The following is a 70958-nucleotide window of genomic DNA, read 5'->3' on the forward strand; positions in this document are numbered from 1 at the left end:
CCAAATGCATGTTGGAGAAGAGGAGTTAGCTGGCTTACGTGTTCTGATAACAGGACAGAAACTTAGGGCAGGAGGCTGGAGACAGGAATGGAGGTAGAGGTCATGGAGGAACACTCCTCACTGGCTTGCTCAGCTGCTTTCTTATGTATTTCAGGACCACCTGCCCAGGGGTGGTATTGCCCACAGGGGGCTGGGCCCCTCCACATCAATCCTTATTCAAAAAAGAAAAAAAATGTCCCACAGAACTTGCCTACAGGCCAACCTGATGGAAGAATTTTCTTAATTGAGGTTCTTTTTCCCAGGTGTCCCTGGCCTGTGGAAAGTTGAAACAAACAAACAAACAAACAAACAAACAAACCTAACCAGGAACATCCCGGAGCATCACTTTCACCTGGGGACCATAAGCTAGAGGTAGCAGAAAGGGACCTCAGCAGGAACCTCCCCAGATGTGTCTCCACCTTGTGCTAGGTGGTCAGTGAGGGTGGGACAGGATCCATGTGAGACGGGATCTGGCTAGTGTAGGCCGCTTCCTGCATACTCTTGAGAGTGGCTGAAGTCCGGAGCCTTGGGCCAGGGTTGATACTAAGAAGTGAAGGGAATGGCCAGGCGTGGTGACACACACCTATAATCCCAGAACTCCGGGAGGCAGAGGCAGGCGGATCGCTGTGAGTTTGAGGCCAGCCTGGTCTACAAAGTGAGTCCAGGACAACCAGGGCTACACAGAGAAACTCTGTCTTAAGAAGAAGGAAGAGGAAAGGGAGGAGGAGGAGGAAGAGGAGGTAGAAGAGGAAGAAGAATGAGGAGGAGGAGAAGAGGAAGAAGAGGAGGAGGAAGAGGAGGAGGAGGAGAAGTGCTTTTGGCCCTGACTGTGGGTGGGGGTGGGGAGGTCCCCCCCCCCCCCATGGGCAGGACTTACTTCCTCTACACACCAGCCTGTCCTTCGGTCCCAGATCCCACCACTCTGTTGTGGCTGTATTCCCACGGTGAACCGACACAAAATCAGGCAAAGGTGGCAGCCTTGCCCTTTCTGGGTCTTCCCTCTAGAAAGGACCTCTTCTCACTGTGGAAGGAGCTGAGCTCAGGCTCAAGTCAGGTGGGAGGCTGCACTCTGCGCAGACAGATTACAAAATCACCATCCCTCAGCAATATGTACAGAGGTGATTTCCAAAACCAAGTTTTAATTAGAAAACCTGTCTCAAGAAAAAAAAAAAAAAGGCAGGTGGCTGGGCATGGTGGCACACACCTTTAATCCTAGCATTCAGGAGGCACAGGCAGGCGATTTCTGCGAGTTCTAGGCCAGCCTTGTCTACAAAGGGAGTCCAGGACAGCCAAGGCTACACAGAGAAACCCTGTCTGGAAAAACAAGAAGAAAAGAAAAGAAAAGAAAAAAAAAAGGAAGGTTATACATGCATACATTTAGCGCAATACTCATAAAATAAAAGTAAGCTTTAAAAAATTTAAGTTTAAATCTAGGCCCATAGGCATGGTTCAGAAGTTTAGAATGCTTATCGATCTTACAGGGCATTGAACTTTGGTTTCCAGCACTTGGGATGCTGGCTTACAAGTGTCTGTCAGCTCCAGCGGATCTGACACCCTCCTGGCATTCACTATGTAGACCAAGCCAACCTCAGACTCACAGGGATCCTCTGCCTCTGCCTCTGCCTCGAGTGCTGGGATTAAAGGTGTGAGCCACTCACCCAGTTAAAATAAATCTTTAAGAGAAAGAAAAAATTAAATGCAGATACTTGAGTTTTTAAAAGAAACTTAGCTCGTGAGAGATATTCACTGTTGAATTCTGCATGTTCCCTGTTCCGTTCTGTTTATCTCTACAGTGTCAGTTGCCCTGGGCTTCTCTAAGAGATGGGTTCAGGCCCCTGGGAGTGGCTTAAATGAGATGCCTCTATAAGTCTCCAGCCTTTGAATACTTGGTCACTAGCTGGTGGCTGTTTGGGGAAGTTTGGGAGGTGTCACTTTGCTGGAAAAAATATGTCACTGATGGGGCTTTGAGGTTTCAAAGAGAGACATTCCCAGTGTTCTCTCTGCTTCCTGTCATGGTTGGGAACGTGAGCTCTCAGCTGTGCTCCAGCCACTTCTGCTGCTCCACCATTACAGACTCTAACAGTCCGGAGCCATAAGCCCCAAACACGCCCTTTCTTCTGTAGGCTGCCTTTGTCATGGCGTTTTTTACCACAGCAACAGAAAAGTAGCTAATACAGTTGAAACAAATTCCAAGGCAGTGTTTGCATGGAACCTGGGCGCATCCTCCCATCTGCTGGAGACGGTACCCAAGGCCTCCCACCTGCCACCTGCTGGAAAGGTGCTCCACCTGGCAGTCCTCCCTCGGGCTTCAGATCACTCCTATGTGACACCTAGTGTCTACTGTAAAGAAGTAAGTAAACAGTCACCACACTGCATTGCTTAGGGAACACCACGCTTGCACATGCTGATGAAAAAAAATTTCTTTTTTTGGAATATTTCCTATTTGCAGTAGGTTGGATCTACACATTAGGAACTCTGTATTGCTTTTTATTATGCTTATTTTTAGCTTTATTTATTTTATGTGTATGAGTTGTTTTAAATGTATGTATGTGTGTATTTAGTTATGTGTGTTGTGTGTATGCCTAGTCCCCATAGAGTTCAGGAGAGGGTCAGATCACCGGGACAGGAGTTATTGATGGCTGTGAGTGGTCATGTGGATGCTGGGAACTAAACACAGGTCCTTTGAGAGAGCAGCAAGTGCTCTACCCACTAAGCCGTCTCTTCAGGCTCACCACATTCCTCCCTAGCCTATCCCCCTTCCCATGTTTTGGGCCTCTAGAGACGCACGTTGCTGGCAGCTGTGCGAGTTCTTAAGTATGCTTTGGTGGCATACAATGTCCTGCTGTGTGTATTGTTGCTTTCTGTGTTTATTATTTGGGTGCATGCTCAGGTTGATGTGGATGTGCGTGCACATGTGTGTGGAGGGTCTCAATGAATGTATACAATTGCTCTAACACTGCACTTCACTTATGTTCCAGGTGTGGTCTTGGCTGGGGGCATGGGAGTACATTTCTGTGGTGACACTGAAATGTACACAAATGTGTCTGTTCCCTCGGGAGCATATAAACTGAAGCCTCCAGTCCCCAACCCCCAGCAGTCTCTCATAACATCTGAGTCACCCGGTCACTGTGATGGTCGCCATTAATTAACTGGCATCTACTGTTTGCTCTCTGGACACCGAGAATTTCCTCTGTGGTTCCTATCCCTCAACATTCCTCATTGTTGGTGGCCTGTGTGAAGTTCTCCTGGCTGGCTTAGTCCCCTATGCCTCGCTCTGCCCATTCACAGGTCCTCAGAGCCAGTCTGTTTACAAAAAAAGTTTTGGTGCTCAGACTGCACAGCCTACCTTGAAGTCTAAGCTCCCATCAGCCCTGTTTCTCAGTAACAGAGACATGGTGCTCTGATCAAGGCCAGGCACAGATCTTTCCCGCAGATCTGCCTGTCTTGCTCCATCAGCAACTCCAGGATGCTGCAGTTATAAGAAATCCAATTTACAACACAGGAAGGAACTGGTCCAGGCCCATGAGGCATTGGACAAGGCTCTTGGGCAGTTGCCCGGAGATGCTGTTTATGGGTAAGGCTGGAGACATAGCAAGGGCACATCCTCATCCGGGGCACATAGTAAAGGCACTCACATTCTGGAGTAAGGGCAGAATGTGAGATGCCTGGGTAGGCATCTTCGAAGGCTTGTCGGCCTCTCCCATCTTCTCGGCCCTCAGAGCTGTCCCTTCCATAGAGTGTCCTTCACTCTCTTGGCCACATCAATCAAACCCACCAGCCCTACCTTGCCCTTTTCAAAGCCCTATCCACCTCCCCACACAGATAGCAGAAAAGACACCAGCATCTCTGATGTGCCTGGCCTAGAGCAAGGTACCACATCTCTGGCCTCCTGCAGTTCATCTTTTAAAGACCATGAATAGGTGAAGATTTCCACTCTGTACAGCTGGCTTTCTGGGATGGAGAGGATGAGGCAGAGCAAAGGGAAGAGGAGGACACAGGACAGAGACAGGACCTGAGCCACAAGCCTCTCTGCCTCTTATGTCCCAGCTCACTTTAGGATAGGTGAGGAAGAAAGATCACTTCTTCCTTGTCCCTTGCTCTGTCTCCCCAGGAACTCTAAGTGGTCTGAAGAAGAGATCAAGGACCCGGAACTAGAACGTCAAAGATACTCAAAGATACTCTTGAGAGATGCCCTGCCAGCTCTACCCCACCCCCAGCCTGGGCTCTCCACAGCCTCTTCAGTGGGAATTCCTCAGTGCAGCGTGGAGTTCCGGTGGATTTTTATGGGCCAGCCGCAAGCAGACAAATGGAGAAGAAAAACATCCCCCTGGAGCCCACTGGCCTCTCAGAACCTAGCTTCCGCTTGCTCAGCCGCTGGAAGGACAGGACGCTGGGCTGTTTTAACCCTGTGTGGGAGGTGACCTCGGAGATGGAGTCAAGACCCTCCCTGCCCGAGCCCTGAATTGACACCGGTCTCTCCCAATGCTCAGCTCTCCCCCAGGCTTTTGGTAAAACTGTTTCAAAGGCTCCAGATCTCTGGCTGGGGAGTGACATGGCTGAGAGGATGAGGAAGCCTGGCTTTAAGCTTGACAACCTGTGTATGATCCTTGGAACCTACACAGTGGAAGGAGAGTACCGGTTCCTACAAGGGGTCTTCTGACTTCCACCAGGCATGATGGCACGCGTGCCACAACCCCCGCTACAAACAAGCAAACAAAAAGCTAAAGGTCCCAGATGCCTGTCTGTAATCACAGCACATCTGCTTTCTGGGAAGTGCAGTATTGCCAAGTGTCCTATGAGAATGCGTCCAAGGCAAGCGTAGGAAATAGAGACAGGTGGACCAGCATGGATTTGCACCGCACAGAAGGACTTGGAGATCCAGCCGGGCCTGTCTGGTCGGAAAGATCTTAATCCTGGCTTTGCAAACAGAGCTGTCTCTCTGATACTGGCTTCCTGAGGAAAAAAAAATTGTGTGCTGTTGGTGGGTGAGGGTAGGGAAGGATGCCAGTCATGCACACTGCTGGCACTCGACACATAACAGCCGTTGTTACTGCTGCTGTCCCTCTCGCTTCCCTCCTCAAACCTGGCAGGGAGACCCCAGCACCCACATTCCACACACGGCACAAGCTCCCTTACCTCCCTGTGCCCCGCTTTCCCACTTACCAACTGGGATTTTGACTACCGGTTCTGTAGTCCTCCAGGTTCTGTGTGAGTGAACTTTGTCTGAACTCCACAGCAACACTGACAGGTTTGCAGGAGGAGGAGGGGCAAAGGGTGCTGATGTGAGCCACCTGAGCACAGATTTCACAGCTAAGGCCAGGCAGATCAGTGCGCTGTTTACTGCTTAGCTCCCAGCCTCTCACATGTCTCATGCCATGTTTCCCAACATGTATGCTTTTGGGTGGTGATTCCACTGTTCAAAATGACCCTGTGTGTAGCATGGAACCCTGTCTAATGTCCCTAACCAACAAGAAGATATGTGTGTTAAATAAGTTTTGTCGCTGGGTGGTGGTGGAGCATGCCTTTAATCCTAGCACTCAGGAGGCAGAGGCAGGTGGATTGCTGTGAGTTCAAGGCCAACCTGGTCTACAAAGTGAGTCCAGGACAGCCAAGGCTACACAGGGAAACCCTGTCTTGAAAAAAACCAAATAAATAAATAAATAAATTCTGTCCAAGGGTGAGACACAATGTAACAATGAACTCAAAGCCAGTGACTCAAGGAGACATCATGCATGTTAATGAAAGGGGTCCCTCAGCGGAGGGCCCATCACCAAGGAATTGACTGCTGATGAAAATGTGACTAGAGGGCTCATGGGAGCAAGCATTGAACTCAAAAGCACAGCATCATTGCTTCCAGGGAGATGCACTTACAGCAGCTCTGTGGCCTAGAGTCACAGAGCACAATGACAGGCTTGGGGGATGTGGAGGCACTGCCACGAAATTCAGTACAACCAGCATCACCAGTTGCTGTATCCACCATGAGCCGGACGCCACAGTGAGGACTTGTTCTGTGGCGTCTACAGTTTCACTTGGGAAACATCATACATCAGGCTAATGCTGCAGTTGATGGCTCTCCCTGGGCCTGGAAAACAGTGAGAACAGACCAGTCAGAAGTAACATGCTTTCAGCTGCAACTCCGAACCTCAAAAGCAAGGGAGGCCCAGAAGCAAGACGGAAGCTGCAGCACCCGCAACCCATTAGCTGCCAGGAGGGATGGGGCCTCACAATCTCATCCCTACTCCATGATAGCCTGTTGATTGACCCAATCTTGTGCACATTTGTGCAGGTGATCACAGCTGCTGTGGATTCAAGAGTGTATTGGCCACATCAGACTCAGAAGACATTGTACCAGGGTTTCTGTGTCTGTTTAAGGAATCACTAGAGACTCAACTGTCCCATCTTTCCACTATGCCGTCCTTGGCGTGGGACTTCTGTTCTCACAGCCTCAAGCTGGCTGCTCTGTCTCCAGGAATTCATCTCCATCCCAGGCAGGAAGAAAGGAAGGATAAAAGCTAAACGCCTTTCCAGGAGTCTCTGCAATTTCATTTGGAGATTCCCGCTAGGAATCTCTGGCCTCACCTCACTGGCCACACTGAACCACACTGCCACCCCTACTATGGGGTAGGCTGATAAGGGGAATATTAGGCTGACTGTCACGTCACCCAAGACACACTGGGATTCTGTTGAAGCGGTGTGGCTAAGGTGTGACAGAGCAGCATCAGTGTACCTAACCTGACCACAGCCTGCAGACACACCTTTTGTGCCAGGACCACCATGGACCACATAGAGTAGACTGCAATGCTTCTGTACCATTGAGCACTCTCGCTTAACACAAACTCCTAAACTGCATCCAAACACTTCTCTCAAGAAGCCTTCCCAGATTTCCCTGGGTCTCACACTCACCTGTGGAAGCTTTCGTTACTATGACAAAATGTGTAGCTGGAGTTTTACTGCTTTGTCCCTTCACCCTTATCCGTCTTTATCCCACCCTTTTAACCTCCACCCTCAAAAGTAGGACAGAAAGAAGGATAGAGGGGGAAATGGGGGTGTCCTTATCGTCAGAGTACTTCCTGCTGTTTAGGGGCATTGAGTTCCTCATGACAGGGTTGATCTTTGCCAACAGGATATTCAGTTTCTTCTTCATATCTCTTGGCGCACAACCACTTGACAAACAGCAACCAACAGCAACCAGCAACAGCAGCAGCCAGTAGCAGGAGGAGGAGCAGCAGTCTCGGGAGCCGCTCTCAAGGCTCTCACATTTATATACTTTCTCAAGAGCTCCCAGAATCCTGAATGTCATAAACTGCAGAGACTATCTGCAGCTGGCAAAATCACGCCCCTGCTAGAGCGCGAGGCAAGTCATAGCTGCTGTGGACAAGCTAAAGCAGCCCTACATCCCGCACCTGGGAGTCAAACAAAGACATACTCCCATAGCATTTCCGTGGTTTTAAAGGAACCAAAAAATCTCACTACACACCTGGAATAAACAGCATGGAAGGCTGAAGGATTTGTTTGGACTCTGGCTTTGGAGGCTTCTGTCTGTCTGTGCCAACTGGATCTTTCACATTGTTTGGACCTGGGATGAGGGCGGAACACTGTGGGGAACCAGAATCACTCACTTCGTGGCAGCCAAGAAGCAGAGAATGGTCAGAAAGGGACAGGGCCATGAGGCATCCTTCAGAGGCATGCTCAAAGTCACCCATGTCCTCCAACCTGGCCCTACCTGTTAGTTTCCACGTCCTCCCACCAATGCCATACAATGACAGATCTGTCACTGGGGTCAGAGTCTTCATGAGCCAACTGTTTCCCCAAAGGCCACTGGCTGGCAGAAAGGTCTCTATATAGGAACCTTTGGGGGACATGGAAACTGTAACCTTCTCTGAAGTCCTCTTGTCCAAGCTGGGCAAACCCTAGTGCTCTGTCACCAAGCCACATCCCCAGCCTTTACCATCCCCATGACCTCTTACATCATCTTGGTGGCTTCAGTCATTTGGAACTGGTATCAAGTCCAACTCCAGGCAGCGAGGCATCTAGATGGGCCGAAATGTTTGGTGCTTGCATCTCCTGGATAGCCTTTAGCAGCAGCCTGACATGTCCTTAGTGGTTCGGTGTTGCAGAGGGCATGCATGGTGGCACCAGCCTTCTCTCTTTCCTGTGACGTTCTACTCTGTCGTCCCCCCCCCCCCACATACTCCCAAACTTGCATCTTCTGCAGTATAAAATCAAACCAGCGTCTGAGCTTGAATTCCCTGTGTGAGCAACATACAAAGGATGATCCTAGTCATCGTTCTTAGATGTGCGGCCCCAGCAAGTCACACAGCTTTCTGGTTCTCTAAGTCTACATATTTGCCAGATGCCATGTTAGTATTCAGCTCACAGAGCCGCTCTGAGGATTGAAGGAGGGAACGCATCACTGCTAAGGAGAGTGCCTGGCATACAGCAAGCTCTTCATGGTATTATTTAAGGACTGAGGATATGGCTCAGTTGGCAGGGTGCTTACTTGGAATGCATGATTCCCAGCACCATATAAAACTGGGTGGAGGGGGCTGGAGAGATGGCTCAGAGGTTAAAAGCACTGGCTGTTCTCCCAAAGGTTGTGAGTTCAATTCCCAGCAACGACATGGTGGCTCATAACCACCTATAGTGAGATCTAGTGCCCTCTTCTGGTGCACAGGCGCACATGCAGGCAAAGGCTGCAAAAATAAGAAACAAACAAACAAATAAATAAATTAAAAAAAAAAACTGGACAGAGTGGTACACACCCATAGTCTTTGCTCTTAGATAATAGATGCAGGAGTATTAGAGGTTGAAGATTGCCTTGGTGACACAGAAAGTTTGAGGCCAGCTTTGGCTATCTGAAACCGTATCAAGCATATATACACTGTTCAATGAGAGACACTCCAGGGAGCATACTTTTCTCCAACATATACATTTTAGTGTCCCTTAAAGAGTGGCGCTCTGACCATGCCTGTACATCCCTGTTAACCTTTTGCCTCATGACAAGCACTCGCCTACCTACTCCTGCCTTGCTCTTACTGCACACATTCTCAGAAAAGAGAAACCAAGCCTGATGGCCCAGGCCTGCCATCCCAGCTATTCGGGAGGCTGAGGCAGGAGGATCACGAGTTTCAGACCAGCCTGAGCTACATAGCAAGTTCCAACTTACATTGGGTGGGCAAGGAGACCACCTTTCGAGAAAGAATGAATGAAAGGGGGCGAGGAGAAAGGGAATAAAATTAAAAAGGAAGAAAAGAAAAATGGCAAGACAAAGCAAAAGCTGCAGGCTAAATGGATAAACCCCGGAGCCCGTTCGCTGCACAACTTTAGCATGTTGTAGCAATCTAGAACCTTTACTTTTGTTTTCAGCTTGGAACCCTAAGCATCTGCCAGAGCCATTGTTTCCAGAAATTCACCTTCAAAAAAATGGTGTGGAGAGCAGAATTCTACTGGCGCAATCCCGGGCATTCATCCGTGGTGGGACAACCAAGTGCGGTGGAGGGAGAGGCCTTGTCCCTGTGAGCACAACACGGAGCAAGGTGAAGCCTCCACCCACAGGAGGACATGTTCTCAGCACACTCACCCAGCTCAGGGGCTTCCTGGGCGCAGAGTGCTAACATGGGCCTCTTGGATTTCAATGGCACAAAGCAAGGGAAGATTGTCCTCTGTCCAGATCCTGCACCTGCCGGCTTTCTGTCTGTGTGACTTTAAGGATGCCACTAGTGGGGACCAAATAATGCAAGGGGTTGGGGGAGGGGGTTATTGGGTGCCTGGGGGTTGCAAACAGCGTATTCCTAAACTCACATAGCCCTCACCACCATGAGGTGCCTTTACTGAGGTCCCTGCTCTACAGATGGAAAAAGTGAGATGCAGATTCCTAAACGCACGTGGCTGTAAGTGGCAGCCACAAAAGTGAACTTGAACGCACAAATCGGTGCCATCTCAGGAGTGGGTGTCTCTTTCAGCAGGCTGTACCCTTGCTTCCCACGGCCCATTCTTGCTTTCTTATTTGCTAATAGCATCCCGGCACTCTGTTGCATGTGTGGTCCCCAGCAGGAAAGACTATTTTCAGCTAAGTTTGGTCAAACCACAAGATTTGGCCAGTGGGGAATGTGAGCAGAAGTGGTTCTGCAACTCCCAGACAAGTGTTCTCCTCCTCCTCCTCCTCCTCCTCCTCCTCCTCCTCCTCCTCCTCCTCCTCTTTTCTCTAACTACCCCACCCCTGCCTCCTCCACACACCCTGGGTGGAATGCAGACAGCATGTATTCAGCAGCCATCCTGGCCCATGATGCAATCTGGGGAGTGGAAGCCACGCAAAACAGAGCAGAGAGTGATAACGCGGCCTGCTTTGTTGACTGAGTGCTGCACAGAAAGCCACCTTCAGCACCCAGGCCTGCAGCGCCGACACTGCTCTTCACCTGTCCACTGGGGCTGGGCAGTGGCCAGGTTGTGTAGTTAAAGCACTTCCAGGCTGCTCACATGGGCATCCTGTGCCCAGGTGCTGCTGTGTTCAGTGTGTTCAATGGAGAACAAGCAGGCCTGGCATCCATTTCTCTCTCACAAGGAACTTGGCTAACTCTAAGGGCCAGGGGTGACATTGAGAAGTAAACCCCACATCTTGCTAAGGGTTGTGTGGATTGAGGCAGGTGTCATATAGTAGAGGGCGTGTCCTGAGGCTCGGTATGTGCGCCCTTTGAGCTTCTAGCCATGCTGTCCTTGTGTGAGCATCACAGTCACACTCATGGACACAGTCACACACCCCCATGTACAAACACATGTGCACAAGCACATATGTACACATACACATAAGACACACACACACACACACACACACACACACACACACACACGTCACTGAGTCATGTACCAGGAGTTCACTTCTCTTTGCTTCGGGAGAAGCCAGAGGAAGCCTCTAGGGTCCACCACTAAGGATGGAAGCCATGTGATGCATGCCTCACCACACATGCCAAGCAGTGGTGAGTATGTATGAGACTCCTCACACAGATCAGTGGCAAGGAAACAAAATCAAACAAAAGGAAATCCTCCAAGAAGCAGCCTATGGAAAGTAGCATCTGCAGTTTGACCCACTCTCACAAGTCAGCACCATAGATGATTAATAAGGACACAAATGTATCCAAAGTACACTTCAAGACTCAGTGGGGTGGGGGGGGCAGGGGGGAGGGGTTGGGGGGCCAGTTTGTGTTGGGTTGGGGTGGATCTGAGAGGAATTGGAAGAACAATGGAAGCACTTAAACTCAAAACGCATTGGTCGCATTACGAAAGTCCTAATAAAAATTATACTGAATAAAAATAGTCAAGTGGCCATCTATGTGGGGACCAGGATGAAGAAAGAAAACTCATGCGAGACCAGAAGATGCTACGCCAGGGTCGAGGTGGAGACACAAAGCAGACTACAGTGGGAGCTAAACCCAGGCACAGGCTTCTTCTGGTCCTCTCCGAAAGGACAGCCTCTCCAACCAAGAAGGATGGCGGGACAGAGGCCTAGTGGCTTCACAGTTGATGTCTCTGAACAAAGAACTCTTCTGTGGCCCAGGCTATGCTTGGGCGGGGAGACAGGGGCCAGCTGCTGCTCCTCTGGCCTGGAACCTTCCTTCTCTTGCTGAATGGCCTCCAGCCAGCCCTCGCACCCCTTGGACTGCCCTCGGGTGCCAGCCAGCGGATGTAGAAGGAGGGCTCTGGACCAACCTGAGCTCCTGCTTTGGCTGGCTGGTTGATCCCAAGCAAGTCACCTTTTCTTCCTTGATGAACCTCAGTTTCCCGGTTTATAAAATGCGAAGAGTGGTTCTACTGAAGCAGCAATGGGCGGGAAGTATAATGAGCAAACTGTGACGTCCCTCTCCTGTGAAACTTTTATTCCACAGAGACAGACGGTGTGGAGAGAGGGGAGGAATTCCCGGTACCAAAAAACTGCCGAACACAAAGCAGTGCTGTGGTAGTGTCCTCCCTCTGCGGATAAAAAACACCCTATTGAAGGCCACTTAAGGGGAAGAGGTTGACTTCAGATCACACAGGCCACTTAAGGGGAAGAGGTTGACTTCAGATCACACAGGCCACTTAAGGGGAAGAGGTTGACTTCAGATCACACAGGAGCTTGAGGCAGCCAATCACATTGCATCCGTAGTAAAATGGGGGGAGGAGGGAGGAGTCAGATACATGCTTACTTCTTTTCATTGGTCCACGGCCTAGCGCGTGAAATGATGTCCCTCACAGGCCGGGGCTTCACATTTCACTTAACCCAACTAAGAGAAACCTTCACAGGCATCCTCAGAGGTCCGTTTCCTAGTGATTATAGATTCTATTGACAATCAACACCGACCTTCACAGTCACTGAGTTAATATGATATCTGTAGACTATTATCTCCACAGCCTCAGAAGACGAGATAGGTGGGAGAGATGGGGTACTGTTAGGTGAGAGGGGGACGTTCCTGCCCTAGCCCTGGCAGTCAGGGAACGCCCCTGACAGAGATGGGATTTGGAGGAAGTAAGGGGGTCAGCGACTGGTTTGTCTGGAGACAGTGGTATTCCCAGAAGTGGGCTCAGGATAGAGAACCCAGTGTGACTGGAGCAGAGTGAGGGATGCGGACTGAAGGAACTGAGCCTCTCACGTAGACGGGCCAAGGACGCCCCCAGAAACCCTTTCCCACGCCCGGTGACAAGTCTTGGAAGAGCAGACACCACTTGGTCCTTCCGCAAACCATGAGCAAAGTAATACAAACTCCACTTCTGGTATTGAGTTCTTGCTGTATGCCAGGCCCCGATTTCTTGGCGTAGAGTCTAGGGACTGTCAATTGGGCCTAAGAATGGGAGATATTCTTAGCCCCATTTTCCAGAGCAGCAAAAATGAGACACCCCCCCCCCAAGAAGCCGCTGGCCTTGAACCAGAGCCAGATCTCTCTGATGCCAGACCCTGGCTGCCTCTGACCACATTGTCAGACAATTCTTTGTTTACAGCTCGCTCTCCTCCGCTGTAGCCAGCCACTTGTGCTCATTCACGGTTTTATTTTACTTCCAAGGTCCCTTGTGTCCAAATCTGCCCAAAGAGCAGCTGAATGAATGAGCTTTCGGAGAGGGGCGGGCCCTCTTTCCTCTCAGGCAGCTCCAGTTTGGATCTGGAATTGGGAGGGGGCTGGACAGGAATTCCAAGCCTCCAGAGGGTCAGGATCCGAGAGGGGAGGGGGAAACCGGGAGAAAGCGAAAGTGAAGGGAGCTGGGAGGCCTTGTGAGGAGGCGCAGACAGGGAAGGAAATCTCCCGGTCAGTAATAATTCATGGGTTCAGGAAGCAGCCCCGGCTGGAGCGCGGGAGCGGGGCGTACGCGGCTGGCCCTGTGGGGAGGGGCCTGAGGAGGCTCCTAACTAAAACCTAACCCGGCTGGGTCACGGTCAAATGGGAAGGGGGTGTGGGGGGACCAGGTGTGGGGACCGACTATCCCTAGAGGCCCCAGGCTCTGAAAACTTAAGGGCTTCCTCTCCCATTGCCTCTGTCCTAGGCCCCTTTCAGGACTAGACTGCGGCCCTTGTTGCTAGAAGTCTTCCAGAAAAGCAAGAAGCTCCTACAAGCCTTCTGTGCTCCACAGCTCTGGCCACCATTTGAAAGGGGGAGGGGGACAAAACGTTATTTTCAAGGCCAAGTGGATGCTGGTTTGACCAGTTCTGGGATGGCACTGAGGAACAGGTATGAGTGACATGGGGACCCTAATGGCCAGCATCTGCTCAGTTATTCTTCCCAGGGCCTTTACAAGAAGAGAATGTCCAGACTTTATTCTGAAATTTTTGAAAGAAGTGGGGAGGGGCACTGACAGGAGATGAAGGAAGCCTGGGGGCATTCTAAGAGTGGTCATCTGCACTCTCCCACAACTTCAGGTGACACAAAACTGTCCTATTAACGCCACCAGGATCCAAGGTCTGGAAAGGAAAAGGAAAATCTAAAACCACGCCTAACATACTGTCGAGTCCCACCAAATAGTTGTCACGTGACTGAATGGGACTTGGGTGTTTGTTTTGCTGGGAAAGGGAAGAAAAAAGGAAGATGACCTCGCTGCCCTCGGACAGTGCCAGCGTCACAGTGCTTGTTGGTGAGCTCGTACCAAACGCAGTTTCCTGGGCCACACTCTGAACGGCTGAATGGTACTAGTCTGAGAAGCTCTACGTCCAAAATCCCTGGCCACGGTTCTGACAGTACACCGAAATAGCTGGAACATGGGATTAGATTTTTTGAGACATGCTCACATTGAGACGGAGTAAACAGGCCATGCTTGCCTGTCATGCTAACCTGCCAGCGGTCTCCCAGGTGTCTGGGTCTGCGCTCCTGGCCAACCCAAGCACAGAGCCTTTGAGAAAGGCCAGCAGCTCCGGGGCCACTTTCGACTTGGGGGACCCAAAGGCGGGCACAGCGTCATTGGCCAGGGCGGGGCGCGGCGGGGGTGTCCCATTGGCCCAGCCGGGGCCTCCTCGTGATTGGCTCCTCCCCCGGCTATAAGGAGGCCGCCGGCGGGTTGGTGAGAGCGCGCGGGAGCGCACGACCAGGTCAGCGCCTACGGTACCAGGCGAACGGAGGCCCGCGGCCGGGCGCCCATGGCGTTCGCGCTGCTGCGCCCGGTAGGCGCGCACGTGCTGTACCCGGACGTGCGGCTTCTGAGCGAGGACGAGGAGAACCGTAGCGAGAGCGACGCGTCGGACCAGTCGTTTGGCTGCTGCGAAGGGCTGGAGGCAGCACAGCGCGGCCCGGGTCCCGGGAGCGGGCGGCGGGCGAGCGGCGGTGTGGGACCCGTGGTGGTGGTGCGGCAGCGACAGGCGGCCAACGCGCGCGAGCGGGACCGCACGCAGAGTGTGAACACGGCCTTCACCGCCCTGCGCACGCTCATTCCCACCGAGCCGGTGGACCGAAAGCTGTCCAAGATCGAGACGCTGCGTCTGGCGTCCAGCTACATCGCGCACCTGGCTAACGTGCTGCTGCTGGGCGACGCGGCCGACGACGGGCAGCCGTGTTTCCGCGCGGCGGGCGGTGGCAAGAGCGCGGTCCCCGCCGCCGACGGCCGTCAGCCGCGCTCCATCTGCACCTTCTGTCTCAGCAACCAGCGCAAGGGGGTGAGTGCGCATCAGTCGGCCGCAGCCGGGCATGCAGGCTTGGGGGCGGGGGCGGGCCTCCTCCCGGGAGCTCTGGACCCCCATAGAAGTGAAGAGGAAGCGACGTCGGAGCAGTGGCGGAACCGCGGAGCAGAAATTTCTTGCTTAATCCCCAAACAGAAAGCGGGGAGCCCAGAACACTCCGGTCTGACTTAATTGTGCCCCGAGAGGTGCCTGCCTTCGGGGACCTTCCTCTTTGCCCGATGCTCGCCCTCAGTTATCCCGGAGGCACTCCAGATCAAGGCAATGCCCACATTTACAGAAAGCAGGCTCTGGGGTTGCTAGGTGGATAGCACTCTGAGCTAACACCTTTAATAAATTATTCCAGGCCCCAAGACATGACCCAGGAGCGGGAGACTGAGAAGAAAATGAGGACATTTACTTGTACTTTAGAGCCTAAGTCCTCAGCCTGTGTGCAGGAAGAGGTCCCTGAAAAGTGTCCAGCCCCGAGAAGGATGCGGAGTTAGGCGGGGACACTGTTGTCTGCTTGTGTCAAAGAAGCTGGCTGGGCACTGCGGAGCAGCATGTCCCTGAGGCCTTCCTAGCCAAAACGTTGCACTGGCTGGCGTGACCCTAGGCTCTCACTCACCCTTCGAGCCTGGACTTTTCTTAGTCAAGGGAGCCTGCAGTTTCCATCTGGGGAAACTAAGGTTCAGAGAGTCCTGTCTTGCTTCCATAGCCATGGGGGGCGGTCCTGGTGGTGGTGGGGGTTGTATTCAGTCCCTCAACTCGTGCACCGCTTCCCAGCTCCACCCTGGGAAGGCCTCAGTGGCCTGGCCTCAGACCAGCCCTCTGGCTCAAACTCCCAAGCCTGTCTTCCCCGGCCTCCAGTGCCTCAGTTTCTCTGAATAAGTCTTCTTAACCTTTGACTGGTATGCCTTGGAGGGTCTTGTCGGTGCCCCAAGTGGGGGAGGGAAGTCAGAGCTGGGCCTTCAGGTGTGCAACTGGCATGGAAAGGCTAGCTGGGCCCCACCACAGTACTCCTTTAAAGCCTGTCACCCATTCATCCAGGTCAGCTGTCCCTAACCACCCAGTCGCTTGGGTCTGATTGTGCCCAGAGAAGCAGATGTGGTCCCTACCTAGCAGGCAGTCAGGTGCTCCCTGTATAGTGTCAGGGCCAGGACAGGAGGAGGAAGACGAGGATACTGTGGTTTGGTGGGACTTTGAGAACCCAGGGGAAGCCCAGCCCTAGGACAGGACTTAAAAGCTTCTGTAGTAAATTCCTAAAAGATGTGTGGAAACCGAGGCAGGCGCATGGATAAAGGGGTGGAGAAGGGTGATTTACAGCATGTGTGGTGGGACCTGGGGTTTGCAGTCATGGTCTAGACCAGTGGCTTCCAAATAATGTGACCCTTTAAAACAGCGCCCCATGTTGTGGCGAGCTCCCCCCTCCCCCGACCATAAAATTATTTCATTGTTACCTCGTAATTGTAATTTTTCTACTGTTATGACTCATAATGTAAATATCTGATATGGAAGATATCTGATATGTGACCCTTGTGAGAGGGTTGTTCCACCCCAAAAGGGGTCGCGAACCACAGGTTGAGAACTGCTAGTCTAGACAAAGAAGTGGCAAGTGGGGAGATATTAGCGAGAGGTAGACCACCCCGTGACAGGCGTCTTCCACGTACTGACCTTCGCTCAGCACTCTGCATTTGGGTCCCTTGACAGGCAGAAAAGGAGCCCTGTGGCCCTGTGGCCATCCCCACCTGCTTGGACAAGCTGCCCTTGCCCAAGGGGCACAGCAGTGATGGAGCAGGCTTGGCGCTCTAGCCTAGCCAACTGGAAAGTGGGAAGGGGCACAGCAGGAGGGCCCTGTGGCTGCAGGCTGCAGAGAGGGTCCATCAGTGCCCACAGCCACCGCAGTTGGGATGGGGGCTCCTTTGTAGGACCGGGGACTGTCCCATGCTTCACAGGCCTGCCTACGCCTGACAGCTGCCTTGGGATCTGTCTGTGGGATTAAGAACTCAACCAAATTTGGTTGTAGAAGCCATGCTCAGTCACACAAGCTCCTCTGGGAATAGGCCAGAGGGGTGATCCTCGCCAGGGCTGGCCACTCCAGGCCTTGTCTGGAAGACACTAGATGTTTAAGGGGAGCCTCTACATACTTCTGAGCTCTGAGGTAAAGAAGGTTCCAGACCCCACTCCTTCCCAGGCCACTACCCTTCTCTGATCCCACATGGTCTGGGATCAGGGTTACCATGGACACTGTCCCCTACAGCGCCTTCCTGTTCAGGGATGGGTTAAGGTTGCCTCTGTGGTGGCAGGACTGGGTGGAAGGAAAGTGGGTCCTTGTCTCTGCCTTGTTTTCTCTTCTGTAGCTGGGAGTCGAGCTTGACAGGGTCGCTTTGTGAAGCTATCCCCTGTTGTTGGTGTGCCCAGCTCAATAGCAGAGGGTTGACAAGGTGCCAGGGAGTGCCACCAGAGGATGCTGGTAATTGTATCATGAGTGTTTACTGACCACTTACTGTGTTCTTCATGCTGTACTGAGCTTTTCTTAGTGAGCATGGCGGCTCAGGCCTGTAACCCCAGCCACCCAGCAGGCTGAGGCAGAAGGATCCCAAGGGTAAGGCCTTCAGGGAAAAGTAACCATGAGGCAGGACCTATAGGAGCAGAACACTTGCCCGCCACAAACAAGGCCGTGGGGTACTAGCAGAACACTTGCCCGCCACAAACAAGGCCGTGGGGTACGGTGCCCTCTACCACGCACACAAGAGCTTTATCTGTTAGTGTGTGTCACCTGTGACAGCTTGCTTATCCTGTGAGGTAACACCTTGCTACCAGTGGGGAAACTGAGGCTGCATCCAGCAGGGAGTCCATATTAGAGCAGGAGCATCTCACTCTGGACCTGGTTTTTGAACCTGTTCTGGGGGTTCTTGGCAGTAGACACAGCTGTGTTCCCATTCCACAGCACCTTGGGTGGCAGGGGTGGGGGTGGGGGGAATCCATTCCACAGATGAAGAAACTGAGGCTCAGGGAGGTAAAGTGTTCCAGAAGCGTTCCCACAGAACTCAGGTCTCTGCATGACCTCAGAGTTAGGGTAGGAGGTGGTGACCCCTGTCTCTGAGGACCCAAGAGTGAACCAGGGGGTGGGGGAGGATGCTGTTCCCCTCGCCTCCCTCTCCATGCTCCATCCACCCTTCTCGGCTACTCCTGCCAGAGTCTGTCTGAGAAGCCCAAGCCCCAGGCTCTGCTGGGACCATGGCCTCAGCCCTCAAAATAGCCCTGCCTGTGAATGAACATGCTGTCCCTGGGCCCAGAGAGCCTCCAGGGAGGCTGGGCTCACATCTGGATGGATCTGCCCCAACCTGGGCTGGGGCAGAGTCGGGAGACAGCAGAGGCAGAGCTCCCAGATGCTCTACTGAGGTCACCACCAGCTTGGCTGCTCCCAGCTGACGGGGCGCTTAACTGTGATACTTCATTCTATACAGGGCCTGGAAGTGGGGCGGCTTGACAGGCAGTGGGGTTCTTCCTAGCTCTTATTAAGCAGCTGGTGTCTCGGGGCCAGTTACTCAACACCAGAGTCCTCAAAAGAGAGAACACTAAGCTGAGCATGGGGTACAGGCTTGCAACCCAGTACTCAGATGAAGAACACGTCCAAAGTCAACCTAGGCTACATAGCTACATACTGTCACGAAGAAAGGAAAAAGACAGAGCTGGGGCTGCGAGCTCTCTGGCTCTCGGTGTGGGTCTAACTTATGTCCAATCCAAGAATATGAGAGGGGCGAGGCTGAAGGATGGGTGGTTTTAGGGACTGCAACCATTAGCTTAAAGCAGCACTCACTAGTCCCTGCAGGGCTGCAGCCCCAGGCCCTGCCGCTTCCTGGCCTCCAAGTCTGACAGGGATGCAAAGGCAAACCTTGCCTCCCTCCTTGGCTTACTCCAAGGAATGTCCCCAATAGCAACAAGTGGAAGACAGTCTCATTCACAGAGAATCTTCTGTGAAGAGCAGAGCCGAAGGTGTGTCCCCCGCACAGGGGAGACCCTGGGTGAAGGCAAGGAGGCCAGAACCCCCCTCCTCACATACAGAGACAGACAGACAGATACACACACACACACACACACACACACACACACACACACACACACACACACACACATTTCCCAGCTAGCACCTGGAACTGCTAGGGGCCTTTTCTTTTCCCTTAATATAAAATATGCTTTACAGTGTGTGAAAATTGTGTGGCCATGGAATGTAGCTCAGGGGTAGAGCATACAGTTAGCATGTACAAAGTCCTGAGTTTAATCCTCAGCACCTCCTGCCCAAAGTGTATAGATGTGTCTATTATATATGCGTGTGTGTGTGTGTGTGTGTGTGTGTGTGTGTGTGTATAACATTTGGGGGGATTGTTTTTGTCTGTGAGACAGTGTCTTATTATGTAGCTCTGTCTGGCTTGGGACTCACTATGTAGACCAGGCTGTCCTCAAACTCATGGGCAAGCTTCCTGTCTTTGGGATTCCAGGCATGTGCCAGCACACCCAGCATATATTAGATTTCTTAGGTAATAGAATGTCAGGTGGGGAAGGAGTGGAAAATGTAAGCTATTGTAAAGGAAGGGTGCCTCTGATGTCCCCTCTGGGGAGGGGCATTCTTTAGCAATGGCTCATACACATACTCCCTCCAGAAGTGGCATTTGCTCCCCTCTGCCCGTGCTGTTGTCCCTAAGCACTGTCACCCCATGACACTTATTGTCAATGTGGAGTCCTGTCAGCCTTTTCAACAGTGAGTTTATTGCGCGGCTTCCGTTGCTCGGACAAAGTTCCCTGACTCACGTTCCTGACTCATGTTCCTGACTCACGTTCCTGACACCTCTTTCTCTCCTGCAGGGCAGCCGTCGTGACCTGGGGGGCAGCTGCCTGAAAGTGAGGGGTGTAGCCCCACTCCGAGGGCCTCGGCGATGAGCCTGGGTCCTTGCCGTGTTTGCTCCGAGAAGGATTCCAGAGAAAGTGGCCAGGAGCCAGCCCCTACCTGGACAGGGGAGAAGATTCCAGAAGCCCGAACCACTCCCGCTTTGTATAGGGTTCAGAGGACAATGGCCTGGACTCAAGGCCCACGCTGGAGAGCCACGACGACCCATCTACCCATCCAGGCCTAGTGGCCAGGGACAAGGCAGAAATTTTGGAAAGCCAAAGACTATTTTTGAAAGTGTGTGTGTGTGTGTGTGTGTGTGTGTGTGTGTGTGTGTGTGTGTGTGTTTGTGTGTGCGCACGCGTGCACATGTGCATGTGTACATGTGATATGTGAGAGAATTGGTGGGGTTAAAATAAATGTATTTTTAAATAAATGGTGTGTATCTTGGCTAAGTAAGGGAAGGTGGTATGAACAAGGGACTTAAATACAGACTCCTTTCTAGGGCTTAGACTGTCACAGCTGGGGCAAAGGCTCCACACCTTGGACGGAAAACTATAGGCAGGCTCTCCTCAGAGCCTTCCTTTGGCTTAGTGTTATGAACACCATTGGGTGGTGGCCAAAGAAATCTACCTTATATTTATTTTTGAGCAAGGAATAGATCCATGGCTCTATTCATAAGCTACTAGAAGGCATGGCCCTCATGTCCCCACACCAGTTCCTCGTTCAGGCTCTCTGTCACAGGTTTTTGTGATGTCCCCTCTCCCTCAGTGCAGTTTGCTGCTGTCTGGGGTCAGTTTGGAATCGGCTTCATTCTTCTGTTAGCTGCTTATGCTGCCTTTTGTGAGTGTTTTACTGTGACCCACCTCTCACTGTGACATTGCCACCCAGCCTGCAAGACTTTCCTCAAGGGCTGAAGGCAGAAATTCTTACCTGCCTTAGCTTAGCTTTGGGAGACTGGTATGTGACAGGTAACACCCTGAGGTCTGTTTAAAGCCTAAAGCAGGGGCCATTGAGTAAAGTAAAGGCACCAAGCTTGACAATCCGAGTTCAGCCCTTGAAGCACACATAGTGGGAGAAGAGAACAGATCCCCACAAGTTGTCCTGTAACCCCCACATGTGCTCCCCCCATGCATACACACAAATAAACTGTGACCAAAGGGAGGGACAGTGCAGTACTTCCAGTCAGGGGGGGGGGGGCCTGGTGGTGGACCTGGGAGACAGTGCCCATGTTTCCACAGTTTCTCATCTGAGAAAAGGGCACAGACAGCCAGACTGGTAGGGTTCGGGGAGGCAGGAGGATCTCGGGCTCTCGGGCTCAGCCTAGGTGCCCAGGGAGGCCAGCACCAGAAGCTCAGAGAAAGCAAGGAGGAAGGCTGGGAGAGGCAGGAACAGCAGCCAGGCAGCTGTCCTTATCTCAGCAAGGGACATCCAGCACTGTTGCTATGCTCTCTTTCAGCAAGCACATTTCACTTGGTGTTTACTGACTGTTGCTGGCTCCCATGCCCTGTGCTCCCAGGGAGCAGATGACCCTCTGGCAGAGATTCTGTGAGGCTGCCTATTTTGCAGATCAGTAGACAGTTGCCAAATGTCTCCACAGGATCAAGCTAATCCACTCAGTCCTCTCTATAGACAAAACGGAGGAAAGACAAAGGAGACCAGAAACGTCTGTCTCCCTTGTCACCCAGGCAGGAGCGGGGGGTGGGGGTGGGGGGTAATAGCCCCACACTTACCCCATTAACATGGAAGGAGGGTCTGGGGGGGGCACGAGCTACCCAAGAGACCTACACCCACACCCGCCCTCTCCCTCAGTTCCCAGTGTCCAGGGACACTGGTCTTGTCTGTCCTGTGTCCCAGAGCGCCCACACTTCCCCTCCGGGAGCTAATTAGGAAAGCACATTGCTCTCCCCTCGCCTACCCTGCTCCAGGTACCGCAGCCTCTGGCAAAGCCACAGGAAGAGGACTGTGACCTTGTCAATGGCAGGAAACCTAGGAGGGGGGCAGAGCAGATACACTGGGTGCTCTGGCCTGGAAGGCCACTTCTGCCACCAGATTTGCTGGGTGACCCGGGAAGTGTTGCTTGACCCATCTGGGCTTTCCCAGCACAGTCTCTAACAGGTCGCTGCAGCAAGAACAGAAAGAGGAGTGTTTAGCTTTGTGAAATGGTTTTTAAAGAGCTCTGGTGCAGCGTACAATCAGCTCACTGCACCAAATGGTAAGCAAGGAAAGGCATGCCACCCTCCCTCCGTTCCCCACCCCCCACAAGGCAACAGCTATAAGGAGGAGTTTCCCTGTGGGCCCTTCCTGAGACGGCCTGTGCTGGTTTCTATCTCTGCAGGAAACAATTGTCTATTGGTTTCTCTGCTTATGTCTTCATCGGAAGAGTTGAAGTTCTTCATGGCTCTAGAAACATCATCCATCCCTAAGATGATGGCAGCGGAGCCTGCAACCCTGGGGAGTCTGGCGAACACACATTACGGTTACCCACAGCCACCAAGTCCAATCTCTGTCTAAGCGCAATGTAGCTTACAGCCAGCCTTGTTAATTCTCGCCACCTGCTTGCTCCTGTGGCTGCAGCAAGCCCTGGAGACATAGAGATATCAGCTTCAGAGGGCACAGTTCAAAAAGCATGTCCCCCAAACCCTCCTAGCAGCCAGTTGTAAAGCAGTAACTGCTAAGCTGGGTCTTAGAAATACCCACCAAGGGGACAGATGTGTCTAGTAAGCAAGTTATACACTGGTGTATATGTGTGTTCTGGTGTGTGTGTGTGTGTGTGTGTGTGTGTGTGTGTGTGTGTGTGTGTGTGTGCTTGTGTGCATGCCTGTGACATGTCTTACTTTCCACAGTAGTGACAGCATTTTGCACACGCTGGGTTTTTCTCGTATTATAACACTTATGCTTTTTCACACCTTTCACAGCTGCAAACTATTCTGCCATTTGTGGCTTGTCCTTTTCTAGGCCGAGGACAGTTAATGTCTACAAGTCTTTGTGAGATGCAAAGCTAACCCAACACATGTCTCAGGAGAAGCGTAGCCATGAACCAAGGCCTCTGAAGGTCATCTTCTTGCCGGAGCTGACTCCTCCCCTAAGGCTCGCCCTTCTGTCTCCAGGATAGGCTAGCCCAACAGCTAACTCCAGCCAAGCCACCTTGAGCCTCATGATGGTGTGTCCCCACCCCCACCAGCAACCTTCTAGACTTTCAGTATGAGAATGCTCTAGGAGTTTACAACCAGGAAACAGGAGACCGACAAGCAACCAGGCTGAGGCTTCCCAGAAGCTGCAGAGAGACCTGCCTGCAGTGAGCCAGGTCTCCTTCCCTTGCCGAGCCACGGGCTCCATCTAGAAAGCCCTCCAAAGCTAGTCACAGCCACAGGGCACAGTGATGGACCAGGGTCACACAGTGCTTGAGACTGAGCAAGGCTTAGAACACTTGCCCATATATGGCTCCTTGATGGGCTTCTATTAGGGTAAATAAAAATAGATTTGAAGCCGAGCATGGTGGTGCACGCCTTTAATCCCAGCACTCGGGAGGCAGAGGCAGGCGATCGCTGTGAGTTCGAGGCCAGCCCAGTCTACAAAGCAAGTCCAGGACAGCCAAGGCTACACAGAGATAGCCTATCTCAAAAAACCAAAAAAAAAAAAAAAAAAAAAAAAAAGACCAGAAAGTATAGCTCAGTGATGGAGCACATGCTTCCCAAGCATGAGGCCCTGGGTTTAATCCCCAGCACCCCAAAATTAAAAAAAAACCACAAGAGAGTTCCTGACAATGACGAGGAGGAAGATCACAAATCAAGACCAGCCTGGAAAGACAGGCCATGTCTCAAGTTAAAAAGAAAAAAGAAAAAGACAGAAAAGAAAAAGATAATGTAATTTAAGTTTGCTACAGTCATATAAGTGAATATCCTTCTAATTAGGCATCAAGTCTTCTGGGAGCTGGAGAGGTGGCTCAGCGGTTAAGAGCACTGGCTGCTCTTCCAGAGGACCCGGGTTCAATTCCCAGCAGCCACATGGTTGCTTATAACCTTTTGTAACTCCAATACCACAAATCTGATGGCCTGGCCTCTCTGGGCATCAGGCACACACGGTACATAGACACACATGCAAACAAAACATCCATATATATAAAAAAAGCTAAAAATAAGCTTTAAAAATAACCAAAGCTTACAAATATGCAGCTAGCTGAAGAAGCAAATCATCTAATTAAAAAATAATAAATAACCAGGGCAAGGTGGTGCACACCTGTAATCTCAGCACTCTGGGAGGCAGAGTCAGGCCGATCTCCGTAAGTTCTAGGTTAGCATGGTCTACAAAGTGAGTTCAGGACAGCCAAGGTTACCCAGATAAACCTTGTCTCTAAATAACATAATAATAATAATAATAATAATAATAATAATAATAATAATAATAATAACAACAACAACAACAACAACAACAACAATAATAATAATAATGTGTCCTTCTGGGGTCAAGGAACATGGTACAGGTAACACTGTATCCTCAAATGCATCAGAAAAGAAAGATGCTGGTGAGAGTGCAGGGTGAAGCAAAGGTGAATCAGTAAATCATGAGGTGGAAAAGATGTGGGGTAAAAGCAAGGATTGATACTACCTAGGTGGTGAAAGCATGGGGCCTTAAGAGAAAACATGGGGTCTTAAAGGCACAGAGTGGGTAAAGGCATGGGGTTCTTGGAATCCCTTGTCTCATATGTATATGCATAAAGATTGCAAAACTCAAGGGATGAAGCCAGGCTCTTGGCCCGGACTGACACAAGGGCTGCCAAGTGGTTTCTTGGCCCCTCTAACTCACCCTGTCCCAGCTAGTCCAACAGAGGACAGAAACCCCCAGTGGACCCAGGTGTCCCTGCCCTCGACTCTCAGGCCCCCATGCCCTCAGGAGGTGGTCCTGGCCTCTGGGGCCTCCTGCCACTGTGATTTATGTCCCTGTGAGCCTCAGCAGCTGTGAGCTCAGGTCCCACCGGGCAGCCGGCGTGGGGGGAGCAGTCTTTGCTTCTCAGCGTGTCTAATCCAGACCAGACTTACAGACCCCATGGGTTTGGGGTCAGGCTCCCAGAGGGCCAGGGTCAGAGGACAGGCCAGCAGGGCCTGGAAACTAGGAGTCACAGGCTAGAAGCAAAAGCCCTAGTCTGATTTAGGTTGGCTACCACTTCTGTGTGATCCAGGTTGGGTGTCTGGCCCTCTCTGAGCCTGTCTATGCCTCACTAACAGCCTCGCACATGAAATAGAAGGGCTTTGTCAACAGAGACAGGTGTACCTTGGTGTGGTAAGATACAGGCACCGTTTTTATTTTAACTTAAGGCAGGCTCTCATATAGCCCAGGCTGGCTCAGAACAGGCGGGCTCTCATATAGCCCAGGCTGGCTCAGAACAGGCGGGCTCTCATATAGCCCAGGCTGGCTCAGAACCCACTGTGCATCTAAGTTTGAACTCCTTACAATACAGGGTCCCGGCTTCTTCTGCTTCTGCTTCCCAAGAGCTGGTACTACAGGCTTATGACACCATGTTCCATTTATGTGGCACTGGGAATTGAACCCTGGGCCTCATACATACTGACCGGCCCTCTACCAACTGAGCCACATCCCTTAAGAGCTATTTAGTTCCTGCTCTGGATAGTCACATCACCTGTTCTTAGTTGCTTGTGTTTTGTTGTCGTTGTGTTGTGTTGTGCTGTGTTGTGTTTTAGGGCCTACTATCTCTGCTCTCAGTCTGTGTACTCACCATCAAACGATCCACGTCGCCAGTTTAAAAAACTTGCCCAGCACATACCATTGTCTCATTTTTATAGATGAGGAAACTGAGGGGCCAGGAGGTTGACCTGAGCCAGGTGTTCCAGCTGCCCAGTCCCGCCGGCTCTCACCGACCACCGGAAGACATAGCTCATTAGACCAAGGCACTGCTTTGTGTGACTTACACGGAGAGCTTCACCTGACCTCAAAACATTCACAGGTATGTATTGTTGCCAGCCGGGCCCAGGATCACTCAGCTAGGCGGGGCAGAGCCAACTTTCAAACCCAAAGGGTCTGATTCAAGATCCTGGAGCCTGGGTCACAAGGAAGTGAAAGCCAGGAGGCGTAAGGCAGAGTTTAGCACCGTAGGCCAAATTCTCTTGGGCTCAGCGTGTCAGCCGGTCAGTCAACAAACATGGATGAAACTTCTGTGTGGCCCACATACAACTCTAGGTCGGTGAGACTAGAGCAGATGTGTTACCTGAGCTTGTGGTTGTCGTAGCTTATGGAAAAAGTGGACGCTGAGCAAAGAATAAAAAATGTGGGACTGGGAGTGTAATCGCTGGTAGAGTGCTTGCCTGGCCTGCACAAGGCCCTAGCTCAGCTCCCAGCATCCCCGCCCCACACAAAGTGAGGCATGTGAGAACTTGAGCCTTCGTCTGGCATGGCACCAGCAAAGCAAAGAATGCTTTGCGAGGCCAGTGTGTACCTGAGTGTTCCTGGTATCCCCTAAACTGAGCCTGGTGACTTGGGATTTGTGTCCTTTCACCCCCCACTTGTCACTGTGGGGTCATGAAAGCCAAGCACCCTGGTAGATCGGAGGTGGTAATAGCCAACACACACCTGCCTCACTCTACGTGTCAGACTCTAATGACTCACCTGCCATGAGTGTCCAAGGCCAAGCCACCAAGTAACAGAAGCTGACTATGGACCAGCTCCTCTGATCCCAGGGCCCAGGCTTCTCACATCCAGGCTCTGCTGTTTTCATGCTAAGCACAGAGGCACCAGTGTGGAAGCCTCCATAGCTTTTCTCCCCCTCTGACTTAACAGACATCTGTGAAGGGACCGGACACACCTCACACTACCTGTGCCTTGTGGCCAGGCGGATTTTACCCACGCCATGCCATGCCATGCCATGCCAAAGACCTGCCCAAAAGGCTTAGGGACAATCCTGAGGTCCCATGGCCTCGAGTATCCCATAAGACCCTCAAAGGGAGCTCTGAGCTTCATCCCTGTTGAGAACCCAGGACTGACGGATGTTGTAATGGGCTTACGGGCAATAGCAGTGGGTCCAGGTTTTGCTGAAAGAGAGAATGCCAAGAAGACAGACCTCTTAGCACCCAAGCCCAGAGCCCCAGGGCCTCCCTAGCCCAACCCAGAAGAGAAAGGATGCAGGAAAGGATGTGGGTAGGAGGCAGGAATCAGGCCAAGATCACCCTCCGCCTCCCCCAGCTCCCTCACCTCCACTTAAGGAGTCAGCTTCGTGCCCCTCCCCCTTCCCCAGACTTCTCTGTTCTTCCCTCTCTCCTCTTTCCCTCTCCTCTCCTCTTTTCTCCTCCTCAGGCCCCCACCCCACCCCATCCTCTTTTTCCTCCTCCCTCCTCCCCCTCCAGTTTCTTCTACTTTCCCTCCCCCCACCCTCCCCCCCTTTTTCTCCCTTCCCTTCCCCCTCTCTCCCTGTTCTTTCTCCCTGCCCAGACCCACTGCCTCCCCTAACCCACCCCCCACCCCACCCCCCACCCCCCACTCTGCTCTCAGAAAGGCCTGGAAAGGCAGCTAGCTTTCTTTGAGACAGGAAAGTGTCCTCAAGTCTCAGGAAGGAAAAACAGTCAAGCTGAACCCAAGACCGTCTCTAAGGGGCTGGGGCTGGCTCCGGGCCAGGGCTGACATCACCTGGGAACCACTGCTGTTGCAGCTGCAGCCCGCCTCCTGGGGGGGATGCTTCTGCTATTTAAAAAAATAATAATAATACTAAAAAAACTTTTCCAGTCTGGTGTTTTTAAATGTGCTTTATATAGTGGGCCCTGGGGTGTGAGCGACTCAGTCCTCCCCTTGTCCTCACAGTCCTGACTTCTCACACTGCGTCGTAGGGCAGCTTCCGAAACTGACAGCTATTTTCTGGGAATTGAATGGGGTCACCCTCCAAGCCCTATCTGTGTCTGGTTAGCTTTTTGTCTATCTCAGTTCACTGGACGGCAACTTCAGAAACAATTACCAATGTCCGACCGTGGTACAAACTCAAAATGTGTCTAATGGAATAGAGTGAAAATCAGTGCCCCCTACTACCCAGTCAGCCATCGCCATCCTCTGAGGGAATACCCCATTTCTTTTCATCAGTAACAGTGTCTGTAGTGCTTGCTAGGTGCCTACCCTCTGCCCAAAAGTATCATAAAACTTTATGAGCAAAGGTTTCCAGTGGCCATGACCTTGTAAACATTGCCAAGGATACTGCCGCACCCACAGTCTTCCTTTCCGTTTGAGGGGAAGGAGTTGATCTGTTGATATCTCACTTGGTAGCTCATGGCAATCCCCCTGCCTCCGTCTGAGTGTTAGTATTAATAGGTTTAAGCCATCACACCTGGCTTCTCTTCCTTTAATAAAGCCATACGTAGAGAGCTGGCACTTGCTCTGCTCTGTGCTTTGCTCTATTTACTTAGAAAATATTTTAGAGCTGAGTGGTGGTAGCACACATCTTTAATCCCAGCACTCAGGAGGCAGGCAGGTGGCTCTCTGGGTTCAAGGCCAGCCTGGTCTACAGAGTGAGTTCCGGGACTGTCAGGAATACACAAAGAAACCCTATTTTGGCAGCATGGGATGTGTGTGTGTGTGTGTGTGTGTGTGTGTGTGTGTGTGTGTGTGTGTGTCTGTGTCTGTGTCTGTGTCTGTGTGTATGTGATTTTTTTGTTTGTTTGTTTGTTTGTTTGTTTTTCTGCATAACAGCTCTGGCTGTCCTGGAATTTGCTCTGTAGACCAGGCTGGCCTCCAACTCACAGAGATGCTTCTGCCACTCAAGTGCTGGATTAAAGTTGTGTGTCAACACACACACACACACACACACACACACACACACACACACACGTCCTCTTTATTCCCCTGGTGGTATATACTGCTAAGAAAGCAGGTATCCATGGTTACTGAGCTCACACTGAGTGGGTATGAAGGGTAGGAGAGAATAATGAGGGAGGAATTTGATCGAAGCACATATGTGTGTGAAATTGTGAAAGGATAAGTAAATTTCTTTTAAAAAGAGATCCCTGCTAGACATTTATAAAAGTAACAGATGTAGCCAGGTGGTAGCACACACCTTTAATCCACCACTTGGGAGGTAGAGGCAGGACAGCCTGGTCTCCAGAGCAAGTTCCAGGACAGCCAGAGCTGTTATGCAGAGAAATCCTGCCTCAAATAAATAAATAAAATAAGACTTTGGGGGTACAGTGGCACACCTGTTATCACAGATATTTTGAGATACAACAATCGCTTGAGCCCAGGAGTTTAGGAACAGTCTAGATAACACAGTGAGACCTCGTGTTTTATTTCAGTTTTAAAAATTGTTTGTTTGTTTGTTGTTATAGGTACATGAGTGTTTTGCCTGCATGTATGTCTGTGGGTTACATACATGCCGGGTGCCCACAGAGGTCAGAGGTCATCAGAGTGCACTGAACACCCTGGAAGTGGAGGTAAGGATGAGTGTGAGAGCCGGGTGTGGTGGCGCACGCCTTTAATCCCAGCACTTGGGAGGCAGAGGCAGGAGGATCGCTGTGAGTTTGAGGCCAGCCTGGTCTATAAAGCGAGTCCAGGACAGCCAAGGCTACACAGAGAAACCCTGTTTCAAAAAACCCAAAAAAAAAAAAAAGGATGAGTGTGAGCCTCCACATAGATGTAAGGATCTGAACCCCAATTCTCTTGAAGATCAGCATGCGCTCTTAACTGCTCTTACCCACACCTCCAGCCCATTGTCTCTTATTTTAAAAGAAAGGCCATGAGAGAGATCGAAAGTATGAAAGAAGAAACAAAGGAAGCGATAGAGAGAGGGAGAATTTCAAGTTTTGGAAGCGAGGGTTGGTACGTTAGTGTGCATGAAGCCCTCTGTCCGGTCCCCATCCAACGCACACAACGGAGAGAGCAATGTGTGTGCGCCTCCCACAAGCTCCCAGGCAGCGGACTAGGACTTGGAGATCAGGGGAGCCCCACCCACTCGTACACACACATCCCGGAAGCCAGAGGTCATCCCAGGGGGGTCGTGCCTTAGGTAGTATTCACCTTATTTTTTTGAAATAGGGTCTCTCACTGGCCTGGAACTGACTACATAGATGAGGCTGGCTGGCCACCAAGCCCCAAGAACCATCTAGTCTCTGCTTCCCCAGGTCTGTTGTGCGATCTAAGTGTTGTGCGATCACACCATGCTTATTTATGTAGGTGCTCGGGTTCAAACTCAGACTCCCATGCTTGTACAGTGAGCACTTTTCTGACTGAGCCATCTCCCCCCCCCTGCCCCCGCCTTAAACTGACCCACTGCATGAGCTTAGTGAAAACATCACTTGCAGAGAAGTTGAGGGATCAGAGAGCCAGAGAGAGGAAGATGCTTGTGAAGAAGCAGAGCTCGCACGCAGCCCGGTGTGGTCCCATGCCTACCTCTGCAGGTGCAGGACATGAGAGGCTGTGAGGTGACGTGAGGACAGAGAATTAGGCCAGCCTGGCATAAGCATGTCATGGAAGGCTTTGTGTGCAAGTGATGCGGCGCACTCCAGGAAGGTAGGAAGGGGACCGGAAGCAAAGAAGCAGGAGGGCTCACTGGAGCTACAAAGTGTGGGGTCTGGAGAGGAGAAAAATGTCTGAAGAGCTGGGCAGGGCTGGGCTGGGACATGGGATGCTTGGGCCCACTAAAGCAATAGCTGGTTAGAGCAGCAGATGGAGAAACCAAAACCAAAAGTCTGGTAACTTAGGTAGAGGCTGCCTGGGCAGGAAGCAGCCTGGCCAATTGGAGGTCATCTGTATCAACACAGTTGATACAAATCACGGTAAAAACATGATGCAAATTGTGTTGTTGATACTAATCATACATAAACCGGTGACCTAGGCCTCAATGATTGCTCAGTCAGTAGCATGCTTGCCTTACATGCATGAGAACCTGAGCTTAATTCTTCTAGAAGCCATGTTAAAAAAAAAAGTTGGATATTGTGGCAAGCACTTGTACCCCTATCTGTGGGGTAGTAGAGACAGGCAGGTCCCTAAAGTTCACAGGCCAGCTAGCCTAAGTCTTCTTGGTGAATCCCGGACCAGTGAGACACTGGCTTGTTCTCCATGCTCACTGCCTGTGTCCTCCCATCACATACCTTTAAATTAAAAAACAACAACAACAAAAAAAACAGCTGGGCATGGTGGTGTGCACCTTTAATCCCAGCACTCGGGAGGCAGGGGCAGACAGATCGCTGTGAGTTTGAGGCCAACCTGGTCTACAAAGTAAGTCTAGGACAGCCAAGGCAACACAGAGAAAGCCTGTCTCGAAAATAAATAAATAAAAATAAAAATAAAAAATAAAAAATAAACCCCAAAACAAACTATAATTCCATCCTTTCCACCTTCCCTGAATCAGGCAGAGAAGAGAAGAAAGTGGGCTTTTGAAACCTCTTCAACAAGGCCACACCCCCTCAACAAGGCCACACCCCCTCAACAAGGCCACACCTCCTCCAACAAGGCCACACCTCCTCCAACAAGGCCACACCCCCTCAACAAGGCCACACCTTCTCCAACAAAGCCCCACCTCCTAATTCTTTCCAAATAGTTCCACTTCCTGGTGACTACAACTCAAATATATGAGCTTTGGGAGACCATTCTTGTTCAAACAACCGTTTTATGTAAAGCTGTAAGGAAAAAACCCGCCATCCCTTTCCTCCCTCTAACCCTTTTCATGCACTCACACCTTGCTCACTCTCAAACTCATAGCCTCTAGTCCTTTAATTGTTGTTGTATACATTTTTTTTCTAAATATACACATACAACCTGCTAAGTCTATGTAATGTTACTTGTATAGTTTTATGGCTGACCTCTTGATGTTGGATAACCAATTTACGCCCTTCCTGGGGAAGATTATTTCTCTTGCACTCGGCATTTAGTTCTTGGTGATTGAGGCCCCATGAGGCAGGGACTTCTGCAGCCTAGGTTGTCTGTGTATCTAAATGACCCTGAGTTAATCTTGTACTATCAAGCCTGGTTTACTCAGCGCTGTGGGCTAAACCCAGGGCGTCGTGCGTGCTGGGTACTCACTCAGCGCAATAGGTTAAACCCAGGGCGTCGTGCGTGCTGGGTACTCACTCAGCGCGATGGGTTAAACCCAGGGCGTCGTGCGTGCTGGGTACTCACTCAGCGCGATAGGCTAAACCCAGGGTGTCGTGGGTGCTGGGTACTTACTCAGTGTGGTGGGTTAAACCCAGGGCGTCGTGTGTGCTGGGTACTCACTCAGCGTGGTGGGTTAAACCCAGGGCGTCGTGTGTGCTGGGTACTCACTCAGCGTGGTGGGTTAAACCCAGGGCGTCGTGTGTGCTGGGTACTCACTCAGCGCGATGGGTTAAACCCAGGGCGTCGTGCGTGCTGGGTACTCACTCAGCGCGATAGGCTAAACCCAGGGTGTCGTGGGTGCTGGGTACTTACTCAGTGTGGTGGGTTAAACCCAGGGCGTCGTGTGTGCTGGGTACTCACTCAGCGCGATGGGTTAAACCCAGGGCGTCGTGCGTGCTGGGTACTCACTCAGCGCGATAGGCTAAACCCAGGGTGTCGTGGGTGCTGGGTACTTACTCAGTGTGGTGGGTTAAACCCAGGGCGTCGTGCGTGCTGGGTACTCACTCAGCGTGGTGGGTTAAACCCAGGGCGTCGTGTGTGCTGGGTACTCACTCAGCGCGATAGGCTAAACCCAGGACGTCGTGCGTGCTGGGTGCTTACTTAGCGCAGTGGGTTAAACCCAGGGGGTCGTGCGTGCTGGGTACTTACTCAGTGTGGTGGGTTAAACCCAGGGCGTCGTGCATGCTGGGTAAGGACGTTACCAGCTGAATTACATCCTCAGAACCCACAGACCTCTTTAACATGTCACCCATATCTGGGTACCACTGCCCACACTTTTCCTTTCGTTTCTTTTTATTTTGGGTGGGGTGAGGTGGGGGGGTGGATCAAGAAGAAGCAGATCCATCAATCAAAGAAAATACTAAATCTAAAAAAGTTCCTGACACAAAACTTCCAGGAAATCTGGAACACTATGAAAAGGCCAATCCTAAGAATAACAGGAATAAAAGAAGGAGAAGCCCAAGTCAAAGGCCCAGAGAATATTTTTCAACAAAATCATAGAAGAAAAATTCCCTAATGTAAAGATGGAGGGGCCGATCGAGGTACAAGACGCGTATGGAACACAAACTAGACTGGACCAGAAAACTAGACTCAGTCTATGATAATCAAAACACCAAATGTACATAACAAAGAAGAATATCAAAAGTTATAATGGAAAAAGACCAAGGAACGCACAAAGACAGACCTAATAGAATGACACCTGACTTCTCATTTTAATATCTGATAAAATAGACTTCTAACTAAAACTAATCAGAAGAGATGGGGAAAATACTACATGCTTATCTATGGGGAAAAAAGTCCACAATAGGACATTGCAATTCTTTTTTTTTTTTTTTTTTTTTTTTTTTGAGACAGGGTTTCTCTGTGTAGCCTTGGCTGTCCCGGACTCACTTTGTAGACCAGGCTGGCCTCGAACTCACAGAGATCCATCTGCCTGCCTCTGCCTCCCGAGTGACATTGCAATTCTTAACGTCTAAGCCCCAAACATAAGGGCACCCAAGTTTGTAAGAGAAATGACTACAGTTTAAATCACATATCGACCCTCACACAACGATAGTGGCAGACTCCAGTACTCTACTCTCATCAATGGACAGGTCACCCAGACAAAAACGAAAACAGAGAAAGGCTGCTGCTAACTGATGTTGTAAACCAAATGGACCTAAAAGATATCTATGGAAATTCCGCCACCCCCAACACAAAGATTATACCTCCTTCTTAGCACCACATGGAACTTTCTGTGAAATTAACCACGTGCTTAGACACAAACCAAATCTTAACAAATACAAGAAATTTTAATTTACACTTGCATCTGCATTCTCTCTGACCACCATGGATTGAAGCTGGATTTCATCAACAAACACCACAGAAAGCTTACAAAACAGATCAAAACAGAAATTAAGAAAGAAATTAAAGACTTTCTAGAACTGAGTGAAAATAAGTACACAACACACCCAAACTTGTAGGACACAATGAAGCTAGTTCTAAGAGGTGAGTTCATAGTACTAACTGCCTATATTTAAAATAAAAATAAAAAAGTAAAAAAGGAGAGATCTCATACTAGTAACTTAAAATCACACCTGAAAGCTCTAGAAGGAAAAGAAAAAAAAAATCACACCCAAAAGGAGCAGAAGGCAAGAAACAATCAAACTAGGGGTTGAAATAAATAAAACAGAAGTCAGACACCTATAATCCCAGCACTCAGGGAGGCAGAGGCTGGCAGATCTATGTGAGTCGGAGGCTAGCCTGGACTACTGACTTTGTAGTCCAGGATAGTCAAGGCTACACAAAGAAACCCTGTCTCCAAAAACCAAAAACTAAAAACATAAATAAATAAATATTATGAATACAGATGTAAACATTCCTAAGAAAATACTTGCAAGCTGAACCCAAGAATGCATCAAAAAGATCATCCACATGATCGAGTGGGCTTCATCTTAGAGATGCAGGGATAAATAAATAAATATAACCCACAATATAAACAAACTGAAATGCAAAAGACTGCATGATCATCTGATTAGAAGGAGAAATGGCCTTTGACAAAATCCAACGTCCCTTCATGATAAAACCTGGAGATGAGGCTGTAGAGATGGCTCAGCGGTTAAGAGCACTGGCTGATCTCCCAAAGGCCCTGAGTTCAATTCCCAGCAACCACAGGGAGGCTCACAACCATTTGTAATGAGATCTGGTGCCCTCTTCTGGTATACATGAAGACAGCATTTCATATACATAATAAATAAATAAATTTTAAAAATTAAAAAAAGACCTGGAGATATTAGTGATACAAGGGACATACCTCAACATAATAAAGACAATTGACGGTAGGCCCATAGCTCACATCAACTTAAACGGAGAGAAAATCAAAGCAATTCCACTATAATTAGGAACAAGACACGTGGTTCACGATCTCCATATAGGCAATGTAGTACTTAAAAACTTAGCTAAAGCTGGGCAGTGGTGGTGCATGCCTTTAATTTCCAGCACTTGGGAGGCTGAAGCAGGTGGATTGCTGTGAGTTTGAGGCCAGCCTGGTCTACAAAACAAGTCCAGGACAGCCAAGTCTACACAGAGAAACCCTGTCTCAAAAAAAAAAAAAAAAAAAAAAGACTTAGCTAGAGCTATAAGACAGCTCAAAGAGATGAAGATAATACAAACAGGTAGGGAAGAAGTCAAAGTATCTTTATTTGCAGATGATAAGATAGTATACATAAGTGACCCTAAAAATTCCCCTGGAAAACTCTTATAGCTGATAAGTACCTTCATCAAAGTAGCAGGATACAAAATTAACTCACAAAAATCAATAACCCTCCTATATATAAATGACAAATGGACTTAGAAACAAATATGGAAAAAAAACACCTTTCATAACAGCCTCAAATAATATAAGATAACCAAGCAAGTTAAAGACTCATAAAATACAAACTTCAAAACTTTGAAGAAAGAAATTGAGGAAGTTATCAGAATATGGAAATCCCATGCTCATGGGTTGGTAGAGTTACTGTAGTAAAAATGGCCATCTTACCAAAAAGCAGTCCACAGATTCAACTGCTATCCCCATCAAAACTCCAACTCAATTCTTCATAGATCTTGAGAGGAAAAGTTCAGCTTCCTATGGAAGCACACACACAAAACAGGACAGCCGAAACAATCGTGAACAATAAAAGAACTGCAGGAGGTGTCACTAACCCCATTTTTAAATTGTACTACAAAACTATAGTAATAAAAACAGCATGGTATTGGCGCAAAAACAGACACATTGATCAGTGCAGTTTAACTGAAGACCTGGACATTACTCTACACACCTATGGACACCTGAGTTTTGATAAAGAAGCCAGAAATACACGCTGGGGAAAAAAAGGCAGCTTCTTCAACAAATGATGCTGGTCAAACTGCATGGCTGCATGAAGAAGAATCCAAATAGATCCATATTTATCTCCCTGCACAAAACTCAGCTGAGGGGGTGAGTGGCAGCGCAGGCCTTTGATCCCAGCATGTGGAGGCAGAGGAAGGTGAATCTCTGTGAGTTCGAGGCCAGCCTGGTCTACAGAGCGAACCCAGGACAGTCAGGGTTATACAGAGAAACCCTGTCTTGAAAAACCAGAAAAACAAAACAAACTCAATTCCAACTGGATCAAGGACCCTAACATAAAACCAGATACACTGAATCTGATGGAAGAGAATGTAGGGAAAGCCTTGAACTCATTGGCACAGGAGGAGACTTTTTGAGAAGAACACCATTAGTACAGGCACTGAGATCAACAATTAAGAAATGGCACCTCAGGTTGGAAAGACGGCTCAGTGGTTAAGAGCACAGACTGCTCTTCCAGAGGTCCTGAGTTCAATTCCCAGCAACCACATGGAGGTTCACAACCATCTATAATGTGTTCTGATGCATACTGTATACAAAATAAATAAATCTTTTAAAAAGAAAGAAAGAAAGAAAAAGAAAAAAGAAAGAAAGAAACTGACCGTAGGCTTCTGCATGGCAAAGGATACCATCATTTGGACAAAGCAGCAACCTACAGAATGGAAAAAAATTTTAGCAACTACATATCCAATAGAAGGCTAGTATGCAATATTCATAAACAACTCAAGAAAACAAATGACCCAATTTTTATAATGGAGTACAGGTCTAAATAGAGAATTCTCAAAAGAGGAAACTTAAGTGGCTGAGAAACACGCAAAGAAATGTTCAACATTTTTAGCCATCAGGAAAATGCAAATCAAAACTACTTTGAGATTCATCTTACACCTGTCAGAATGGCTAAGATCAACAAAACAAATGACGGCTCATGCTGGCTCATGCTGCCTCATGCTGCCTCATGCTGGCTCATGCTGCCTCATGCTGGCTCATGCTGGCTCATGCTGCCTCATGCTGCCTCATGCTGCCTCATGCTGCCTCATGCTGGCTCGTGCTGCCTCATGCTGGCTCATGCTGCCTCATGCTGCCTCATGCTGGCTCATGCTGGCTCATGCTGCCTCATGCTGCCTCATGCTGGCTTGTGCTGCCTCATGCTGGCTCATGCTGCCTCATGCTGCCTCATGCTGGCTCATGCTGCCTCATGCTGCCTCATGCTGGCTCGTGCTGCCTCATGCTGCCTCATGCTGCCTCATGCTGCCTCATGCTGCCTCAGCTGCCTCATGCTGGAGGAAGGAGAGCACTCAGCCATTGCTGGTGAGAGGGTGGGAGTGCAATCAGTGTGGTGGTGGCTCCTCAGGAAGATGGGAATCGATCTCCCTCAAGATCCAGCTGTACCACTCGTGGGCATACACCCAAAGGACACTTCATCCTACCAGAGACTCTGCTCAGCCATGCTCATTGCCGCGCAATTCATAATATCTAGAAATTGGAAATAACCTAGATGTCCCTCAACAGAAGAGTGAATTAAGAAAACAAGGTATATATATATTTTTTTTACAATGGAGAATTACTTAGCCATTTTTTTTTAAATAGGATCAAGAAATTCACAGATAAATGGATGGAACTAGAAAGTACCATCCTGTGAGAGAGATAACCAAGATGTAGAAAGACAAATTAAGGTACATAGTCACTTTGTGTGTGTATTGGCTGTTAGGTCTGTGATAATTAAGCTACACTATATAGAACCCCAGAGGGTAGGTATAGAGCAAGGAACTAGGGAGGACAGATGGAACTTGTTAGGAAAGGGAAATAGAATAGATAGTTATGGGTGGATGGATGGATGGATGGATGCATGGATGGATGGATGGATGGATGCATGGATGGATGGATGAAGCAGGGAGAGAGAAGAGAGAGGAGAACAGAAGAGAGACAGTTAAAATTAAGAGCCATTTCGGGGGTAGTATGGAAATCCAATACAGTAGAAGCTTCCTAAACTACAGACATATGTGAAGATGATATTAATGAAATCATCAAATAATGGGAGAGATAGAAACCCAACTGGACATCTCTTGTCACCAAACGAAACTTCCTGCTCCAGGATGGGGTTCCATCTAATTGAGTTGTTGGCCAAAGGGTTTCGTCCCACGGGAATCCCCAAGCAATCAAAGCTGTTGCCAAGACTATAGGTTGCCCTCCACAAACTAACAACACCTGTACACCTCACTAAACATGGAGGGGTTGAGCTGGTGCCTACAATCTTCACCCTTATATTTCGGCATCTTTAGTACCGGAATGCATGCAAACACCAAGCCAGCCACAAACCCCTTAATCCACAGTACTGTCCTGCCTGCTGGATATGTTAGGGCAACGGTGGCACAAAGCTCTTGGGGGTGACAAAGCAAGAACTGACTTGACTTAAGGTCCATTCCACAAGATAGAACCTATAGCCAACCCTGCTTGGGTGCCCCAAAACCAAGCACTAGATAGTGCAGGGGCCAAGGATAAAACCAAACACTACTTATTATTTTAATGCAATAACAGAATGACTCCTAATGACACTCTGCTATACTCATGAGATCAGTGTCTTGCTCAGCCATCATCAGAGACGCTTCCTCTTGCAGCAGATGGAACAAATATGGAGACCCACAGCCAGACATCACCCAGAGGGTGAGAGACCTCAGAACACTCAGGCCTAAAATGGGATGTCTCTATCAAATCCCTCCCTTCAGGGCTCAGGGAACCCTGCAGGAACAGGTGTGGAAAGAGTAAAAAGAGTGTAAGAGGCAGAGAGGATGAAATACACCAAGAAAACAAAGCCCTCTAAGTTAACAGGAACAAAGCCCACATGAACCCACAGATGCTGAGGCAGCAGGCACGGGGCCTGCATGGGGCGGCACCAGACTCTCTGTTTATGTAGTATGGCTTCCGTGTTAGTGTTTTCGTAGCATTTCTGAGTGTGCAAACAAGTGGCTCTCTGATTCTTGTGTCTTCTCTTGGTCTCCTCTCTCTCTCTCTCTCTCTCTCTCTCTCTCTCTCTCTCTCTCTCTCTCTTTTCCTGTTTGTTTCTCTTGTCCAAGTCTGAAGTGATAGTTTTTGTTTTATCCTATTATATTTTCTTTTGTTATATTGTATTATCCCTTAGAAGCCTGTTTGTTTTCTAATGAGAGATGGGAGGGGGCGTGGAGAGGAGCTGGAAGGAGTAAAGGGAGAGGGAATCATAATCAGGATATATTTTGTGTGAAAAAAAAAACCTTTTCAATAAAAGGAAAAATCCATAAATGTGTTATTTCAAAAGAACACTCTTGGTCTCTCCATAAATGGAAAGTCAGTATCCTTTGCCATAAATAGAAAGTAACCTTAAAAATAAGCATAATGAAAACAAAACAATGTCATTAAACCCCTACCGGATCTGGTGGCCTGCACAAGGCTCCGAGGCCTTTTCTCTGTTGAAAAAGGAAGTGTTCACAGAGTGTGGAAAGCTCTCCAGTGGTCAGGGGGACTGTCTCCCTAGTAACAAACTGAAGGGAACTGCAGAGGGAAGAAGGCTCCACTCTGGGTCTGCTGCTCTTTGATTGGTGTGGCTCCCAGCAGCCACCCAGGTGTGTCCTGCCATGCCCAGCACGCCTCAGGAGCCTGCGCCTCTGTTCTCAAGGCTGGCCTTCTCTTCCATGCTGGGCAGGCTGGAGGTGGGCTCAGGCTGAGCTGATGGCTTCAGCAGTCAGATGTGTGACCACTGTGGCTGGGAAGGCGGTCCCCATCCCTTGCAGGTCCGCAGGTCTGTGTGTTGATGGAGCAGTCCTCAGTCTGGGGCAATCTAACTGCAAGAAGTTAGGTTATCTGGGGATGCCCTCAATGTGGATAGTAGGGCTCTGGTCCCTTTTCTCTTCCTACTCCCTGGGCACTGTAAAGTAAACATCTTTGCCCCACTGTGCACTCCCCACCTTGGTGTTTTGCCTCCCCACAGACCCAAAAGCAAAGGAGCATGTGTGGAATATGAGTGGAAAAAAATCTCCTTGTTTAAGTTGTCTTAGGCATTTTTACTATCTGTCTGTCTGTCTGTCTGTCTGTCTGTCTGTCTATGTATCTTTGAGACAAGGTCTCACTATGTCACCTCGTGATCTTTTGGCCTCAGCTTCCTGAATTCTAGGATTACAGGTGTGCACCACCACGCTCAGTTTGCATATCTGTACACTAGCAAGAACAATCCAAAAGAGGGAAACTAATTCTATCTGCAAAAGCATTAAAAGGACGAAATAATTAAAAACGAACTTTACCTTGAAGGTGAAAGACTTGTATGCTGAAAAACCACAAAACATAGCAGAAACTTAGAGGCTTTGTAATAGAGAGACCTTGTCTGGCACATATAGTCTTGGGTTCAGCTCCCCAGCACTGAGAGAGAGAGAGAGAGAGAGAGAGAGAGAGAGAGAGAGAGAGGAGGAGACAGAGAGAGACAGAAAGAGACAGAGAGAGACAGAGAGACAGAGACAGACAGACAGACAGACAGACACAGACAGAGAGAGAAAGGGAGGGAGGGAAGAGGAGAGAGACAGAGACAGACAGAGAGACAGAGACAGACAGAGAGAGAAAGGGAGGGAGAGAAGAAGAGAAAGAGAGAGAGAACAGAGAGGGAGGGGGAGGGAAGGAGGGAGCGTGCCTGCACCAGTGACTATAGCAATGAGGTGGGATAATGCTTAGAACACTTGTAGCAGTGCTCAACACACTCTGTGCTCAGTAACATGTAGCTGACACCATAACAGCAGCATTACTGTAAATACCTGTGAGAAGGTAGCAAGGAGGTATACCAGCTGTCTGTTTTCAGAGCTGAGATGGCTTAGTGGATGAAGGTGCCTGCTGCCAAGCCTGAAGACCTGAGTTCGAGTCCTGAAACCCACATGGTAGAAGGTGAGAGCCAACTCCTATAACTTGTCTCCGGATTTCCACACATGTTATGTGGTACACACATGCCCACACATATACAAAGTACATAGATAAATGTTTTTTAAAAGTCTGGTTTTGTCCTATGTATGTGCATACTCAGGTACATGTGAGTATGCAGGTGTGCATGCACATGTGTGTATGTGCCTTTATGTGGAGGCCAGTTTATAACCTTGTTGTTTCCTCAAGTGCTGTCCCCCTTATTTTTTGAGAGGAAATCTCACATTGGCCTGGGATTTGCCATGTGGGCTAGACTGTACAGCCAGTCAGCCTCTGGAATCTGCCTGTCCCTACCCCCCAGTGCTGATATCAGAGGGACAAGACAAGGACTTAAAGAACTGTCACCCAGACCTAATGACTTTTCTGATCCATTTTTACCTAATATGTGTTTTATTGTAGCTGCTGAGACAAAATGCCTGACAAAAATGATTAAAAGAATAAGTTTCTCTTGGCCACTGGTTTGGGGTATAGTCCATCATGGTAGAGGAGGCATGGGGAGTGGGGTGGGTGGGCAGGGGGGACCCAGACGCTTGGTCACATTCCTCAGTCACAAAGCAGAGAGGATGAATGCTGCTCTTCAGCACGTTCTCTCCTTTCTCTTTCCAGTCAGTCCAGGACCTCAGTCCAAGGGATGGTGTCACCCACATTCAGGGTGGGTCATCCCTCCTCGGCTGAACCTCCCGGGAAATACCTTCACAGACATACCCAGAGGTGTGGCTCCTAAGAGAGTCTCATTTCAAATGATATATTTATTTATTTTGAGATAACATGTGTATACAAGCATGTCAGTGTGTGTGTGTGTGTGTGTGTGTGTGTGTGTGTGTGTGTAGAGATGAGAGACAACTGTGTGAGTCAGTTCGCTCCTTTGACTCCTTTGGATTGAATTCAGGTCCTCAGGCTTGGTAGCATGTGCCCTTAGACACTGGACCTCTCCCCAGCCCTTCTAGGGGATTTAATCGCCTGCTGATGACCTGGAGGCCTGAGGCTCCATATGAAGAAGATAGAACTGACTCTGTAGTGTGAAATTTGGTTACTTTAGAAACCCAGTATAATGTTATATGAATATGTACTTGTTTTAATCCCGGATATGGGATTTGGGGCTGCTTCAGATAGTCCACAGCCGTTAACTATGCTTGAACATATGAGGAGAGGTGTGATTTTTGGCAGCTGCAGGTAGTTTAATTCTGGGGACTCTGGAGAGGGAATAAGTGAGAGAGCCCTGAGAGGGCCTGTGATGGCTGCTGGCCCCCCACTGCTGCTGGTCCCTGCTACTGCCTTTGCTATTGCCGGATTGCTGTTAGCTAGATTGTTGGATTGCCGGATAGTCTGACGGCGGAGAATGGGCATGCCCCTAGGAACCTGAGGCCTCTGATCAGCAGGAAGTAATCCAAAGAGGTCTATAACCCCCTTTCTCCTCTAACCTTCTTTCTTGCTAGCCTAGTTTTGGGAGCTTGGAAGGGATTGGGGTGGAGAAGGGTGGTAGATATAAGAACCCAATAAAGTAGCCCCCCAAAAAAGTACACCTATAACTCTGACCTCCTCCACATGAGCACCATGCTATGCGTTTGCCACTCACACAAACAAATAAATAAGTAAATAAATAAATAAATGTAATTTAACATTTTTTTTTCTCGTTTTAAAATAAAAGATAAAGGGAGCATTAAGTATAAATGTATGTGAAATGAGTGGACGGATGGACGGCCAGGAGATAGATGGTTAGGTACATGAAGAATGGGTGGGTAAAGCACAAATTATTCACACGGCAGATGCAAATTAGAGGGCAGTGAACGGTGGCTAGACAGCTGATGAGTGGAGGACAATGAATGGACAGATGGAGGACTGATAGCTGATTAGGTATCTGTCTGAATGGATGAGAGCAGCATGTGGACAGATGGTGGGTTGGCGCCATGTGCGTGATGACGGGTAAGGGGAGACGGTACACGAAGGGTGAATGGGCTTTGGACTAGGTTGGTGATGAATGAATTGTTGGTGTGTGTCAAAGTCTGAAAAAAAATGGAGAAATGTCAGCTACAGATTGATGTATGACATCTGGTCAGTGCACAAATAGAAAAAAATGTGTCATCACAATCTTTGAGGGTCCTTTCAGCTCTCCTGTTTTGTGAGTGCTATGTTCTGGGGGAAGGGGAAAGGAAGCTGTTATTGGAGGCGCCTTCCCTGACCAGGAACCCCACTGGAAGCTGGGGTGCCCACCACGACAATAGGTAGCTCAGCACCTGCTGCCAAGCCAAGGCAGGGTCTCTTATGCCCACTTCACAAACAATACAAATACAGTTCACGTAGAAGTGACTTTATCAAGCTTGCCTCATATCTTAGTTAGGGTCTTATTGCCGTGAGAGGACACCATGACCACGGGAACTCTTCTAAAGGAAAACATTTCACTAGGGCTGGTTTACAGTTTCAGATGTTTGGTCCACTTTGTCATGGCGGGAAGCGTGGCAGTGTGTGAGCCGACATGGTGCTGAAGCAGGAGCTGAGAGTTCTACATCCAGATCAGCAGCTGGAAAAGAAGTGAGACACACGGGCCAGCCTTGAGCATCTGAGACCGCAAAGCCCACCCCCAGCGACACACCTCCTCCAGGAAGGCCACACCCACTCCAGCAAGGCCACACCTCCCAAGAGTGCCGCTCCCTACGGACCAACCATTCAAACACAGGAGTCTACGGGCCACACCTCCCTTGTCTAAACGTCTGTTTTCTCCTTGTGATGAGTGGTGCCTCGTTCCTAGGCTAGCCCTTCTGCACAACTCTGGACTATTCCCAGCTTGCCCTGGCCTTCAGGAACCTTTCTCTTCCCTTTCAGAGACTTCCTAGCTTCCTTCCCCCTCTTGGTCCACATCTGAACCCTTGACACTTACTGAGACCTGCCATGCAATAGGCTGGGTGACTTTCAACCTGGTTCCCACTTCTTTGAGACAGCTTAGTCTTTTTATACGGTCCCAAACAGCTTGTCCTTCTTTTATTTTTATTTTACAAGCATGAATGTTTTGTCTGCATGTATGTCTGCACGCCCAAGGAAGCAAGAAGACCATGTTAGGTCCTTGGGACTGGAGTTACAGATAGCTATGAGCCACCATACGGGTGTTGGGAAGCAAACTTGAGTCTTCTGGAAGAGCAGCTAGTACTCTCACCCCACCCCCCCACTTTTTGTTTTTGAGGCTATCCCATGCTAATAATGAACTCTCTATGTAACTGAAGCTGGCCTTTTTTTGGGGGGGGGGCAGTTGTGATACCAGGGTTTGAACCTTGCACTTGGAAGATCTCTATCCCTGCACTATAGTACCTCAAGGCTAGCCATGAATTGATCTCCGTGCCTCCATTTTCCAAGCACCAGGATTAAAGGCCCATCTCCAGCAAACCTAGTTATGTATAGGTAGTTACAGTATAAAGTGTATGTCCCCAAATTACTCAGAGCTTTGATGACACTTCCAAAGATCTTGGAAAGCCAAAAGGCTGGCCTTTGAAGCCAGGTGTGGTAGTGTAAGCTTGAAACCCCAGCATTTGGGAGGAGATAGGTCCCCTATCTCCAAAGAAATAAAAAGACAATTAACTGACAGGCGAAAAAGAATGAAAGGGGCAGTAGGTGCCCCCAGTGTTTCAAGATGCCCTGCAGCTGTAGACACAATGTTTAACTGAATAGTGAATTCATATAAGGGTCCCATGACTTGAACTAAACAAGAGTTAAGCTCTTTCTCAGGAGACTAAAAAATGGAGTGAGCCTGACTCTTACTCCAGAGGAGCAAGGTCAAAGTACCAACATGAAGGGGTTGGAGACATGGTTAGGCTGCTAGGAGGTTGCTCTTCTAGAGGACCCGAGTTCGATTCCCCCAGTACCCACAGGGTGGCTTACAACCATCTAGTCCCAGGAGATCCGATGCCCTCACTGGCCTCAGAAGGCACTGCACACTTGTGGTGCACAAACATACATGCAAGCAAAGCACCCGTACACGCAAAATAAAAATAAAAGTGAAAAAAAAATCAGAAGTACTAACATGGGCTGGGAGTGCATCTCAGAGGCAGAGCACTAGCTTAGCATGCACAAGCCTAAACCCCAGACCCAGGGGCAAAAAATGCAGAAGGCAGTGAGATGGCTCAGCAGGTGAATGAACTCGCTGCCAAGCCTGGTTCTGAGTTCCATCCCTGGGACCCTCATGATAGAAAGAAGGAACTAACTGAGTCTCTGGAGTTGTCCTCTGCCCTCCACACTCACGGTGGCCCATGCACACACCTCACCCTACATACACATCAAATAGATGAAATATAATTTAAAATGTATAGACATGAGCACGGCTTTTCCCGGGGTGGGGGGGTGCTAAGGGGTCAAAGACAGGTGGAAAACCAGATGTGGTGGTGCATCTTGGGAAATATCAAAGCAGGAGTAGTGGTGCCTGCTGGTAATCCTCAGCGTTTGGGAGGCTGAAGCCGACTAAGGATTTCAAGGCCAGCCTGTGCTATGCGGGGAGAGTCTAGGAAAGGAGCTCACAAGCTTCAGATTTCTGTCACCTCCTGCCTCCTGAGACTTTTGACTCTGAAGCTCCTCTACAGGGTCTCTAAGGTCAAGGTCCTTGCTCTGCATACGACCCTCCAGCTCCCTGGCGCCCAGCTTAGGTCAGGACAGGCCCAGCTTTGCACACTTGCTGGCTTTCGGTCTCCTCCCGTTGTATTGTCTGCTACGGCCTGCTGCCGGCCCCGCCCCACGCATTCCCAGTGGGGATTGGTACAGAAACTCCCAGCTCCGGGTGAGCGGCAGGTTAATTTCCTCCAGGAGCTTCCCCCGGCAAACAATGAGACAATGGCGGGCCGGAGGTAGCCTGCGTAAGACCACGGGAGAAGGGGAAGTTGTAATCTGTGTGCGAAGCCAGCAGGCGGGCAAAGGGGCAATATAGAAGCAGCGAGCCAGCCCTGGCCCTCCACCCAGCCAGCCCCTGGGACCCGTTAGGCTTCAACCTGAAGGTCACCTGAGTCGCCCTTGAGGAAAACAGCCACAAACTGCCTTCTTGGAGAAAACAGGGATGGGTGGGGCAAGCCCCCTACACTCCTTCTCTGTCCAGATGGTCTTCCCTGAATAACCCCAGCTGCCCACTTCTGGGACTCGGACTGCAAGATTTCCTCTGGCTAAGATCATCTGATTCTGGCTGTGTTTTGCTATGTGACCTTGGAGCAGGCTGCCCAACCTTTGTACCCGCAGTTCCTAATCTGCAAAAAGAGATCCTATGGCATGGCAGGCGTGGCGTGGGTGACTTGTGCCTTAATCCCAGCACTTGGGAGGAGAAGGCAGAAGGATCGAGAAGGTGAAGCCATTGGGGCTCGGGCATGCCACCTCTTCTTGGCTGCTGAAAGACCCTTCCCTCTCTTTGTCCAGGGGTTGTGAGTGCCTTACCCAGTTAGCAATCGGGCATTTCCACCAGCCTGCCCTCAGGGACCTGGCTTCATCACTCTCTGCCACCAGGTCTACCTGCTGAGGTGCATAAGACCCCCCCCCCCTCGCCAGATCTCCCTCTCCTCCTCCTGCTCTACAACTTCCTGTCCTGCGTTCTCTGTCTGTCTGCCTGTCTCTCTTCATCTTTCCTTCATGTTTCTTTGCACTCTCAGGCGGCCTTTTGCTCTCCCCCTGCCCTCTTACACTAGATCTGCTGCAAGGTGCAATTTCTTTCTTTCTTTCTTTCTTTCTTTTTTTTTTTTTTTTTTTTTTTTTTGGCTTTGGTTTTCGAGACAGGGTTTCTCTGTGTAGCCCTGGCTGTCCTGGACTTGCTTTGTAGACCAGGCTGGCCTCGAACTCACAGCGATCCACCTGCCTCTGCCTCCCAAGTGCTGGGATTAAAGGCGTGTACCACCACTGCCCGGCTATGGTACAGTGTCTTAGTGACACGCCTTGGCACGGCCTGCCCAAGGTACCTCACCCTCCTGCTTTACCCCATCACCCTCTACCCTCCAGGACTCCTGTCCCTTTATCTAAGAGCAGAGCAAAGTCACCAAAAGTTCTGGTAGTATGTCATGACCACATCAGTTGCCACCTGGGAGGAAGGGGACCCCTTCTCCTTGGACACATCATGCATGACATACCTTCCCATCTCTGGCAGGACCGAAACTTGTGCCCTTCTCACGGGTGAGGAAGCTGGGCTCGGCATCGGGGAGCTTAGCCCCAAGGCCCTCAGAGTTCTCTGAGGGAAGACCTTTCCAGCTCCCTGCTCCCAGGCTTTCTTTCCTTCACCCCCAAAGCTCCTCGAAATCTAGTCATGTGCTCATAAGCACAAAAGGACAGAGAAAACCCAAGGACATCCCCAACTCAGGTTATGACCTTACATGTCCCCCAAAATCTAAGCAGCCACTGTCCTAACTTGGATTCAGGTCTGGGTTTAGCTCTTGCCACACAGGCTGTACCCAGCTGAATGGTTTGTTTAACGGTTTGAAGAGCAGCTCCCAGGCTGGGATGTAGCTCAGTTGGTAAAGTGTTCACCTAGCATGCAGGAGGTCCTGGGTTCAGTCCTCAGCACCCCGTAAACGGAGTGTGATGTAATCCCAGGACTTGGGAGGTAGAGGCAGAAGGATCAAGGATCATAGTTCATGCTGGAGAGATGGCTCAGAGGTTAAGAGCACTGACTACTCCTCAAGAGGTCCTGAGTTCAATTCCCAGCAACCACATGGTGGCTCACAACCATCTATAATGTGACCTGATGCCCTCTTCTGCCATGTGGGCAGAGGAATGTATTCATAATAATAAATAAATCTTTTTTTAAAAAAAAGGATCATAGTTCCAGGGCATCCTTGACTATGTAGTAAGTTCAAAGCCAGCCTGGGTTAAATGAGACACTATTTTTGAAACAAAAAACAAAACAAACAAACAAAAAAGCAAAGCAAAAACAGTTTCCATAGTATCCTGCCTCCCAGAGTTCTTTCCCACTCTCCCCCCATCCCCCGCAAAAGAAACCCCCAGACTTTTTTCTGCTGCATCAGCTGTTCTCAACCTGTGGGTCACCTAAGACCATCAAAAAAAAAAAACATAGATTTTTTTATCTCAATTCCTAACAGCAGCAAAATTACAGTTATGAAGTAGGGACAAAAATAATTTTTATGGCTGTGGTCACCCACAGCTTGAGGAACTGTCACAGCATTAAAGGTTGCAAACCTCTGGTCTACAGAGACCTGTCCTTCCCACGTGCCTCCCTTGCAGCTCAGGACCCAGGGACTGCGGCTCCCATGGAATCTGTAGCCCCAGCACTGCTGTCTTTCCCACACTCTGCTCTCTGCCTGGCTACCCAGGAGGCCAGCGCTTTCCTACTGTCTAGGAGCCCCCAGAGGTACAATGGTGGATACTCAACAAATATTTGTGACATGACAGGAACCTTAATGATGGTGTCCCTCTGCTCTTTGCATGGAAGGGTGGGTCACTCTTGACTTGCGGATGGTAGTCACATTTCTTTTGTTTGTTTTTTGTTTGTTTGTTGTTGTTTTTGAGACAGGGTTTCTCTGTGTGACCCTGGCTGTCCTGGACTCGCTTTGTCCTGGACTCGAACTCACAGAGATCCACCTGCCTCTGCCTCCTGGAATGCTGGGATGACAGGCATGCACCACCTTGCTTGGCTGTAATCACATCTCTTAGCTCTCATCAATGCTCAGAGAAAGGTGGCTGGGCTCTGATTCCAGGGGACAGTCTCCCTGAGACCAGGGGAATTTGAGCTCCAACAACTGAGTGCACTGGGCAGGAGTGCTGAGGCTCCACCTGTCCCTCTATCTGCGAGGAGGAGACCCAGTCATGACCGGGTGGGGTTGGCCCTGCCATCAGAAGCATCCCTCCTCCCACAAGCTCCACGTGTTCCAGGAAATCCAGACTGAATTTCCCTCCTGGAGGCGCCGCCCAGAGGAGCCCTCTAGGGAAAGACACAGCATTTTTGAGGAAAGGGGTGTGGGAGAAAAAGTCACACATACAAAAACCAAAACAGTGGCCGAGCCAGGAATGTGCCGGGGTGAATCAGAGCCAAGCCTCTTGTCACATCCACAGCTGTGCTGGCCAGGGCCCTGCGGGGGCGGGGGCACAGGCAGGACGGGTCATGACAGGGGCAGGACACCAGCTGCCAGCCTGTTTCTGGCTGGCAGGCTTCCCTGCCACCATCCTGTGAGGAGAAGCTGCCGAATGACCCAACCACAGGTCAAGGCACAAGACTGACGCTCCCTAGGCAGAAGGACCCCAGACCCCTCTCTGGCCTAACCTCAGTTTTATGGCCAGACTTGGAAAGCTTAAAATACGCACGTTGAGTTGCATGAAGGACAAGCCTCGTTTCTCAGCAGGAATCTTGACCCAAAATTCCAAAGTCAGGGACTCTGTGGGCTTGGAGGCAACTTTGGAGCCATGAACTTGAAACAGCTTCATGCTCCCAAATTTAAGTCTCAGTGAGATGCAAAGACTCCTTGAGGAATGCAAACCTGAGCTGCTTTAGGTGGCTGGGAACTTGTCAGGCAGAAGTGAAATGCTGTGGGTCGCATCCCACAGGTGGCAGATGGTACATACTAACAATGTTTATTGAGCCCCAGATTGATCTTAATTATATATATATATATATTATATATATATACACACACACACATATATATATATGTATACACACACACACACACATATATATATATGCTGGTATATATATATACACACATACATAATATATATATATACATATATATATATAGTGCCTATGCATGTGCATTGCATGTATTAAGAAGCCTGTGAGGTCAGAAGAGGTGTTGAATGCCCTAAACTGGACTTACAGTAGTTGGTGCTGAGTCCTCTACAAGAGCAGTAAGCATTCTTAACAACTGAGCCATCTTCTCCGGCCTTAATTAGTTGCTGAGACAGGTCCCACATATCCCAAGCAGGCCTTGAACTCACTGTGTAGCTGAGGGTGATGACCTTGAACTTCTGATCCTCCTGCCTCCACCTCCGGAGCGCTGGAATTACAGGTATGCACTACCGCACTCTGCAGTGTTGAAGATCAAATCCAAGGCCTCTTGCATTCCATTGAGAACTGAGTTCGTGACCAGCCCCGGCTCCCATCTGCGGTGGGTTCAATAAAAATGGTCTATAGGGAGGGGCACTATTAGGAGGTGTGGCCTTGTTGGAGGAAGTGTGTCACCGGGGGGTGGGCTTTGAGGCTTCAGATGCTCCAGCCAGGCCCAGTGTGTTTCAATTCCCCTCCAGCTGCCTGCTGATCTGGATGTGGAACTCTCCAGCACCGTGTCTGCCGGCTCGCCACCATGTTCCCGCCATGGTGATAATGGACTAAACCTCTGAACTGTATGTAAGCCAGCCCCAGTGAAATGTTTTCCTTTATGAGAGCTGCCATGGGCATGCTATCTGTTCACAGCAACAAAACCAAACTAAGACACCATCTGAATAGTTCATGTGTTAATGAAGAAGCTAGCCTGCAAAGCACCTGCATCGAGACCGATGACCTGAGCTCAGTCCCCAGGACCCACACGGCAGAAGCGGAGAACCGACCCCAGAAAAGTGTCCTCTGACCCTCACTGGTGTACACTCACACATAAACAGATGAACACACACACGATAAATGCTGTTTGTAATTTTTATTTGTTTGTTTGGTTTGGTTTCTCAAGACAGAGTTTCTTTAAAAATAAAAATAAATTAATTTTATTTTATATATTTTATTTATTTATTTATTTATTTATTTATTATTTGATTTTTCCAGACAGGTTTTCTCTGTGTAGCCTTGGCTGTCCTAGACTCACTTTGTAGATCAGGCTGGCCTCGAACTCATAGCCATCCACCTGCCTCTGCCTCCCACGTGCTGGGACTAAGGGCGTGGGCCACCACGCCTGGCTCCAATTAATTTTATCTATTTATTTATTTATTTTGGGTTTTTGAGACAGGGTCTCTTTGTGTTAGCCTTGGCTGTCGTGGAGTAGCTTTGTAGACTAGGCTGGCCCCAAACTCACAGTGATCCACCTGGCTCTGTCTCCCAAGTGCTGGAATTAGAGGATTTTTTTTTTTTTTTTTTTGGTTTTTCAAGACAGGGTTTCTCTGTGTAGCCTTGGCCATCCTGGACTCACTTTGTAGACCAGGCTGGCCTCGAACTCACAGTGATCCGCCTGCCTCTGCCTCCCAAGTGCTGGGATTAAAGGCGTGCGCCACCACCGCCCGGCTTAGAGGAATTTTATTTTTTTAATTAAACTAATATAATATTGCTGGATGTTGTGGTGGTTCATGCCTTCCTTCTCTACACAGAGGAGGAGAAAGCAGGAGGATCACAAGTTCAAGGCTAACCTGAGCTACATAGCAAGGCCTTGGTCTCAAAATAATAGTGAGGTGGGGAAGAGCTAGAGAGATGGTTCAGGAGTTAAAGGCACTCATTGCTGCAGCAAGCGCCCCATTTTGGTTTCTAGCATCTACACAGTGGCTCACAGCCATCTGTAGCTCCAGTTCCGGGCGCTGCAACTCCTTCTTCTGGCCTTCGTGGGCATCAGACACATACATGACATATACACATACATGCAGGCAAAATGTCCATACACATAAAAGTAATGGTAAAGTGACAAAATATTTTAAAGTTACGTTATTTTTTAAAATATTTTTTTAATAGATGAAGAGGTTGCATGAAGAGATGGCAGCTAATTCCAGCTTCAGGCCTCCAACGCCTCTGTCTTCTGTGGCACCCATACACACACACACACAATCTTTTTTTTTTGTTTTTTGTTTTTTGAGACAGGGTTTCTCTATGTAGCCCTGGCTGTCCTGGACTTTCTTTATAGACCAGGCTGGCCTCGAACTCACAGAGATCTGCCTGCCTCTGCCTCCCAAGTGCTGGGATTAAAGGCGCGCGCCACCACACCCGGCACAAAATCTTTTTTTTTTAAATGCTCTTACTGTATTTTAGTATCATTGATTTTCTTTGTAACCTTATGTACCTTACATATTTTAAAAACATAGTTATAACAAGGAGTCCACCTCTTCACTAGATGCCAAAGAGGCCCTGCTACAAAGAACAAAGCTGCCCACATTATTTCATTATTTTTTCCTCCTCCTCCTCCTCCTCTTCCTCTTCCTCTTCCTCTTCCTCTTCCTCTTCCTCTTCTTCTTCTTCTTCTTCTTCTTCTTCTTCTTCTTCTTCTTCTTCTTCTTCTTCTTCTTTTTGGTTGGTTGTCAGTTGGTTTGGGTTTGTTTTGTTTTGTTTTACACAGGGCCAAAGAGGCCCTGCTACAAAGAACAAAGCTGCCCACATTATTTCATTATTTTTTCCTCCTCCTCCTCCTTCTTCTTCTTCCTCCTCCTCCTCCTCCTCCTCCTCCTCCTCCTCCTCCTCCTCTTCTTCTTCTTCTTCTTCTTCTTCTTCTTCTTCTTTTTGGTTGGTTGTCAGTTGGTTTGGGTTTGTTTTGTTTTGTTTTACACAGGGTTATTGAAACAATGGTCTCTGAGAAATTGGAATTCCCTCAGGATTTTCCTGCTAGCAGAAGGAAAAGGGTGAAGTCTAGAGCCTGTCCCAGGCATCTGTCTCCTAGGACGAGTTTTCATGCATTGTCTGGTCCCCTTACAGGACAGACTGGAGCCGAGACAATGACGGGTCAAAGGTGGGTAGGACAACACTTGACCAGAACTGCTTAGTGACATATACCTCTGCCCTCTAAAGCCCAAATCTGGCATGAGCCAGAACCAGAAACGGAAGGTCAAGCTAGGAAGGGGAGGGGCCACTGTACCCTACAATTGTTACTCTTTCCAATATGTCCGTTTTGAATAAATCTTTCTCTGATTTTCATGACTTATGTCTTTAACCAGCCTGGGCTCTGACCCCAACAACTCTAGTGATACTTGCCGCATCCTAAGGGCAGGGACGACAGACATGGTCCACCAGTGTGTTCACAGAGCTCAAAGGATGTGTGCTTGCTTACTTTAGCAAGTGACCTTGGCTCTGGCCTCCAGGCTGCGGGGTGTCTTGTTCAGTGTTATTGCCCCTGCTGTTTGACTCTACTAGGGATTGAGGCCTCATGAATGTTAAACAACCAGGCCAGCCAGCACCTGACCACTGAACTAAAGCCCCAGGTTGTCTGCTCTCTCTGTGTCTGTGTCTGTGTCTGTGTCTGTGTCTGTGTCTGTCTCTGTCTCCGTCTCCGTCTCCGTCTCCGTCTCCGTCTCCGTCTCTCTGTCTCTGTCTCTGTCTCTGTCTCTCTCTCTCTCTCTCTCTCTCTCTCTCTCTCTCTCTCTCTCTCTCTCTCTCTCATTTCTTACTCCTGTGTGTATCATGGGTATGTGTGGCAGTCAGAAGACAACTTTCAAGAATAGGTTCTTGCGACCGGCATGGCGGTAAATATCTTTAATCTTAGCATTTGGGAGACAGAGGCAGAGGCAGAGATCTCTCTGAGTTCGAGGCTTGGTCTTCACAATGAGTTCCAGGACAGCTAAAGCTACAGAGCGAGATCATGTCTCAAAACAACAAATAAACAAATAAAAAAACACAAAAAGATAAAGAGGAGGAGGAGGAGGAGGAGAGGAGGAGGCAGAGGAGTCTTCCCTTCCACTGTGGCATCTGGGGATTGAACTCAGACTGTCAATGTGTTCTTCAAGTGCCTTAACTTACTGAGCCATGCTGCCACACCTTTCCCCCCTTTCTTGAGAGTCTTCTCCTGTAAGCCGGTCTGTCCTTGACCTCATGATCTCTTACCCTAAACTCCCAGGGGTTAGGATTGGTATGTGACTAACACAGCTCACTTTAAAGGTTTTCTTTGTTTGTGTGCATGTATGTCTGTGTGAGTGTACATTATATGAGGGCAGATGCCTTGGATCTCCTGGGGCTGGAGTTACGGGCAGTAACTAGCCACCTGACACGGATGCTGGAAGATGAACCTGGATCCTCTGGAAGAGCAGTAAGTGCTTTTAAGGACTGTCTCACACAGCTCACTTTAGACGGAGCCATTTTAGTTTTCATTGGGGGAATTGCTGTGCACACGGACACAGAAAGAGGCCAAACGCAATACTAATCTGGATGCAGAACCGCATGTGTAGCGTGCTGCCTTTGTGTGAGAACTGCACTGCTTGGTGTCACAAAACACAGTCAAACAACACACGGCTGGCAGCAAGGCTCAGTGAGACTCCCATCGCCAGACCTGTGGATGACAACTCTTCAAAGTGTGTATGTGTTTTCAAGAAGTGCCGAGATTCCTGGAGGAGGGCTTTTGCATCTTTCCAAATCCCCACATAAAAACAGCCAAAGGGGGGCTGTGGTCCTAGCTCACAGTACAGCACTCACCTAGCACGCTCAATCCACCCCGGTGCCAGGGAGGGAGGGCCCAGGGCTCAGGCTGTTTAGAGCCCAGACCCGGGCGGCTCATGTCTGAAATCCCAGCGTCTAGGAAACTGAGACAGAAGGATGGTGAATTTAAGACCAGCCTGGGTAACACAGTACTGTCCAAAAACACAAAAACAAACAAACAAACAAACAAACAAAAAACAGAAAGAAAGAAATGAAAAAGGCCTGGTAGGTAAAGTGATTCTTGGACAAAGCCTGATGACCCGAGTTTGGTCTCTAGAATCCACAGTGGAGGGAAAGAACTGACTCCCAAAAGTTGCCCTCTGACCTCCACACTCATGCTGTGGCACCTGTTCAATGGCCCCACCCCCGCCCCGTGTGTGTGTGTGTGTGTGTGTGTGTGTGTGTGTGTGTGTGTGCCCCCCTCCCTCCCTCTCTCTCTGCCCTCATGGCTCACTCACTGGCTCTCCACCTTCCCCAGGCCCTCCTCTCCCTTCCAACACACTTTCTCTGTCTACCAGATCTGTTGCCTGGCACTTCCTCAAGAGGAACACCTTGGCTTGGGCCTGCCATGTCCCCCTCCCCGCCGCATCATTATAGATGATAATGGCCCTTTCCAAAGTGTCAATCATTTAATGTCCATATGTAAATCTGGATTAAAATTGTTGATTGTTTGGTTGGTTGCTTGGGTGTTTTGTTTTGTTTTGTTTTGTTTCCCAGACAGGATTTCTCTGTGTAGCCTTGGCTGACCTGGAACTCACTCTACAGACCAAGTTGGCCTTGAACTCACAGCGATCCACCTGCCTCTGCCTCCCAATTGCTAGGATTAAATGTGTGCCCCACCACCCCCTGTCTTAAAATTGTCTCTTAACAAATTCTGACTTTGCTTTTCCTTTTTTTTTTTTTTATAAAGTCCATATTTGTCAGCAAGCTGTCTCAGCAGGTAAAAGCACTTGCCACTTAACACGGCAGTTTGAGTCAGAATCCCAGAATCCACACAATGGAAGCAGAGAACTACGTCTTGTAGCTGTCCTTTGACTCTTGCACCATAGTACCCAGGAGTCTGTACACCCGCACACTCAGTAAATAAATACATGTGCAAAAATCTGTATTTGTAAGTTTTTGTGTTAAAAGAAACAAAAGGACAGGCTGCGCGTGGTGGTGCACGCCTTTAATTCCAGCACTCGAGAGGCAGAGGCAGGTGGATCGCTGTGAATTAGAGGCCAGCCTGGTCTACAAAGTGAGTCTAGGACAGCCAAGGTTAGGCAGAAAAACCCTGTCTTAAAAACAAAAAAAAAGGACAAGGAACAGAGAAAGGCAGATAAACATATGCCACTACTATGAACCGGAGCAAAGGCAGCAGCCATCGCCATTTGAGGACAGTCACCCAGCCCCCAGCCCACACCTTAACACCTACTGAACAGCTCTTCCTCCTGGTGAATCATGTGTTTGTGGACCGAAGGCAGGGTTATCCCCGCCAGGAAGTCCCCAAAGTCACCAGACGAGGCAGGTTCTTAAAGCGGAAAAAACAGTCAGAGGCTGCCTACGCTGGTTCGAGTCTCTGGCAGGCTTTGTGGTCTCATATGAGTCGACCAGTCTCACAGGCCAGAGAGCAAACAGCTGTCAGGGGTGTCCAGGGCCTAGAAGTCCCTAACAGCCACCAGAGCTACAAGAGGGATACACCTGGCAGACCCTGTCTCCTCGGGCTCTCAAGGCCACAGGCACCAACCCGGAGACCGGACAGGACGAGCAGAGACCTCCTGCCCCGGTGCCAGCCTTGGCTGACTCTGCAGATAGCCCCCCGGGCCGTGTCCTCATTTACAGGTGAGGACACTGAGGCTCAGAGAGAGAGGAAAGGCACGTCCGAAACTTACATAGTCATTATGTGGTTTTGACCGCGGTCACTCGGAAGGCCACTTCAGTCCCCAGGGCGCTTCTGCCCTGGCAACCTCAGCCCCAGCCCCAGGGGCTCAAGGGTGGGGCCCGGCTGGTTGTGCGGGTCTATTTTTAGAGTGTGCGGCAGGGGCTAGGGGAGAAGCCAGGAATGACAATGGGGGGAAGGGGGTGGGGTTGTTGGCGGCCGCCCCCGCACCACCAGCCGCCCCATTTCCTCGAGAGGAACCAGGCGGTGCACAATACAAGGAAAGCCGATTGGGGAGTGACAAGGGGCTTCTGCAGGAGGAGGGGTGACCTGGCTCGTTAGGGCAGCTGGGGGGCCCTCGGATCAGGGAAATGGACCATTAGTCCAGCTGCCTGGCTCAGGGCAAGGGCTCACCCGTGCTCTTCAGGCACAGGCACGCACATGCGAACTCTTATTCAGCTGTTTCAGGGGGCCCAGGGACAGCCGTCAAAGTGCTAGTCCTCTGGTAGAGGGGTGCTCGCAAAGTTCGGCTGCCAGAGCAAGGTCTTCTGTGACTCAAGGCAGAAGGTGGCTCCTTTTTTTTTTTCTTTTTCGAGACAGGGTTTCTCTGTGTAGCCTTGACTGTCCTTGACTCACTTTGTAGACCAGGCTGGCCTTGAGCTCACAGCGATTCACCTGCCTCTGCCTTCTGAGTGCTGGGATTAAGGGCACGTGCCACCATGCCCGGCCAGAGGTGGCTCTTATGGCCACCTTCCAAGGGGGTCTAAGCGTGGCCAGCCAAGGCCCAGCATCACATTCGAGGTGTGAGGTTTCCGTGTGTTCACAGCCAAGGTGGAAGACTTCTGCAAGGCTTCCTGCCCCTGCGCTGCCAGCCACACAGACACAACCGTCCAGTGTCCCTTTCTGTCTCACCTCTATCCTGCCTTGCGCTGCAGCTCCTGCTTGGGTGCCCACCTCTGCTGCAACACTCTCCCACATCCCCAGCACAGAAAGAAAGCCAAGTGGCTTGCTGGTCTGACTCACACCCTTGCAACTGTGCTCTGTGCTGAGTGCATGCCAGCAAGCCCCCCTCTCCCTGGAAACCTCTTCCTCCCCCCCCACTGCCCCCCCCCCCAGGTCTAAAGGAAAGGTGATCCCTTGGAACTTTCTTGTGTGCAAGAGAGCTTCAGTCATCTCCGATTTAGGGAGGAGTCAAAGTAGTCAGAGGGTAGGATGTGGCTGGTGAAAGATTCGAGGCAGCCCAGGCACATTCCACCAAGACCTGGGACCATGGGCTGTGTCACACAAGGCCATGCCTGTCCTTGCTTTCAAATCTGAAACACTCTGTGACAGAGGTGGATGGGTGTCCGTGACACAGAGACCTAGCCAGAGCGTGACGGCCGTGGTGGGGATGGGAGCATGGAATGGATCGATGCTGGAGGTGGCCGCGCTGGACCAGCTGAGGGACGAAGCAGGAGGGCCAGGTGTAGCGCCTGAGGGCTGTGTGAAGAGGGTCATCCCCCTCTGAGCCCCCGCAGCTGCCGGAAGAGCCAGCAGCCAGACATCATGTCCAGAGCCCAGGGTGAACGCCTGCATTGCATTTTAAACCTACCTATAAGAGGGACCAGGTGTGGTGGCTGAGACAAGTGATCCTAACACTGGGCAGGCTGAGGGAGGAGGATAAACAGTTTCAAGCAAGCTGAGCTGAGCTAAGCAGTGAGACCCTGAGTCAAAGGCACCAAAGGCACCAAAGGCGTCGGGGTGGGGATGCTCAGAGGCTCTTTCTATAAAAACTGCCTCCTGAAAGCCGGGGGGTGGGGGTGGGGGTGGGTGGTGGTGGTGGTGGCACAGAGGCAGGTGGATCGCTGTGCGTTTGAGGCCAGCCTGATCTACAAATCAAGTCCAGGCCAGGCAAGGGTACACAGAGAAACCCTGTCTTGAAAAACCAAAACCAAACCACCAAGCAAAAACTGTTTGCCACATACACCTGACAGAGTTCTACACCCCAGAACACTCATGTACAAAATTTTAAAAGCCAAGTGTGGTAGCTCCTTCATTGAGATGGCATGTAGAGACAGGAGAATCATCTAGAAGCTCATCAGCCAGCTAGCAAGAGGTACACAGCACAGCAGCAGAAACAAGAGAGAACCTGTCTTAGGGAGGTAGAAGTCAAGCACTGACCCCTGAAAGTTGTCCTCTGACCTCTACACACACGCAATTGTGTATGCACAATCAGGCACAGATGTGTGTACATACACACACACACACACACATACACATAAATAAACAAATAAACAAATGGTCATTAAAGTCAAAAGGAAGCTGAAGGATACTTGCTGGGCCTCACCCGGCCATCACAGTAGGGCGTGGGACAGCTGCCCCTGCCTCCAAAGTGGGAGAGCTGGTCCTGCCCCTCACCTGGGCAAGGTGGGCAAGTGGGAGGGCGTGGAGAGTTGACGGGCTGACTAACTCAGCTTCCACCCAGACCCAGATCCAGGCCTCTGTGTTGGCCCACCCCAGGATCCACCCCATCTCTGAACTGCTGGAGTGCATGAAGGGGCCGCTCAGGCAGATCTAAAGCTGCAGGATCTCCATGGTTCAGGGCAACAACTGGGGGTATGGGGAGTGCCGGGGAGAATCCAGGGTTGGCAGTGTGGCAAAAGCCGGCAGCTCTGAACCAGACCAATGACTCAGTCCAATGAACATTAGCACGTGAAGCTGAATGGGCAAAAGGGCATACTATGTGACACACCACAGCTCCCAGCAAATGGGCATACTATGTGACACACCACAGCTCCCAGCAAATGGGCATACTATGTGACACACCACAGCTCCCAGCAAATGGGCATACTATGTGACACACCACAGCTCCCAGCAAATGGGCATACTATGTGACACACCACAGCTCCCAGCAAATGGGCATACTATGTGACACACCACAGCTCCCAGCAAATGGGCATACTATGTGACACACCACAGCTTCCAGGGTGAGATGCTTTTGCTTGTTCGTTTGCTTGTTTTTATTTTTATTTTATTTTTTGTTTTCCTTTAGGGGGGAGGTTGCAGGGGCAGAGGACAAATATGAGAGGATGAGGAGATGGGTGGGAGTGGAGCACATGATAGGAAATTCACAAAGAATCAATAAAAATTAAAATTAACTTTAAAAAAAAAGAGTACTTACTAGGTTGAGTTCCCAGTACCCACATAGTGGTTTGCAACCATCTGTATCTACAGCTCCAGGGAATCTGAAGCCATTTTCTTACCTCCTTGAGCACTGCACAGACACAGTATATAGACATACATGCAGAAAAACACTTAGACATATAAAATAAGTACATATGAAAACATTCCTAAGAGGGGGGTGTGATATGGTTTAGCAGGTAAAGGAGCTTGCTACCAAGCCTGATGATCCGAGTTCTATTCCCAGGGCCTGTGTCATGGGAGGAGAGAACTGATGCCTGCGGGGTCTCCTGTGCTGCCGCGGGAGCACTGCGGCATGTACCTATGCATGTACAGAATAAATAAAATGTACCAAAAAACTTTTAATGAATAAAAACAAATGCCAAAAAGGATTGAAAAGAGGTCTTGCTCAAGGTCGCACAGCCAGCAGGTGGAAGAAGACAGCTGTGTCACCCTAGGAGGGGAGCGGCAGCTCAGCTCAGCCTTCGTTTCTTCCTGTCTTCCTTTTTTTTCTTCCTTTCTTTTGCTTGGTTCATACTAGGCTAACATCCTGTCGACTGATCCACGCCCCTAGACCTGTTTGTTTCTCCCTCCCAGCTTTGAATGTTCCCCAGACTGTCTCTTCCCAGAAGCACCTTGGGGCTGCATCTCAGGGCATCTCAGGGCGTGAGGAAGAGTTCAGGCAAGTCACCCTCGTGCTCCGGCCCATGCTGTGTCCAGCTTGCCCCAGTCCCTGACCCAACAACCTGGGCCTCTTGACTACTTGCTGGTGCCTCTGTTTATTCTTCTGCGAAATGAAGATTACAATGCTATGCACCTAGCAGCACGGTGCTTTCTCTAGCGGGGAGGAAAATGGTCTGGAACCAGATAGAGATATGGTTGGGGAGAAACGACACAACGTCGGCTTGTACGCTCGGTGGATTTACAGCATAAGGATTTCACCTCACCTGAAAAACCAAAACGGGGGAAGAGAGACAGCGAGGTGACTCTGCAGGCAAACGGTCCCAGACTAGCACCCGCTGCTGCCACCCCTACCTCCACCCCGTCCCCCCACCCCTGCCAGATGAACAAATTTAAATAAATCAGTTTTTTTAAGGTTTTAAAGAAATGACCCCAACGAAAGTGGGTACAGAGACAAAACTTCAAAAGCCTGTTTTGAAGATGAAAAGAGGGTTAAGCGTCAGAAATTTGAGGTGACGGCAAGGCTGGGGTACAGTCCTGGCCTGCCAGATGAGCTGCCATTGGTTGCCTATAACCCCAGCACTTGGGAGGTGGAGGCCGAGCAGCAGAAGTTCAAAGTCATTCTCAGCTACACAGTGAGATCGAGGCGAGCCTGGGCCACGTGTCATGATTGGTCTGTGTAATTTTGAGACTGGAGCCTCCTGTGACCCACAGTGGCCTAGAACCTGTTGAGCTGCTGAGGACAATCTTGAGACTTTCGTGTTCTCCCCCACCTCTCCCCTTCCATGCTGGGGTTACTGGTGTGTGTCACCCTACTCCCGAATCCACACCTTTTTGCTTTCATCGTTGCTGAAGGCCTCAGCTTGTTGGCCAAGCGGCTACCCTCACAGACAGACAGCCACACCAAGCTTCTCGGCTGGGCTCTCACTTCAGACGTGGCCTCCTGGCCTACGTCTTCTCCAGAGGCAGCCAGAGAAGGAGGTGCCGGAGCCTTGAGAGCACAAAGCTGTCCCATTGGAAGCTCAACCTGCCAGGACTAGAGCAAGCTCAAAGCAACTTACTGAAAAGCTGTTCCAAAAACATCTTTTTTTTTTTTTTAAAGAGGAATGGGAGGCCCAGCAACACCAGCTTCTTGGGTAAGAGTAATTGTCACCAACCCTGACAACAAGAATTGGATCCCCGGGAGCCACACAGTGGAAGGAGAGAAGCTTCTAGCTCCCTACAGAAAGTTGTCTTCTGTCTCCACACATGTGCTGTGGTGTACACTCCCTTCCACACGTGTGCTGTGGTGTACACTCCCTTCCACATGTGTGCTGTGGTGTACACTCCCTTCCACACAAATAAATACGTGGAAATAGCCACCATTCCTATAGCAGCCTTTGGTGTTATCAGTTGGTTGGTTTGGTTTGAGGGGTTGAATGTTTTGTTTTGTTTTGTTTTAATGTTTTTTGGTTTTGGTTGGTTGGTTGGTTGGTTGGTTTGGTTTGGTTTTTTGAGACAGGGTTTCTCTATGTAGGCCTGGCTGTCCTAGACTCATTTTGTAGACCAGGCTGGTCTCGAACTCACAGCAATCTGCCTGCCTCTGCTGGGATTAAAGGCGTGCACCACCATGCCCAGCAGTGTTTTAATGTTATTTTGAGATAGGGTCTCACTATGTAGCTCTGGCTGGAACTCTCTAGGTAGACCAGGCTGGCCTTGAGCTCACAGAGATCCACTTGCCTTTGCCTCCCAAGCGGTGGGGTCAAAGGCATCTGCTAGTGTAGGCAGGCTCCTACAGTGGATTTTAAGGCCCCGTATGATCCACTTCCCCTGAGCACCAGCCCCTCCCACCTCCTATCACTCCCCTTTTACCCGTGCTGTCATCGATGGTGGCATAGTGCCTTGTCCCTCTTGGTCACTACCGGACCCTCTTTTGCCTCAGGGTCTTAGCACTGACCGCTCCATTCATCTGAAACACTCTTCACAGATGCACATAGCAGCTGCCTGTCCCCTTTGGTTTTTTCACCCAGTGGCATCTGCTCAGAGAAGCCCTCCCTGGCCACGCTCACAGCCGTCGGCTCTGCTCTGCCCTTCACTGCCCCTCAGCAAAGTGATAGAAAACGCTGGTATCTCGCCCCACGCCCCAGGTCTAGGCTGGCCTCAAACTCTCCACGTCACCAAAGATGACTTTGAACCTTGGTTTTTAAACAGGGTCTCATATAGCACAGTCTGGCCTTGAACTCTCCACGTAGCTGAAGATACCCTTGACCTTCTGATCCCCCTGCCTTCGCTTCCCAGATGCTGGGATTAGTCATTTGTCAGCTCTCTCAGCGGTGATGCAGGCCTTCGTGCACACCAGCACAGTACAGCCACCAAGCACATCTCCAGGCTTCGTGGTCTTTCTGTCCCTCTTATCCACACTATGGACACTTCCTGGAGGAGGAATTAGGCTCTGTCCATGGAAAATGTTTCCTTCTGGGAGTCCAGCCGGCAGCTACGCGCCTTCCACAGACAACAGTTGGATAATAAGCCCATGCCCTGCCATTACCTTGCCCCTGTCCAACGGAACCCTTTGCACAGCTCCTAGCCCTGCCACCCACCAAAGCCGGACAAGCTGTGATCTGGGACATAAAATGCAAGGGGAGGGCCTTGCCTGCCCCAACCCCATCCCTAGCCTCTTCCTTGAGGCCCAGGACTCTGCTTCCTCCCACACAGGTGCCTCACCCACCCAGCCTCTCTCCTCGTCTTCGTCTTGGGCCCAGACTCCTTTGCCCTTTGACAACTATGGCGGGAACGGGCTCTTCCACTTATCTCTTCCATCCATGCCCTCCTTCTCGGCCTTCTTGGGGTGGGCTAGGCTTCTGTCAGGCTCAGCATCCCACCCACTGTAGCCTCCTCCTCACCTCCAGCCCATGCCAGGTGACATCAAAGGCACTGGAAGCCAGATCCAGGTCCCTCCAGAAGCTTTGCTGGCTCTCATCTTCTGTGTGACCTCACTGCTCCAGAGGCCATGTTGGTACAGACCAATCATTCTCCAGCCCAGTTCTGACTGGGAAGTCTTTGTCTTGTTACTTGACATCTCTGTAGCACCAGGTTTTTTTTTTTATTGAAAAGTGAGTGTTTAAAAAAAGAAAAAGAAAAAGAAAGGTGAGTGTTAAAGGCTAGGTGTGGCTGCACACATCCGTAATCCTAGTACCATGAACAGCAACTCTCATCTGTCACCTCAGCCCTTGAGGAAACGGAGACAGGTGGGTCAGGAGTTCAAAGCCATCCTCGGCTACTTAATAAGTTGCAGGCCAGCCAGCCTGGGCTACATAAAACAACAACAAGGAGACAGCCCCTCCCCCATCGACTCCTGGACAAATGGAGTGAGGAACATGAGGCTCCTAGGTGGAGCGCTTGGACACAGGAAAAATCCATCTTCACACGGGGAAGACCCCAGGAGAGGTGTGTAAACCACAGAGGCCTACCCCGGCTGCCTGGCTGTTCGTGGCCCGTTTCTAACCTACAAGCTTAGAACTCTGAGAGAGAAAAAAAACTCCAGGGGTCCCCCCAGACTGTCTCCAACGTTATCTGCCATCACTGTCCTCAGTATTAAAGTGTTCTGACACCCCAGGGTCCAGAGAGCCCACAGCCCAGGGCCCACCTCTTGACAACACTCCAGAGTGACACCCTTGTAGTCACACAATGACCCAAACCAGGACAGCAGGCACTGCTCACAGAGCTCTCAAGATGCTGCTCTTAAGCCCTTGAGTGACACCCTGGAGATTCTGTCCTGCCCCCCTGATGATACCTGCTGCCACCTGCCCCGGCTAGCACTGCTCAGCAACCCCTCTCCGTGTTTCTGGTGCATCTGCCTGGCCTTTGAGGACCCTTCTGATCCCACTCAGGCAGGGGACAAAAGAAGAGGCAGTGTAAGGGGTGGAGCTTAGCCTTGTCACTAAATACTGCCAACAGCTCAACACCCTATAGAAAGGACTCTTGTTGTCATCTTTGTGGTTTTTTTAAATTTACATGTACTTAATTTAGTGGTGTTGTGTGATGTGTGTGTGTGTGTGTGTGTGTGTGTGTGTGTGTGTGTACACGTGTGGTGTGTCATAGCAAGTCTGTAGAGGTCAGAGGACAATTTGCAGGGCATCTTTTCCCACCATAAAATCCAAGAATTAAACTCATGCCATTAGCTTTGGCAGCAAGAGACCTGCCTGTATTTTACTCTGCATATAAATAGGCAGATAGCTGGGCAGGCAGGTGCACAGCTTTAATCCCAGCACAGGGACAAGCAGATTTTTGTGAATTCCAGGTCAGCCTGGTCTACATAGAAAATCCCAGGACAACCTTGTCTCAAAAAAAAAAAAAAAAAAAAAAGGAAGAGAGGGTGTGTGTGGGAGGGTCTGGAGAGACAGATAGTTCAGCAGTTAAGAGCACTGGCTGCTATAACAGAGGACCCAGGTTCAATTTGCAATACCCACATGGCGGCTCACAACCATCTGTAAAATGACTCCAGTCTCAGGGGACCACAGACGCTAAACATGCAAGCAGCACAGACATACAAGCAGGCAACACATCCATACACATAAAATAAAATGAAATGAGAGCCAGAGACAAAGATAACAGCAAACAGTGTTTGAGCCAGACAGGTCAAATATGGTGGCATGAAAGTACCTCTGGTTTCTGCTCCTGGGCTCCAAGCCTAGATTCTCAGAGTGGGTTGGTCCCTGAACAAGTCTCCTAGAATTCCTTAGAAATGCAGGTTCTTTCTAAGTCGGACACTAGGGGCCAATCCAGCTTCTGTGTTAACAAAGCTCGGATCAACGACCTACAAGGCAGAAACACGACCCAGAGTCTCCACCTGGTGGTCATACATCAGAAGTGCAGGATGGCGGGCGCCTAGTATCCCAGTCCCGGGCCATTGACAGGAAAGCTACCCTGACTTGTGAGCACAGCCAGCATAGGAGGGCTTCATGTGCGTGGCACAGTGTGGCCTGTCCTCTTCCTTGCTCTCATTTCCTCTCCCTCGCTCTCCCCTGTTGGCTTCCACCGCTTCCTCACCTTCTTGCAAGCACACCAAGCACGCCCCCACCTCAGGCTGCAGCTACTCACTGATGTTCACTCAGCGCTCTGCTCACACGCCGCTGCCACTCTCAAGAACTTACCTGACTGCGCTCCTCAGGGAACCCTGGCCTGCCCTATGACCCTTCTTTCCTTTTCTTCAGTGTTGCTGTCACTGACTTCTGTCTGCCATTCTCATGAAGCCAGGAGCTACAAGAAGGCCCAGGTGTTTACCTGCTCTGCTTATTATCTCGTCCCTAGCATAGATGAACTCGTCCCTAGCACTCAGTGAACACTTCCAAACGAGTGACTTTCTTCTACGAGGCAGTTATTGTCACCCCCTCTTCCTCTGATGGGAAAACTGAGGCTCCTGCAAGGTGACCTGACTCACAAAAGTCCACTGGGTTCTAAATTTGAAATAAGATTGCTCTCTCTCCCTCCCCACCCTATCTCTCTGTCTGTCTGTCTGTCTGTCTGTCTGTCTTTCTGTCTGTCTGTCTGTCTGTCTGTCTGTCTGTCTGTCTGTCTCTCTCTCTCTCTCTCTCTCTCTCTCTCTCTCTCTCTCTCTGTGTGTGTGTGGGGGGGGGGGGGAGTGGAACAAGCCAAATACCCAGTCCCTTCTCAGGATTTCTGAAAGCAAAGCAAAGCAGAAGTGTGTTGTGTCTATCCTTGAGACTGGGAAGACTTTTCAAACAGGCTGCTGTGTCTCCAACATCAGAGGCTGGCAGGTCAGCTGGTATGGCTTCTAAACATCATCCTAGTGTTTAAAAGGACAAAGAGCAGCTCTAGGGAGTGTCTGGAGGGGCCCAGGGAGACAGTTGCCCTGGGCATATGGAAAAAGGACAGCATGAGTGCAGGTATGTGCCGGGAACCTGAAGGTCTCCACTAAAACTCTATTTTTAAGAATTTGGGTCTAGGACCAAGTGTTATTAGGCTAGGTTCCTCTCCCTCCTCCTCTTCCCTCTTTTCTCCTCCTCCTCTTCTTATTTCTCTCTCTCTCTCTCTCTCTCTCTCTCTCTCTCTCTCTCTCTCTCTCTCTCTCCCTCTCTCTCCCTCTCTCTTTCTTTCTTTCTTTCTTTTTTTTTTCCTGACAGGGTCTCATTACATAGCCCTGGATAGCGAGGTACCCAAGCTTGAGTTACTCTGCCTGGTTTAACAATATATATGGATTTTTCACAGATCTGGAGGCTGCAAGATCAAAGCCAGGAAGTAGCCATTCTGGTGTGTGCCAAGACCTTCTTGGTCCACAGGTGGCTTTTCCTTGTCTCCTCAAAGGGTAGAGGGGGCAGAAGAATTCGCTGGGCCTCTTACCTTTCCCTCAGTTCCTCCAGTTTAATAATTCACCTATCCTTACTTTTATCTGGGCCTCTTTTATAAGGGCACTGGCCCCGTCCTGAGGACCCCACCCATGTGCCTAGACACTTCCCAAGGCTCTGACTCCCAATAGCATTCATTATATTCATTCTGGGGGCTCGGCCTTGTATATTTGGGAAACACAAACATTCAACCTTTGGCAACTGGGGCAGGCTGGGCTATGTTTGGTTTAAAACTTCCCACAAAAGGGCTATCACCATCACACACACCCACGGTACCACAGAAGGGCTATCACCATCACACACACACCTGCACTACCACAGAAGGGCTATCACTGCCACACACACCTGCAGTACCACAGAAGGGCTATCACCGTCACACACACCTGCAGTACTACAGAAGGGCTATCTCCATCACACACACCTGCAGTACCACAGAAGGGCTATCACTATCACACACACCTGCAGTACCACAGAAGGGCTATCACCGTCACATGCACCTGCAGTACCACAGAAGGGCTATCTCCATCACACACACCTGCAGTACCACAGAAGGGCTATCACCGTCACACACACCTGCAGTACCATATTGCCGACATGGCATTCTGCCTGCAGCTGTGTGGTTGGTTCAGCGAGCTGTGCCCTTCCAGCTACTTAGCTACGTTTGTCCTGTGTTGTGCCAAAAACATTTCCATATGATTTTATTCTAACTTGTATTTTCCTTTATTTCATTGTAGTATATCATATTGTTATGGCACTGCCAACCAAATCAGGGTGCCATGCATGCTAGCCAAGCATACATATATACATATATACATATATACATATATACATATATACAATGTCTACCGCTGAGCTGCATCCTCAGCCATCCCTTGTCCACTTTTGTGGTGGCTTGAATAAAGCGGCTCGTGTATTTGAATGCTTAGTCACCGGGGAGTGACACTATTTGAAAGGATTAGAAGGATTGTGTGTGTGGACTTGTCGGAGGAAATGCGTAGCTAGAAGGTGGGCTTTGAGGTTTTGAAAACCTGTGCCAAGCCCAGTCTCTCTCTCTCTCTCTCTCTCTCTCTCTCTCTCTCTCTCTCTCTCTCTCTCTCTCTCTCTCCTCCCCCTCTCTCTCTCCCTCTCTCTCTCCCTCTCTCTCTCTCTCTCTCCCTCTCTCTCTCTCTCTCTCTCTCTCTCTGCTTGCAGACCAGGGCGTAGCTCTCATCCACAGCCACAGCACCGTGCTCCCCGCCATGATGATAATGGGCTGCGCCTTTGAAACTGTCAGCCAGGCCCCCAGTTACACCTTTTCTTTCACAAGAGTCGCCCCGGTTGGTTGTGGTGTCCCTTCACAGCAATAGAACAGTGACTAAGACAACTTTACTCCCTTTGTACTTTGATTTTTATTACTTATTCATTCTCTGTGTATAGTGTATAATGTGTGTACCCATGCATATATGTGTACATGTTCATGTGTGCTCATATGTGCAACGCATGCAGGGGGTCAAAGGTCAACATCAGGTGTCTTCCTCTGTTGCTTGCTGTCTTTGTTGTTGTTGTTGTTTTGGTTTTGGTTTTGGTTTTTTGAGACAGGGGTTCTCTGTGTAGCCTTGGCTGTTCTGGACTCACTATGTAGACCAGGCTGGCCTCGAACTCACAGTGATCCACCAGCCTCTGCCTCCCATGTGCTGGGATTAAAAGGTGTGTGCCACCACTGCCAGGCTGCTGTCTTTTTTTTTTTTTTTTTTTTTTTTTTGAGACAGGGTTTCTCTGTGTAGCCTTGGCTGTCCTAGACTCGATCTGTAGACCAGGCTGGCCTTGAACTCACAGCGATCCGCCTGCCTCTGCCTCCCAAGTGCTGGGATTAAAGGCGTGCGCCACCACGCCCGGCCAGGCTGCTGTCTTATTTTCTGAGATAGGGTTTCTTCACTGAATGCAGAACCTGCCAGTCCAGGTGAGCTGGCTGGTCAGTGAGGATCCGCGTGTCTTCCTAGTCACCGCCCCTTAGGTTACAGATGCACATCCACATCTGGATTTTACTGGGTGTTTGGACTCAGAGACTCATGTGGCACAGCAAGTACTTTACCCACCGAGCCCTCTCCCATCCTGCTTTTTACATTTTGAGGCATGGTCTCACTAAGTTCCCAAGCTGTCTGAGCTTGTGACCTTCCTGCCTCAGCCCCTGTTTTGGTTAGTTAGGGTTTCTATTGCTGCAATTTAACACCATGACCAAAGAGCAAGCTGGGAAGAAAGGGAATTATTCACTTTACACTTCCACATTGCCACTGAAGGAAGTCAGGACAGGAACTCAAACAGGACAGGAACTTAGAGGCAGGCGCTGATGCAGAGGCCATATAGGGGTGCTGCTGACTGGCTTGCTCGGCATGGCTTGCTCAGTCTGCTTTCTTATAGGACTCAGGATCACCAGCCCAGGGATGGCACCCACAGTGGGCTGGGCCCTTCCCCATTAATCACTAATTAAGAAAATGCCTTACAGCCGGGTGCGGTGTTGCACGCGTCTAATCCCAATGCTCGGGGAGGCAGAGGCAGACAGACCTCTGTGAGTTCAAGGCCAGCCTGGTCTACGAAGGGAGTCCAGGACAGCCAAGGTTACACAGAAAAATCTTATCTTGGAAAATAAAAAATAAAAATGAAAGAATAAAGTGCCTTCCATCAGGATCTCATGAAGGTGTTCCCTCAACTGAGGCTCCTTCCTCTGTAATGACTCTAGCTTGTGTCACACAAAACCAGCCAGGACAGTCTCCAACACAAATTACAGGCTTGCACAACTGGCCTGGCTATTTCCTTTTATTTTAAATTACAATCAAAATATTGTTTGTTCATGAACTAGGCGTGGTGGCACAAGCCTGTCATCCCAGCACTGAGGAGGCAAAGGCGGGAGGCGCTAAGGTTCAGGGTTGCTGTCCTAGTTTTCTTTCTATTTCCAAAGCAACTTGGGCGGGGGGAAGGGTTTCTGTGGCTTACACACCCAAATCACAGTCTATCGCTGAGGGAAGTCGGGGCAGGAACTGAAGCAGACACCATCGGAGGAACGCCATTTACTGACCTGTTTTCCATGGCTTGCGTAGCCTGCTTTCTTAAACACCCCGAGACTACTCATAAATAGGCTGGGGCCCCCACATCAATCATTAATCAAGAAAATCCCCCATATGCCTGCCTACAGGCCAATCTGATGGAGGTGGTTTCTTAATTGAGGTTTCCCCCTTCCCAGATGACCCTAGCCTGTATCAAATTGACAAAAACTAGCCCTTAACTACATATCCAATGTGTTGAAAGCCTTGAGGGTGTGTGTGTGTGTGTGTGTGTGTGTGTGTGTGTGTGTGTGTGTGATGTGTGTGTGTATGTGGTATGTGATGTGTGTGTGTATGGTGTGTATGTGTGTGTGGTGTGCATGTGTGTGTGGTATGTGTGTGGTGTGTGTGTGTCTGTGTGTATGTGTAGTGTGTGTGTGTGCTGTGTGTGTGGTGTGTATGTGTGTGTGGTGTGTATGTGTGTGGTTGGAGTGTGGTGTGTGTATGTGTCTTGTGGTGTGTGTGTGTGTGTGGTTTGTGTGGTGTGTGTGTGTGTGTGTGTGTGTGTGGTTTGTGTGTGGTGTGTGTGTGTGTGTGTGTGGTTTGTGTGTGTGTGGTGTGTGTGTGTGTGTGTGTGGTTTGTGTGTGGTGTGTGTGTGTGTGCTTTGTGTGTGTGGTGTGTGTGTGTGTGTGTGTGTGTGTGTGTGTGTGTGTGTGTGTGCGTGTTGGTGAGATGGCTTATTAGGTCCCCACGCCATCGAGCATGGGTAGAGGCCAGAGGATAACTTATAGGAGCTGGCTTTCTCCTTCCACATTGTGGGTCCTGGAGGTCAGAGCCAGGCCATTAGTCACGACCACAAGTGCCTTTGCCCCTTGAGCCATCTTGCCGACCCTGACCTTTTATAGTAAATTGCAAACATAACTCTCACTGCTAAAAACAAGCACATATTTCTCAAAGCAATAACCTAGATTGGGAAGTTTTACACTGACACAAAATTGTTACCTACTATACACATCCCATCGAATTTCCCCAGTGATCACAGTAATTTATTTCCTTTCTCCTTCCCTCCCTCTCTTTTTTCCCTCCTCCCTCCTTCCTTCCTTCCTTCCTTCCAAGACAGAATCACATGTAGCCCAGGCTGGCCTCCCACTTGCTGTAGCCTGTAGGGACAGCCTTGAACTCCTGATCCCCCTGCCTCTACCCTCCAAGTGTTGACAGTATAGGCATCAGCCATCACACTCAGCCCCACTGTTATCTTTTTTATTTTTTTAGACAGAATCGCAATACATAGCCCAGACTGGCTCAGAAATTGCTATGTAGCTCAGGTTGGCCTCAGATTTACATAGATCCACTGCCTCTGCCTCCCGGTTGCTGGAATTAAAGGTGTGTGCCACATGCCTGGCACACACAGTTGTCTTTCATAGCAAGGGTCAGCAAGTTTTTCCTGGCCTTGGAGCCCGTATTGTATGAAGTCGCTATCTGCTTAGTTTCCTCAATCTAGAACTTTTCCTCAGTCTGTCTTTAATAAGTACAATGCAGAGCACAGGCTGGACCTTTGGGGGACCTTACCCTTGTACCTTGTTATAGGTCTATCTCCAGATAGTCACACTGAGGTTGGAGCTTTGTTACAGGAAATGGGAGCATGGATCAGTTTACAACACCGGCTAAGTTTGTGTTTACAACACCAGCTAACTTTGCCTCTCTGGCCTAGATGTACGGATCTTACTTCTGT

At 49.8% G+C, this 70958-nt stretch overlaps 1 protein-coding gene and 2 long non-coding RNA genes across 3 annotated transcripts in view; 1 reads left to right on the plus strand and 2 right to left on the minus strand.

Moving 5' to 3' along the window:
- The first annotated feature begins 14542 nt into the window (after positions 1-14542).
- On the plus strand, positions 14543-20596 carry TCF15 (transcription factor 15). Its single transcript, XM_084775369.1, has 2 exons — positions 14543-15142; positions 20009-20596. Exons 1-2 carry the CDS (start codon positions 14630-14632, stop codon positions 20081-20083), a joined length of 588 nt encoding a protein of 195 aa, XP_084631495.1. The 5' UTR covers positions 14543-14629; the 3' UTR covers positions 20084-20596.
- A 1729-nt stretch (positions 20597-22325) lies between these two features.
- Positions 22326-45582, minus strand: LOC311593955. The gene is made up of 3 exons (XR_014777877.1): positions 45420-45582; positions 43222-43417; positions 22326-22613 (listed from the first exon to the last, which is right to left on the minus strand). It is a non-coding gene; the product is annotated as an uncharacterized lncRNA (long non-coding RNA).
- A 13960-nt stretch (positions 45583-59542) lies between these two features.
- Positions 59543-70958, minus strand: part of LOC311593954 — a 22000-nt gene continuing 10584 nt past the window's right edge. Inside the window, exons 2-3 of the long non-coding RNA XR_014777876.1 lie at positions 62747-62924; positions 59543-60130 (exon numbers count right to left, since the gene is read on the minus strand). This is a non-coding gene — a long non-coding RNA (uncharacterized lncRNA). The remainder of the gene's footprint in view (positions 60131-62746; positions 62925-70958) is intronic.

The sequence above is a fragment of the Acomys minous genome, assembly GCF_964271855.1.
Source record: "Acomys minous genome assembly, chromosome: 3".
NCBI classification, from domain to species: Eukaryota; Metazoa; Chordata; class Mammalia; order Rodentia; family Muridae; genus Acomys; species Acomys minous.

Bases quoted from the DNA above. Each gene is read 5' to 3' on its own strand.
- TCF15 (XM_084775369.1), top strand. From the start codon at position 14,630: ATGGCGTTCGCGCTGCTGCGCCCGGTAGGCGCGCACGTGCTGTACCCG. The intron at 15,143-20,008 runs GTGAGTGCGCAT...TCTCTCCTGCAG, and splicing joins TCAGCAACCAGCGCAAGGGG to GGCAGCCGTCGTGACCTGGG.